The following is a 72089-nucleotide window of genomic DNA, read 5'->3' as shown; positions in this document are numbered from 1 at the left end:
TTGTAGTAGGGAGTGCCTTTGTTAAGCCCAAAAATGGGGTTGACATCCCCCCCATATCTGATGGATGTTCTGTCCCCTACATGGCTTAAAAGCCCTATCATCGCCAAGCTTAAAATAAAAAAGTGATTCCTTCATATGACTGAAGCTTGAACCGATAGTGATTTTTTTATGATTGAAGCTTACATTAAGTGCATTTGAAATATAGACGGGGTATCTAGAGAGAGGTATCATGTCTTTGAATGTAATATACATGTCCCTTGGCAAGCATCAGGAGGAGACGATGATAATAACATAAAATTTTCTTCTCTTCTAGACCTCAATTCATGTCAAAGCAAAGTACTTCTTTGTCAAACTTCTCTACTACCTCTTTCCTTTGATCCATCAACACCATAATAAGTTTTATGAAGTGACAACACAGCAAGAAACTACTACAACTAGATTCGAGATTCTCCTCTAGGCTCTGATTCATAAAAGAAGTCCCTTCCTTTGACACTCTATGTTGTCAAGCTGTGTAGGCTTAAATAAAGGAAAATTAAAACAACCATAAGAGTCCCTTTTTTACTCTGGTGTGAAATCTGCTAGGGTGGAACGGCATTTTGATTGGCATGTAGAGGGGGTCCACCCACAGTGTTGGTAAAGCCCACATGTAAATACTCCCATATTCTATAATTGTAAAAAATTCTTTCTACCATTCTGGTTTAATGCCAAAGTCTTCAATGCTTGGATTGGCCTCATTTGTCTCTATCTTCATATAGTTGCATCGTGTCTCCATAGGGTGCTCCTTTTATCAACACATGTAACTATAGGCAATTCGATACATGACTATCCTTATCTCAAGCAAATCTTGTAGTTATGGACTTGTGAGATTTATATGCACCGCCATGTTTTTCCATAAGATAGCTTCCCCTAGCATTGGCATTAATTTCTCCCACTCTCGCGCTGGTGCTTTGATCGGATGGAGTTGTACTATGAGCTTGGGGAATAATCGTATAGTTGGAGTCACCTACATGAGCATATTAAAAAAACTTCTTAGGCTGTAGCATCAATTTCCCAACTACGATAAGATCTTCATACTTTGTAACAAAAAGGAAAGATGTCCCAAAACATCTTCATTAGTATATTATGCAGGCAAGGTAATAGGTGGTGGTATTACCTTAGTGTAGTTGACCACTATTGTCTTCAAGGCCGGTGACTCATTTGGGGATAGTAAATTCATGGTGAAGAGAGGAAGAAACTACACATTGGTACGTTATTTGGTGTTAGTAGTCAGGGGCTAGCTCATGATGAGAGGGGAGAAGTTTGGAGGATAGAGGTCTATTAAGGGGATATGTATAATTGTGTACATTTTCTCCCTCATTATCTTCATTAGAAGTTGAGGATGGAGGGAGCTAAGTGAAATTAATGAATATATTGAGCTCTAATTTCTCTTCATGTGGTGTTATGACAGCAATAGGGTATTCAATATGCTTAATGGAGAAATTATACCATGAATACTAAATTTTGTTCTAGATTTTTTTAAAAAAATTTATAAAGTTTTAGTATTTTGTAGGGGTGAAATAATGTGCTCTCATATAAGATTAAATACTTATATGTGTCATAGGCTTCGAGCCAACCCTGAGTTTTTAGACCCAAGAAAAGAAGTTACTAGGGGTTTCAAAACTTGTGGGGGTTGAAGGAAGGGGGTATAAGTCCAAGCAATTATACCCCTGTTGGAAGCTTTTCCTCTTCATGTGATATTACTTCTCCTCTTTTGTCCAAGAAATTGTACCGTTTTGGAGGCTTTTTCTCTTCCTCTGATATTACTTCTTGTTTTGTTTGAGGCTTTTGAAATTCCAAGAATTAAATAATTGGCCTTCTTTACACCAAGCAAATTGTGTAAACCTTTATTTTTGAATTTTCAGTGCACACAAGTTGATTAAACATATTAATCCTGGTAGAGGATATAAAAAGGCGCATCCAAAAATAAAGTATCTTGAAATAAAATAATGGGTGTCCCCATAGAGGTTATGACTAATAGGGTGCATGCTTGGCCACAATGTATGGCCATGTATAAGGCAATTTCTCTTATAATGCAAGGACATAAAGAAGTGAGATAGATACATATTTGAGGATAGATGCCTTTATGTTAATATAATAGGTTAGGTATTCCCAATGATACTAGCATAAAGCAAAAAATAGGTTATGTATTCCCAATGATACTAGCATAAAGCAAAAAATCTTAAAAGAAGCTCATGATAGTCCAATAGCTAGACATCTTGGCTATATCAAGACTTTTATGTCTATCAAGAAGAGTCCCTTTTTGGTTGGAATTCAAGAGAGATGTATTGTAGTATAATCATCAATACAAGCTAAAAGGGTAAAAATGTGTTAAAATTTACATTCATTGTAAACATTCCTCAAATGAAGTTGGAATGCATCAGTATGGACTTCATTACTAGATTACCTTTGGTACAATTGACCATCACGACCAAGGTAGCCCACTTGATCATCGTGTCAAGAACAGCCACACTATTGTGGATGTGGCCAAGCTATTTTTAAAAGATTTTTTAAGATTGCACAGATCACCTAGGAGAATTATCACCATGATGCCAAATTCCCTTGTCGATTTTGGACTGCATTTTTTGAAACAGCTGGAACATCTTTGGATCTTAGTATGACCTATCATCTAGAGATAGATGGCCAAAGTTAAAGACTTAATCAAGTGATTCAATAAATTCTTCAATCATACTACAACCAAGAGCCTCAAAAGTGGATAAGTTATTTCCATTTGGTATAATTTGCCTATAGTGCCTCGTATCATTGGAGCATTAGTATGAGCCCTTTCAAAGCTCTCAATGGCCATGATTGCGTCACTCCCTTAACTTTGTTAGATCCTTTGATCGAAGTTAAGGTTCTTAAGAAAATTCTAGATGAGACGGAGAGCAAAGATAAGAAATCCAAAAGGACATAAAAGCTTCCCATGATAGAGATAGAAGAGAAGGAAAGTTCATCTTAAGAGATCTAGTGAGAGTTTCATACAAAAATTAAGTAGTTCAATTATATAAAATTATGGTTGATATGTTAAAGAATTGATTGCATGGATGTCTACACACATATGCATGTGAATTTCAATTAAAGTTTAAAGTTGTGAATATGTAGTTAGAGCATAATTATGTTCTTGTGTATAGAATGTTTATACATATGTGTATGCATGATGATGGTGGCAGAGCCTCGTCACCATTTTTTTACACATAGATATGGAAAGAACCTATTGTTGACCCAGCTATTAGATGTTTTGAAGGAAATTCCTCGAGCCCCACCATGGTTTAAAATCACAAGCATGCTCACAAGTACTCCCAAGTGTGCCAAGGTGAAGCAATGCCTAGTTCTTTGGTGATTTACATGGTGATTTACATGAAATTGGAGCCCGCCGACACTTAGATTTCATTGCTTTAATCCAAGGATTAGCTTAGCAATTAGGATAAGGATTGGAATCTCATGTGTCTAGGTTCATGCCTCCAGGCTTACATCTCCAAGCTCATGTCTGCAAGTTTATATATGCAAGTTTGTTGCTAGGCTCATGTGTCTAGGTTCATGCCTCCAGGATCATGGTCCATGCCTCCAAGCTTACGTCTCCAAGCTCATGTAGGCTCATGTTTCATGCCTCCAAGCTTACATCTCCATGCTCATGAGCCTGGAGACATAAGTCTGGAGGCATGAACCTAGACACATGAGCCTAGCAATATAAAAAATAAAAAAATAAAAAAAGCTTTAAAAAAAAGCTCAAAAAAGATTATTTGACACCATTCTCAGACCTATACCAAAAACATCAGGGACCTTTGATGCAAACTTGATCTAGACTAAGTGTTGAAGACATCAATACAATTAATTGTGGCGCATCAAAGTTCACCTTTTCAAACCCACCAAGCTTTCGATCCCAGTAAATGACCAGCACTCAATAGAGTGCTTCCTTGTTAAGAATGCTAGACTCCTTTGGATCCACCTCAAGCAAGGAGCTTAGGGTTGAAATAAGCTAATGAAACATATGCATGAGTGGAGAAACAATAGAACAATTGGAAAACAAGAGCTGCCATGGTTCTTTGAACTTCAAATTCACCACTTGACTTTGTTAACAACACCTTAAATTTTATGAAGAAAGCATTCCACCACCCTATCTTTGGGAGTAACTCCAGTGAACAAGAAGCAAGACCATGAACCTCACTATTTGCTTCCACAAGAAGCAATCAAACCATGTTTAATGCCATAATGTTTCAAACATTTGGTGTTGATCCTAAGGAGACCCATGACCAAGGAGCCCAACAACTACACTTACAATGGGACATGTCTCTTTTGGTGTACCACCACCAGGGACAAGTGTTTCACAATACACCCAACAACAAGCACACACAGTGCAAGCAGGAGTCATGCCCTTCATTGGATTCCCCTTGAACCACTAGCCTTTTTTGCTTTCAATGCAAACTGTGAATGAGCAGATCTTGGTGGAATCATCAATCCGTCACATGGCCTCAAAAATTTGATCGAACTTCTTTAGGTATTGAATGGGATCTTCAGTTCTATAAAATTTGGTCATCCTTAAGATGTGGATTGGCTTGGTTTTTCCCAACTCTTAACTTTTAATTTCTATGTTTGTCACAACCCCCCTTCCCATTTTGAACGTCATCTTTAGCATGTCTTTTATGCATTCACGTGGTGGTGGAATGTAAGGGTGTGGTTGCATAAAACTCTATGTTTAAGGGTATGGGATCCCTCGCTCGATGGGTCTGGGATGCACGTTTTCCAATGGCACTTATCCTTCTCCATCTTGGCTTTGAGTCTGTAGACTCATTATGATTGAGGATACATTATGTGATTCCTCTTATTGAACCCTTTGTAATAAGGTAGTCCCTCCCATTGGCTTCTTACCCCTCCTTATACGATCCTTGTTTCTCGTCAAACCAAGAAGAACTAGAACTCAATTCTATGGTAAAGGTTAGACGGAGCCCCATTGCATAGATATATAACCTCAAGTAGGAGAAGGGATCGGAATTACATTACTAGAACCAAGTATCTCCACATAAGATGTAGCACCCGCCGCACCCACTGCCGTGAGCCGCCCATGAGAGACTAGATGAAATCACTCAAATTGATTGATTTATAATTAGTCTCAAGAGCAAGAGGCTTCATGACCATCTCATAGGTCTAGGCACTACATCTTTGATGAGTGTTGTCAGAGGTAATAGACCTAATGGATAATGTGCAAGATAAGGATGTAGAAGTCATCGACCCGAACCAAGAGAAAGGAGACACATCATCCAAAGCCTTGTTTTGGCCAAGAGTATCATAGAGTCCTAGTTAAGGACATGAGCATAGACAAGTTGGCAGAGAATCTGCTCGACTGTCTAGGCCAGGAGTGGCAGAGACAACCCTAAGGGAAACCTCAAGGAGAGTCCCAACCAACACCGCAAGTAGGACACCCACATCTATTCCCACAAAGAAATATTATTTGGTGCAAAATTTGTTGCCAAAATCATATAAGTATGAAGTGAAGCCCTAGACAACAACAATGCTCATTCCCACGACGAAGAGATACTGCTTGGTGCTCATTGCTAGTGCCATGGGAACCATGATATAATCCATTACTGGTACCAAGGAAATCTGATATTAAAGTCTATGGTCTTGATGCCAAAGCAACCATTAGCACTAATGCCCATACCAAATGCTTCTCAACTGGCACATAATCCAATGTCCATTCATCAAAACCCTATACCGAGAGGTATGTACACACCACCACCACCACCAATGCCATACCCACCTCTGGTTTTACCACCCCAATCGGTTCCTTTTGGAATCGCACCAATATAGCAGTACTCGATGACTTTGCCAGTTGACTCAAAGAGTCCAAAATAGGAGAGCTATGAGTCCTATGAGGAATATGGTTTATATGGATATCCAAAGCAGCCTATAGCCATAGACTATACCTATCTATTTAAAGCCATGTGCAACAAAGAGCTAGAGACCTCAACAATATGGCACATAGGCCACCGATGCAATGTTTCTATCGTAAGTGTCGCATCATGTTTTGTTGAGTGTCCTCGTAGAGCGACCATTTCACCTAGTTCTCCAAATCCATCCCCTAATTCAGTGCCAAACCCTAATGTCATTCCATATAGAGGCACATGTTACAAGTGTGGATTTGAACATGCCTTCAAGAATTGTTTCAACAAAATGACAATCACCCCAATGGCCAGAGCATCATCTACTTCAAGCCTTAACCTGTTAAGTTTACAAGGAAGACACATTCATACAATCCCCCTTATACTGTCACAACCCATGATCCTCAGCAGAGGGCCTTACATGAGAGACGTAATATTGGTTCATGATTAGGAAACCAATCACATTTATACATGCAAGGGTAACTATTCCATAAAAATAAACTTGAAAATAGGAAAGGCATCCCATTCTCACTAATGAGTCTGACACAACTACTCAAACTTCTTCAGTCAATACTTACAGAAGCTCACACCACATCAATTGATATATATAGAGCTTGTAACAAGATGTGGCTGGTGAAGATGAGGACCAATAATATGAGCCTCTATGGAAGCCTGTCGATTCCAAAGATTGAATTCATGATCTTGCAACCAATGGACGCTCTTCCATAGAAAATTGGGACAAGGTTTGTAGGATTGGATGATTGGATGGTGTTGAAATCACATTCTTGTTCGTGCTTGATGAATTTGAGATAGAGTTAGTGGTGCAACCGTCTCACCTTGATTTAGAGTACCCCAAAAAAAAACCACCTAGCTACATGGCCCACCTTGGTTAACACCGAGGCTAGTCACAATGTTTCATCTTAGGAGACATGGACCTCAATAGGTCACCCACTCACACCATCTGTAGTAATCATTATCGTGGTAAATAATTCCCAATCTATGACCATCGATTGTTTTGAAACAGAGTTTTTTATTGGATCTAATCATGCATTATGCCAAGTACATTGAAAGAGATTATCATCCATATGAGGGGATGGATTGCGGCCACATATTACATCATCTCAACAATAACTGGTGAAAAAGCACCGCAACACTCAAGCTTCCCTTCACAATGGTTACCATAGGGAACCCCAAACTTATCAACATCCTAAGCCTCAACCTTCACTTATGAGCCGCCCCCTGAGATAACCCCCTCAGGTAGCCTCTAACTCTACACAACACGTTCACCTCGTCATGTCAACCACCTCCTCAAACCATTATAGAGATCTTAAACATCACTCTGACAAAGAGAAAGACCACCTCCCAAATCTCAACCTCAGAAACCCTTTAAGCAAGTCCCTAAGAAGAAGGAATGGGTACCCAAGAGTACCCTGGTTAGCCAGCAAAAGTAGACCCCCATGCAAGGACTTGATAGCCACCATTTAGCATGAAGCCTAATGATGAGCAGAGATCCACCAAGCGAGAGCCCCATGTAACAGTGTTCTACCCAAACCCCTAGCCGCCCCGCTGGATCCCTAGTAAGGTGCTAGAATCCCAAGGATTCAACAAAGGGAAAACATCTATCTAGGTCCCAAAAACATCACCGTCCAAACAACCTTGAAAGCCAAAAAAACAAATCCAAGGGATGTCGTAGCACCCAATACCATCCTAAAAATTGACACTTCATTTGATCCTGATAAAAATGCTAGAAGCATAACGATTCTATAAAGGGAACCCCCACATTTGGATGTCGAGATCAAAGAAAATTGTGGCCCGGACCCCTGTAAATGCACCCTCGAATGTTAAATCCAAGTCTATGTGGAGATCCAAAGTCATGTCTCTGACACCAACTCTAAAACTAAGTAGGAATGGAGCTTGCATTTTGACTCATATGCCGACACCACCTTTAGAAAAGTTGAAAGAGCTCGTGGACCCTAAGCAACAAGAGGAAACACCTGGCCCATGTGCAATGGCCCTACCCATCCCTCTTCCCATCAAAGAAGTTCTCTCCATGGTGCCAAGCCCCAAAAAGAACCATGAACACACTTTCATGGCACCGTCGAGCAATCCCAAGACTCAAGAAGATCGTCGCGGCCCCACAACACATGTGCGACACGTTGACAAAGATCAATCGAGTACACTAGCAAATTCGATAGCATTAACATCAAGGCTTTCATTGCAAGAAACTCTCCGTCTTCACTTATAGTGAGGCCACATGGTAAGTTAAAACCTTAAAACCCCGTTGTACATCTGTAACGTAGCACATCCTATTAATTATGCATACATATATACCCAAGAATGATGAAAAAAACTTGAAAACTAAAAACCACCAAAAATTAAAAACATGCACCTACGAGTACATAGCATATATACACACCTACAATCATCTCTAGATGGAGAGACCATGATGGGTGCAAGCCTACTAGCCCATGGTACGACCCATCGCCTAGAGAACCCTTGACCTTGTAAGTCTTTCCAACATGCTTCCATGCCTATATTCTCTGCTTCGACTCCAATTCAATTGAATAAAACCTTTCCTAACGTATTTGCGTCACGCAAAAGCCCAAGCTCTAGACATCACGCTATGAGATCCAAGCATAATGCCATGTTGCACCAAGACGTCCCAAACCTCCATCTACCTATGCCAATCATTCCAAAGGGTCTTGGCTACTTCTACCAACTACTTGACATGTTGAAGGGTCCACACCACTTCCACAACCAACAAAGGCTTGGCATGAAGAACCTCTACATCACCTATCATGAGGACATGGTCTTACCATTAGGAAGGAGGGTATGTTAACCACTCGTTGGTTAACATGGTTTCGCTCGCCCGACCTATCGTAAGGTGCTTTGTGATCTTACTCGCTTAAACAGGCAAGAGATGCTGGGACATATAAAGCAGCCTTATCCTGTGCTTAATGTTGAATATACAAAGTCTACGGACTTAGTGTACATAGTTGCTTTTAAGTTTGGTCAACCTAATGTGAAAACTAGTCATTTGTATATGTCATTTTTTACAATAAGCAAGACGCAATCATTCCCTTGGAATAGTTTTCTTATGAGCTCTCCTTCTTCCCTCTTCTTGCTTGCTTGCATGCTATTGTATTTTTACTTACTTGATGCATGCTATTTGAATAGGTGTGATTGTAGGTTTCCTTCTTGCATTAGCCTCTTCTTTTCTTGCCTTTTGTTAGAGATAACCATCGCAAAGGTCCATCTCTACTTGCCTCCATCTAGGCATTGAGAGCTCTCCCTTTACCCCTTTGGCAAGGAGCATTCTAGTGTGACAACGAAGTGAGGACGTGGCAGAGCTAGTGCACCCACAATGGGAAGTTTCATTTGTGGCGGCTTGAAGGCAAGACTCAATGACACATGCTTTGGCAAGGCTAAGGTAAGCTCTTGACTTGGACATCATGCATTAGAAAACTATGCACAATAGGTTACAAGATTCATTGCACTACTAATAATTAATGCATAGCAAAAAAACCATAACATATTCCCCCTCCTAGAATCACATGCTACTCCTTGCTTGCCTCTTCTTGCATCTCATCTTCTCTAGTAAAAATGAACAACTATTCACAACATGTTACAAGATTCATTGCACTACAAATAATCAAAAGCTTAGCAAAAAAACCATAACATATCCCCCCCTCCTAGAATCACGTGTTGCTCCTTGCTTGCCTCTTTCTTGCATGTCATCTTCTCTTGCCAAAATAAACAATAATCCTGGTACATTATATTGTCTAAGCCTCTCGTTACCTTACCCATCGATCCTCCAAAGAAACATGGCCAAGGCTGCATATAACAACGCCCATAATACCCATTTCCTTCATCTACATATGTAGACAAAATATCTCTATATCTACTTTCACATGCCATCAAACCTAGTTCTTTATAAGCACTTCCTCATAAGCTCCCACCTTCATGGACCCTTCAAGAGTAGGCCCAATGCACATGCTAAGCATCCCAAATTCTTCACTTGGGTTCTATTCCTCATCGTTCATCTCCACCTTGTCTTGTTGATTAGGTACATTGACCTCAGTCAAGCATCCTAGTTGTGCCACCTCCAAGAGTGCTCATATCAAGCTTGTATTCCATGTCCCTTTCACACCCCATCAAACATGGTTCCTCATATTTCATGGACCCTTCAAGACTTGGCCTAATGCACATGCTAAGCAACCTAGATTCTTCACTTGTGTTCTCTTCCTCATGGCCCCAACTCCACCTTGTCTTGTTGATTAGGTGCATTGACCTCGTTCAAGCATCATGTGCTATGCCTGCGTCAAAGAAAGAACCGAGATGTGCCACCTCTAAACATGACTCATTGTTCAAAACATGTGAAGAAGCTCCCTCAATAGCTACATGTACTTTCACCTATCCTCATAAGGCACCCTCTGCCCTAGTCTTTTGTGGGACTTGTTACAAAGCATGGACTCGCCATGTGCACCAATATCTTCCTCTTTAAACAATCTTCGACCATTAAGGTCCAACTCTAGAGAGTGGTACTTGTCTTTTCCTCTAATTGCTTCAATTGTGCATGACATGAAACCTCATCTATGCCTCCATGCCTCCATTCAAGAGGCACGAAGCATTAAGAATCTCAAAATTATCATGACGAAAGGGCTACCAACCAACATATCCATCTCTAGATCCAATTGCACGTGATTAAAGGCAATTCAGGTTAACATCATCACAGACCACCGCTATAAAAGAATCCTCGTCCTCTTCCTCACAAGGGCCTCCATCCCAAAGGAATTCCCTTTGTCAACTGCATCCACATCCAGCAACGACACATCATGTCTTTGTCTTTAATCGTGGAAGGCCATCCTGTGACTTGTATACCTTGTCCAAGCTAGATTCTCGAGCTAGATTAAGATTCTTGAATGGAGATTCCTTCGGCTATTATGTCAGGAATGCCTTTTTTCGTGGCATTTAAAGCATTCTGCCTTTCACAATCAAACAGTTGGAAAGTGAATTGCACCATCCCTTGACTGTGGTTTGACACTATATTCCTCATGCCCGGCCAACTGCAAGGCTGTCTATGTTCTGCCTCAGCACTACCTCACACAGGGTCTTAAAGACCCTTATCAGGTGGGATCTATGCTCGGAGATGATGTTATCGATTGCCGCCATTTCTGGCCTATCCTAGTAAACTAGGGAAGCTAAACTAGGGTTTCTGGTGAGACGTAAACTAGGGCCGAATTTAGGCCCTGCAAGGCTGTCTATGTTCTCTCAAAGACCCTTATCAAGTGGGACCTATGTTCTCGTAAAGACCCTTATCAGGTGGGATCTATGTTCAGAGATGATGTTGTCAATTGCCACCATTCCTGGCCTATCCTAGTAAAGTAGGGAAGCTAAACTAGGGGTGATAAACTAGGGTTTCCGGTAACTAGGGGCGAATTTGGGACAGTGAAAAGGTAAATCACACTACTACATCGGTAAAGTAAACTAGGGAAATAAGTAAACTAGAGATGGTGAACTAAGTAGATTTGGCATGCAAGACCCAAGACAGAGAAAATTTTTTGGCAATTTTCGAACAAAGAAGAGGTACATGAGCTAAGACTCGAACCAAGGACCTACCTAGCATATGTAAAAACTTTCATGTTAACCATTCTACCAAGTAGTCATGGTTGCTAGTTCCATTTTCCATTGAATATTTGAATCTTAAAAATGTGTATGGATGCATATATCTCCTTGGTTTAGTATTTTTTCTAATGCTTAGTAATTCAAAGTTTGCCCTTCCAAGTTTACTAAACTCCATTGCCTAGTTTATTGATTTCCCACATCTGCTAGCCTATTTGCATTCCCACAATCACACCAGTAACAAGTTTACTTCTCCCCAGCAACCCTAGTTTGCCATCCCTAGTTTACTAGGATCCAACAACACAAAAATGGCGATGAGTGGCAAGAACACATGTGAGTGTAGATAGACAGTGTTGAGGCATGTTATGTGGTCTACCCTTTAAAATATTTAGTCTCAAATCATTGGACTCAGATTGTAAAAAACCATCCATCTTGTTAAATTCCTTATGTGGGTCCACCTATGGTGATTGTGGCATTGCCCCTTGCCATGTAGCTCTCCTCTCACAACCTAGGCTAGCCTATTGAATGTGTTGCGAGCATGGTCCCACCTTTTGCAAACAAGTTAATATTCCTGCACAATCTCAATCTCCAACTTGGACAGCTCTACCAATCCCTTCCAAAGTTCCATTGGCTTTGAGGTGGAATGAACCTCAATCAAAAAGCCTTAATCAACATATCCCAATCTCCTTATGCAGCTCTTTCCAACAACCACCAAAAAAAAAAAAAAAAAAAGTTGGCGAGCTATCCCCCAAATTGAATTATCACATAACATGAGTACATTAACTTTTAACACTAGTTTTACTTCTCATTGTGACCAACATCATGTTGGTTTTTTTTGGCTTGTGTACATGTCATGTATGGAATTGGTGATGGCCATTTGATTTCTAATCCAATGCATGAACAGATATTTACCCCAAAACACCTTTTAATACATTTATACAATTCCTATGCATATGGGTACATGGGTGTGCTTCGGTGCAACACAAAAGGTGCACATCATGCAACAACACTCCAGAGTAGGTGCAAGTTCATGTGTAAAGAGATGTCAGAGTCTTAAACAAACCTAACCTACCCATAAACGAGATCCATGCTTTTTCAGCTTCAGCATCATTGACTTTTTTTGCTTGTCCCTGTTATTTCTCATCCTTTTTATGCACAAGTGACTAACATTTCCACATGAGCTCTCCGCATCAGTAAAAAAAACTTAAACCAAAGTTCTACTAGTGATCAATTTGTTGTCCAACACATTGCTTTTCTTTCCAAACGAAGAAGTGGCAAAGGAAGAGCATTGCTGTTTACGCAAAGCGAATTTGATTATTGTTAAATTCCTTTCATATTATATGAATATGTACAGCAGCATCTTATAAACTGTTTTGATAGTAGTGGTTAATTCACCTGTGTCATGACAACCAAGTGACACACTCTTTTCCCATATCTTTTATCACAACACAAGTGTTGTGCATTTGGATTAACATTAGTTACTTTCTTTATCTTAATGTTTAGTCCAAAGCTTGGAAGCTGGTAAACATTCCTCAGCTTCCACAAAACAAATTATCTTGTCTGCATAACTACTCATATTGACATGACAATTACATATCACCAGTAGCCATATTCAAAAGTTTTTCAACACGATGCTCCAAATGTGCCTCATTATCCTCTAGCCTTCCAGACACACTTCCATTTTCCCATAATATGAGTGTAGGTACTCCCTTGAGTTCGAACCTTTTATCCAGCCTCCAAGGATGTGCTTGATTCCTCCAAGTTGGCCGGTCTCCGACATATGCCCTCAGCAATGTCACTTTCTTCTTGCAACTCTCCAATGTTTTGTATATGACTGGTTCAGCCCTAACACAATCTAGCACACAGGAAAAGAAGTATGAGATTGGCATCCCTAAAGCAGCTAGAAGGGAAGTTTATACTGCACATTGAAACTTTCCCAAAAAAAAAAAAAAAAACTACTTCCGCAAGCAGACAATGTAGACAAAACACTACGTGTTGCACCCTGGTGGTGGAACACCTTGGGCAAAAAAGCTCAAGGATGCTGATGATGACCACAAATACATTTAGCAACTTACAAGCAAGCCTGAGCTATCAAATAATGGTTATTCTGCAATTTCTGTGTGGTCCAGCTTCAGCTTTTGGACTAAGAAGTGAGACGTCAAGCATTAATAGTTTAGATAGTCTCAAACTTGGGAGAAAAGTAGAAACAAATGCAACCTTGTCATTGCCTTCTTTTAAAATGGTTTGATGAAATTTTACTTTCACATAAACAAAATTCATGCCAACCTATGCCCCTTGACCCGCACATGCTTAGGCTGCCCAAAACTGGTCTAAAACTGCCCCAAACACAGCAACCTCTTGGCTCGTGATTGAAGGGCATGAAAGCAAAGTATGCCTTCGAAGGCACTCTATGGTCTCAAACAAGCACCTCGAGCTTGGTATGAGAAGATCTTTTCACATTTGGCCAGCTAGGGATTCCATATTAGTTCCACTGAGAGTACTCGTATGTGCAGAGAGATGGTTCAGTCATCCTGTACGTGGATGACATGATCTTAACAGGGAGCAGTGAGCTGAAAATTACAGCTTTTAAAGCTGAATTACAGAAGACATTTGAGATGTCACATCTTGGCTGTTTACATTTCTACTTGGGCATACAGTTTATGCAGCACAATGGTGGCATAGTTATGTCTCAATCAAAGTGTTCATGGGCTTTTGAAAAGGTCTTGCATGGAGGATTGCAAGCCTATTGCCACACCGGTTGAGACGCTCAGTAGCTTTGATGCAGGTGAGCCTTCTGATGCTACCATGTATAGCGATGCCTCATTTACTTCTGTACGACACGGCCATACATTGCTTATGGTGTTTCCCTATTAAGCAAATTTATGCATAGCCCAACGACAACATTGGCAAGCTATCAAGCGTATCTTTAGATACCTCCAGGGCACACTGCCTTATGGATTGTTCCATGCCAGAGGGGATGACTTTCAGCTAGCGCTTACAATGATTCACACTAGGCTTGCAACTACGTGACTTTCCCAACAAAAAGCAAAAGCCACAGTCAACTAGTGGCTTTTGCTTTTTGTTGGGAAATTCTTCCATATCATGGCCTAGCAAAAAGCAACCGACAGTGGCGACTTCTTTATGTGAAGCTGAATACAGAGCCCTTTGAGTGGCTTTCTTCCACCCTTGTCTGGCTACGCTTGAAGCACCAAGCGGCCGCTTTGCTTGCTTATTCTGTATGCCCTCTACATGGTGCGCTTGGCCTTCTTTCTTGCCCTTGGCTGAGTGCCCCTTGCACACACGAGCAACCTCATACGGAATTCACATAACATAGCCTTGATGAAAAAAACACAAACCTACATGAAAATGCTAATGACGATGGGGTTCTTCGCGTTCCTCCACGCCTTTATGAGAGAAAAAATTGCAGCCTTTCTTCCGTCAAAACCCGATGCTCTGATACCAATGTAACATGGGTGCTTGCAGAAGTGTGTTTATGAACTTATTGATTGCAATTAGTGCCTAATCAAAGACTTAAACCCATGCACAAACTACTACTTCATGTTCAAGACACAATAGAGACATAACCCAATTTACCATGTATTATCAACATGAAATATATACAATGCTAAATAGAGATACTCAATGGTGAGCATTGCTCCTTAGTTCTCAATGACTCAATGAAGACTAACTCATCAATGAATGAATATGGCTAAGGCCTAGACTTCTATTTATAGTGTCTAATGTTGGTGAATTGGCTAACAACTCTACCAACCCTAATAATAATGTCCAACTAAGTGTGTTCACACAATAACCCAACAATTGTGTCCACATTGGGCTGCTCATAGGGCAGCGTCGGGTATTTCGGAGTTAGTCTGGAGTTTGGTCAAGTGTCCTTAGTGGTGTGAACACCCTCTTATTAAGGGTCAAGAGTGGATTTCATTATCAACACGAGTATCATTTGAGTTGTGCAAACTTAGGGGTAATGGTCAAGTTATAGTTGCAGCCCATATCCTAATTCACGAGCTCAAGAACCACCACGAGAAACATGAGAGAGAGAAGTACACTTGGTTGAGTTGGTGAAGCCAAACGAAGCAATGGACTTGGATGTTTTAGCTGCCAAAAGAACTAGGAGTAAAGGGAAAGAGCCTATGGATGAAGCAGGACCATCAGAAGGTCATCTTCAGAGCAACAGCGCCATAGTCTTGATGTCCATGCCCAATGCACCACGAGCTCAACCGCCGCCCATGCCGAGGGCCAGCCACTAGTGGCTCCACTGCTAAAGTGCACCTAGAGGCAACATTCAGCCATATTCATGGCATCGAGCCGCCCGTGTCTCTCTTCTTCAAGCTGTGCACCTCCACCGACGCTCACTTGCCGCCTGTGCGTTCAATCTACGACTTGCCACCTACATCGCTCGGCCTGCTGCGACCTATTCCTAGACAGCCCCTTGCATGCGTGGTGCCCGTGGTCGCGACTATTTTGGTGTACAAGATGGCAAGTTGGGAGATTTAATCCAAATCATTGTGCACAAGCATTTGCCTATGAAATGCACTTGCATGTGTGACTTGTTTTGTTGCCTGAACATTGCCTAGTATTTTGCCTTAAATGTCCACAAGTATTGGGGACGCCTGGACACCTCGTGGATGCGTGGGTGGCAGGTGCACACCTGTTTGGAACAAGGCAGTGATTTTGTGTGTTTTGTAGGTGGTAAGTGTGCACACTTAACTCTATTTAAATATTATTGCCTTCTTTACTAAAGTTTATGGTTACAGATTCAAACTCATTGAAATCTGGGCGGACAAACTTATAAGTTATAAGTGAGTTCACATATGTTAGAATTTGTGCATCTCAGTGTATTGTGTATTTATGGGCTCTACCCATTTTTGGGTGTTTTGTTCATTTTTTCTCCTATTTTAGGAGTCGTGGAGCTCTCAGCCAGCTCTATGAGCAGTCGGCCAGCTCCCACACTGCACTATAAAAGGAGGCCTCCCATTGTACACTTCATCATCCATTCCCTTGCACATTGTTCAACATCTCTTGCTGGCTATTGCCACTGTAAAGACTATTGCTATTATAAAAGGTGATTTTGTCCACAAGCTCTCTCTACTCTCTCTCTTGTTCAGTTTATGCTTCCGCCTATGCATTCTCCAACATGGTATCACTCGCTTAGGTTCAGGCTGCTCCATCCTTCTGCAAATTGCTCGCCGTCTTCTACTTTGCTGTGCGTTTTTCTTCCATAGCTTCTCCGGCTGCAGATCAGTCTCCTACACTGGCTATGTTTCTGTACCTTGCTGCGTTGTCTGGTCCAGCAACCATCTGCTTGCTATCGGCCAGCCCTCAAGGCTGCGTTTTGCTCTGCAAAGGCAAGTTGTGAAGTGTTTTGGCTGCATTTTCTGCTTCAGCATATGTTTGTGGTGAGTTTCTTGCATGTGGTGTTGCCAGACAAGTGGCTCTACGTCTTCTTCTTCCTCCTCGAGTCCCTACGCTGCGTTTTCTGCTTCAGCATCTGTTTGTGGTGAGTTTCCTGCATGTGGTATCTTGGAGAGCTGAGATTTGTGTTCTTTGTTGCTATGGATATGGCTCCCCCCCCCCCCACCCCCCCCCCCCCCCCCCCCTTGCACGAACAAGGATAACAAGTTGAAAGGGCCCAACTATGCCCATTGGAAGCTACAAATGCAGATCTGGTTCATCCACAAGGGTTTGTGGGATATTGTTCAAGGCAGTGAGAAGAAGCCCGAGAGTCCTCAATACTCTAGGCGGTGGACTCAGGATCAAGAGGATGAATTCCTTGCGGAATTACAAGACTGGGAGAAGCAGGATTCGAAGGTGCATTCAGTGCTTGTGCGGACCATCACAGAGGAGGTCTCACCAACTGTGCAAACTCTCACCAGTGCTCATCAAGTATGGTCTGAATTGGAGGATCTCTTTGCTCGAGATTTGTCGATGAGGACAATTACCTTACAAGGGCAACTCTAGGGTTTGTTATTCCCTACAAGCAGTTCTATGCAATCATTCCTCATGAAGGCCAAGGTTATCCATGACCGGTTACTGGCAATGGGTGCTACTTTGTCCTCTGCTCAACTGACTGCACTTATCCTCACCAAGCTTTCCCCGGACTATGATGTGATTTCTCGATCTTTGAGGTGCCAGGTCACATCCACTCAGTTGGATTTTGATATCTTAGCGCCCTACTCTTGGAGGAAGAGTCCGTCCTCGTTTCTCACGGTAAGATAAAGGTGTCTCTTAACAGTTCTGATCAGGCACTTACTTCAATTCAAAAGAAAGGTCGGAGTCATTGCTTCTCTTGTGGGAAGAGAGAACATATGTCCAAGGATTGTTTGTCCAAGAAGAAGGACAAGACCAAGGGCAAGTCTTCATCTTAGAAAAAGGGTAAAGACACGACACACGACAATTCCCCCCATGTGCTTCCAGCCAAAGGAGGCTTGTGGGCGGGAGAGAGGGTTGTGCAGCTCCACTTACTGGTGCATGGGAACCGTGATTCGGAGTTCCAAGCATTAGACATCTGGCAAGACACGGTTATCTTTTGTGTAGCAGAGATTATGAACTGGATCTGTTCCGAGTTCATTGTTCGAGGCTTTTGGGACGTGATGTGTTTTCCGTCCACTATTGGGGATTATGGGCGTGGTGTGTCCAGTAGCTCATCATCTATTCTTGGAGTTCACTGCACATTTGTGTGGGAATTCGTAACCAAGTAAAGTTCCTAGCTATTCGTGGTGGCATTTTGTTTCGAGGAAACTGGTTGGCGGGTACTCTCTTCGAGGTGATTCCAATATTCACGGTGCTAGAGGGTCCATGGTTGCATCTTCATCAACTTATCTTCTTCAAACTCTTGCACACAATGAGCTGCAAAGGGGGTGTAAGAATATGTGCATCTCAGTGTATTGTGTATTTATGGGCTCTAGCCATTTTTAGGTATTTTGTTCATTTTTTCTCCTATTTTAGGAGTCGTGGAGCTGTCGGCTAGCTCCCACATTGCACTATAAAAGGAGGCCTCCCATTGTACACTTCATCATCCATTCCCTTGCACATTGTTCAACATTGCTGGCTATTGCTATTGTAAAGCCTATTGCTATTATAAAAGGTGATTTTGTCCACAAGCTCTCTCTACTCTCTCTCTTGTTAACTTTATGCTTCCGCCTATGCATTCTCCAACAACATCAGGGTGGGACTATAATAATGTAACGAGGCCAATTACTAGTGATGGGCACCCGGGCATGTGGTTTAAATCCCACGGGTTGCTAAAAGAGGCTGGGAAGTCATTTTTAAATCCCAAAAGTTGCTAAAGGAGGCTACAGAGATATTTTTGAAGCCCACGAGTTGCTTTTCTGGGAACATGGTGTGCTGGACAAGGCAAGGTTGCCAGCAAGGCATATAGGTATACACAGGAGGCAAAAAGAAGCTGGAAGAGCTGGTTGACTCGTTCTAGAGAGAGCACAAGGCTGTTGGACAGCTTACACAGGTGCCATAGCGCTGGCCGGCTGCCTCTACATGTGCTACAGGGCTGGTCGACTTTCTCCTCTGCTTGCCTCTGACTGGTCGGTTTCGCTCAATCACTGATTCTCCTATAGTTGGTCGACAGGTCCTAGGTTCTGTTTTTGGGGCTGGCTGAGTGCTCAAGAGGTTGACACACAGCTGGTCGACACTTTCTCCTCCTCTCTAAAAGTTGGCTGAATTGTTTTCAGCATAATACAGGGTTGGTTATCAAGAGTTTCACCGGCCGGAACAGATACAAGATTTGTCTGGTTGCTACACTATTCACACAAGTTGCTAAACAAATTGGCTAGAGGGCTGTCCGGGACTGTTTTGGCCCTTGGGCCCATTTCGGGACTGTCTGGACGGCAAGCATGCTGTATTCAGAAGAAAGGATGATGCTCCAGGCAAGCTTGGTGAACTCATGAATGATCTAGTGGAACCTTTTGGTGGCCAAGATGCTTGAAACATAGCTGGCTGTGTGAGCAACTGTGTGGACAGCTCTAAGCTAGAGGTTGTGATCACGTACTAGCACTCAGGTGAGCCTGGCACGTGCCCTGAGGTAATCAACAGAGCAGTTGGTGACTGCTTTGCCTTGGGTTGGTGACCGAGGGTGTCAAATCCCCATAGGATCTCCTCGTAGAACGCTCCTGGTACAAGACTCGAAACCTGCAAACAAACTAACAAACGTGAAGGGGGTGCAGGCTTGACTCACCTCCCAACCTCGACAACCGTGGGCAAGCCCACAAGACTTGGCTGTCCCCACCGAGCCACGAGCTGAGCTAACTAGATGGACGTACCGACCAATCTCTACCTCGTGACGTCCCATACCGCCACGAAGCTACCCTCGCGGGCCTCGAGACTGCTGCCGGCCTCGGCTGCATGAAGCAGGTGCACGTCTGCAGCACTAGATCCAGGCTCCTGACCACAGAGCTCTCACAAAAACACGCGAGACTCTATATGACTAATGACTAACCTTGGCCACCCTTTTATAGACTCTTGGCCGGTCATTGGGCGTCCACACTTGGATACCCGCCCGTCCATACTTGGGTGCCCGCCCGTTAGTCTATCCCTAACTCAGCTCGCCAATCAGCCTACCTAGCTCCAAGCTTCCCCAACCTCGAAGCTAGTCTTGTGTGCGTGTAGCACACGGTAGATACACATTGTGCACGTGACATACTCCCCTGCCTCTAAGAGCTCACTCCTCAGCTCACTAAAAAGCCAAGGTAATCTCTCTGAAGAGTAGCAATGTCTCCCATGTAGCGCCCTCCTCAACAGGATCCTTCCAGTTGATCTTGTATTCCGTGATAAGCGTATTACGCAATCTTCTTTCACGAAATCCAAGAATCTTTTCAGGTTCGTGTGGAACAAATGTCATGTCCTCGACATCTATGATTTCTTGAGTAGCTAACTGGTCTGTTCTTGAGTAACTGACAGAGGGCATGTTTTCTTAATTTGTATTTCAATGATTTGGATAATCTCCCGAGTACCCGCATCTTGTACAAGAGAATACTCTGTTGGTAATAAAGATACCTCGGCTGTTGGGGGGGGGGAGGGTGCTGGCCCAACTTCAGCCCCTAGTGCTGTGTCATGTCCAAGATTATCTTTTGGTGTTTTTAGGATGTATTTGTTCTTGATATTTGTGACAAATATATTAGAATATGCATATGTTGTGATGGATGATGAATGTATGCTGTGTTTTGGCAATTAGTTTCTGTATCCACGTGCCCGCCCGTGACATCCGGACTGCACACCAATGGTGCCAACACCAGGACCTCATGTAGCATGCAATAGGACGAGAAAGAACGAATGCAGACTGAACCATATGTTGAACCAATAGCATTGTAGAAGATTCTATGAAGCCACTTATGCAAATCCAAAACTGTTCAGGATATGCACATATGCTAGCTGAAGATGAGAGGATCTTCTATGCTGCCTTGGACTAAGCACGGAGTGCTTAAAGCTGTTTGTATGCTCCAAGAACCCTAAGGAAACTCAAGCACACATGTTCTCTTTATCCGCTTGCTGAATACTTGTTGAATGATGTGTTTTATGCAATGCTCTATGGGCTGCTTATATATGAGATTTTTCTGCTGGTTGGGCGTATCGAATGGCTGCCGGCTTGCTTTATCTGTCCACCACTGATAGAAAATGTAGCATTAAATTCTACGCTTCACACGTGTGGGCCTGGGGCTGCTTTCCGACTGCAAATATGCTGCTGATTTGATGCTATATGCTGTGATTTCCTGTACATAGCCTATACAGGCTATCAACTGGCTGATGTGAGAAGTATATGGTGTATATACACCATACACAAGGCATTCCCATGTAGGGATGCCTTACGGGCTGGCCCATATGCACATGCTACTAATAACGCTTTCTAATGCAATATATAATGCTAAGGTTGACATGTACATGCACTATATGCTGAATTCTCCAAGTGGGTAAGAAGACTGACACGTGCAGACTCTCTTAAGGCTTGGGAGACTGACCTCATGACTAAGTGACACATCATGAATCAGGAGGGATCTATGGTTGGAAAGAGGCGTCGCGATCGGGATTTGATCAACACCGTTGGATTCCCAAGTGAACTACGAGTGAACTGCGGGTAAACTCCGGGGTAAACTAGGGGTGAACTAGGGAGACCTCTTCCGGCAAGAAAGTGAACTAGGGAAACATTTTCCAGTAAGAAAGTGAACTAGGGACCAAAATATTAAGATTTAAATTTAAAAACACTCTCCACAACCTGCTGGAAAGTATAGCATAGTGGTTAGATGTTGAAAGCTTGAGCGGATGGTTCCAAGTTCGAATCCTCTTTTGCATTGAGCTCAACCCCTCCAAAATTTTCTAAGTCCCAAAAATCCCCATGGTATACCCTGAGTTCACCCCTACTTCACCCCTAGTTTTGTCAAAATATGCAACGGAGATGAAGACAAGATCTGAAAACACCTAGAGCAAGTGCACAGCAGAAAAACACAGAAATGAGAGAGAGAGAGAGAGAGAGAGAAAGAAAGAAAGAAAGAAAGAAAGTTATATTAACGTCCACGGGAGGCCGAATCCGACCTATGGGACAGATCAGGTACATCCATTTACATTCCACTCTGGGTATCGATGCCAAAGAGGCATAAAACTGAAAAGAAAAAAATAACTCAAAATGAACTCTTAAGACTCTTAAGAGTTTAAGTTACAATGGGTTCTATTGCATCTAGTTCGAAATTGAAGTTCAAAATAAAAATAGCTATATTTCATCCATGGATGGATTTGCTCTTGAGGGGGGTGGGGTACGGAATTCTTTAATGATTGCTTGTCCTCCTCTGTATATTGCCCATTTGCCATTCTTTCTTGCTTCTTTTGAGAGAGAGAGAGAGAGAGAGAGAGAGAGAGAGTGTTTGTTTGTTTGTTGCAGGTTTTGAGTCTTGTACCAGGATCGTTCCACGAGGAGATCCGGTGGGGATTTGACAGGAGTCATGTTCGGTGTACTAAAGTCGTCGGAGACCGAGGATATGGACAGCCATAGCCACAACCTCTCCCCAGAGTGGATGAGGAAGATCACGATGCTCCAGCATCATCCTCGCCATCTCCACACCACAGTCCTGTTGAAACCGATCCCGTCCAATGGGAATAGACTCCGTTGGACACCCACACGCGTAATGGCACAACTTAAATATCACAATTTGAATGGACAACTTAATAACAACTGAAAATTGAAATGAAATGAAATGTTGATCAATGGACACCAGCACTAGGGCCGGAACGGGCCGACCCCCCCCCTCAATATATGATATATTATTGGGAGTATTTAAAAGATACAATGCTCCATGGGTTCAAAGAACCAGATGATGTCCATGTCAACTAAGATGAATACAGTTACCAAACAAGAGACTCGAAGTAGACGTTCGAAGGAGAGCAACCCACTTGAGTAGTCAAGTCTCTACGGTCCTGCGCCTTCACTGGAATCCGCGGAGAGCGCCCCACTGGTGTTCCAGGACCACGCACAAACAGGCGCTCCCGTACTAACGCCTGGCTCTCCCCATCTGGGCACCCATGGACCGTGGTTCTCCAGAAGCTTGGACTACCCCGCACCGAACGGGTGTTAGCGGTAGAGAGTATCCCTTATCAAATTTACTTCAAAATCCTTTACTTAAATCTCAATCCACTTACTTGTAGCTCGCTAGTGGAAGACAAATACCCGAGGCGTCTAAGTGCAGCCGCCTGGAGATCTAAGCGCAGCCGCCTGCTAAATGGAGAGGAGGCCTGGGCGCAGCCACCTGTGGAGGTCTGGGGGCGCAGCCACCTGTGGAGGTCTGGGGGCGCAACCGCCTGTGGAGGAGGGCGCAACCATCTGTAGAGGGAAACGCAGCCGCCTGAGGAGGGCAGAAGAAGCCTGGCCGCAGCCGCCTACAGAGTGGGCAGCCGCCTGTGTAGAGAGAGAGCAGCCGCCTGTGGAGAGGAGCGCAACCACCTGTACACCCGCCTGTGGAGAGGAGCACAGCCACCTGTACAGCCACCTGTGGAGGAGGGAAGCGCAGCCCCACGCAGCCGCATGTGTGGAGAGCGCAGCCGCCTGTGTGGAGAGGAGCGCAGCCGCCTTCTGTGGAGAGCACAGCCGCCTTCTGTGGAGGGGAGGAGCGCAGCCGCCTGCTGTGGAGAGCGCAGCCGCCTGCTGTGAGCGCAGCCGCCTGCAGAATAGAGAGGAGTGCAGCAACCTGAGGGCAAGCGGAGAAGAGATGATTGCCTGCCAGTCCTCCCCAAGCTGGTGAGGTGGTCGCTCCTTTGTAGGTGTTGGAGAGAGAACACGTCCAACAGCTGGCCGGCCCCCCTAGCTTGCATGGAGGCGGCCAGTTCCAAGGTGGGGCGTGGGTAGGTGGCCATGCACCCACCCCCACACATAAAGGGTTCCCTTTACCCTTCATGATTAGAACGTGGGTTCCCAAAAATGGGTGCCCACCCTATCAAGGACGTCATTAAATATTTGGGAGGGTGCCCCCTCTTTAATGAATGTGAACTTGCCACCTTATAAAAACAAAGGTTAAAAAGAATGCTATGAAGTAAACAAGTGCAATACACTTACCACCTGTTCACACGCAACAAAACTCGTCAGAAGACAGAGCAAACTTCACGACTCACTGGCAGGTGTCCCCGCTCAGTAAGTGGCACGTCAAACAAGCAAACACAAAAATACAAGTCATGCGAAAATTGGCCGACCATTTGGTCCATCTCCAGATTTGTGTCTCGTTCACTTGAGGCCAGGCTGGTGTCTCATGTGAAGGGGCCAGTGTTTTTGCATAACATGGACGGAAGCCAGACTGGTGCCACCCATGTGTTAGCAGGATGGTGTCATATGGACGGGAGCCAGACTGGTGCCACCCGTGTATGACCTGGACTGTGTTCTATCCATGGGATTGTCACGCCATGGAAGAGCCAGTATTTGTGCCGTGTCTTGCCTATGGGACTGTCACTCCATAGGGAGGTTCGTGCCTGGATCCGTGTCTTACCTATGGGACTGTCACTCCATAGGAAGACCGGGATTTATGCTTTTTGTCATACCATCATTGTGCCCGACAGATGTTTAGTACTTGTTCCATGAACGGGAGATATGTCCATGATATTGTTTGCACATGCATTCATGTTTTGCATGTTTGGAACTGTTTTCGCATGACTTGTATTTTTGTGTTTGCCTGTTTGACGTGCCACTTACTGAGCAGGGACGCCTGCCAGTGAGTCATGAAGTTTGCTCTGTCTTTTGCCGAATTTTGTTGCGTGTGAACAGGTGGTAAGTGTATTGCACTTGTTTACTTTATAGCATTCTTTTTAACCTTTGTTTTTATAAGGTGGCAAGTTCACATTCATTAAAGAGTGGGCACCCTCCCAAATATTTAATGACGTCCTTGATAGGGTGGGCACCCATTTTTGGGAACCCACGTTCTAATCATGAAGGGTAAAGGGAACCCTTTATGTGTGGGGGTGGGTGCATGGCCACCTACCCACGCCCCACCTTGGAACTGGCCGCCTCCATGCAAGCTAGGGGGGCCGGCCAGCTGTTGGACGTGTTCTCTCTCCAACACCTACAAAGGAGCGACCACCTCACCAGCTTGGGGAGGACTGGCAGGCGATCATCTCTTCTCCGCTTGCCCTCAGGTTGCTGCACTCCTCTCTATTCTGCAGGCGGCTGCGCTCACAGCAGGCGGCTGCGCTCCTCCCCTCCATAGGCAGCTGCGCTCTCCACAGCAAGCGGCTGCGCTCTCCACAGAAGGTGGCTGCGCTCCTCCCCTCCATAGGTGGCTGCGCTCTCCACAGCAGGTGGCTGCGCTCCTCCCCTCCATAGACGGCTGCGCTCTCCACACAAGCGGCTGCGTGGGGCTGCGCTCCCCTCCACAAGCGGCTGTACAGGTGGCTGCGCTCCTCTCCACAGGCGGCTGCTCTCTCTCTACACAGGCGGCTGCCCACTCTGCAGGCGGCTGCGCCACTCCAGAGGCGGCTGCGGCCAGGCTTCTTCTGCCCTCCTCAGGCAGCTGCGTTTCCCTCTACATGCGGCTGCGCCCTCCTGCACAGGCGGCTGCACAGGTGGCTGTGCCCTCTTCCATAGGCAGCTGCGCCCAGGCCTCCTCTCCATTCAACAGGCGGCTGCGCTCAGATCTCCAGGCGGCTGCACTTAGACGCCTCGGGTATTTGTCTTCCACTAGCGAGCTACAAGTAAGTGGATTGAGATTTAAGTAAAGGATTTTGAAGTAAATCTGATAAGGGATACTCTCTACCGCTAACACCCGTTTGGTGCGGGGTAGTCCAAGCTTCTGGAGAACCACGGTCCATGGGTGCCGACATCGGGAGAGCCAGGCGTTAGTACGGGAGCGCCTATTTGTGCGTGGTCCTGGAACACCAGTGGGGCGCTCTCCGCGGATTCCAGTGAAGGCACAGGACCGTAGAGACTTGACTGCTCAAGTGGGTTGCTCTCCTTCGAACGTCTACTTCGAGTCTCTTGTTTGGTAATTCATCTCAGTTGTACATGGACATCATCTGGTTGGAATCCTAGCATCAAGTTTAGCGCGAGGGGATGTCATGTGCATGCACATGGACATGCCTAATCCAAGGCTAATCCTGATAGGCAGCATATAAACATCTAGGTTAGGGCTCTAGCAAGGGTCTAGGTGTGCACAGAAGACAGCCAAGTGGACAAAGACCAGGTTGCCCAGATTGGTAAAAGCCTATGGAGCTCGTCAGCACCATATTTAATTATATGGATTTTTCTGTTGGCCGACTATTGGTCGGCCAGTTCCTTAGGCATGCCTTGGGCCTATAAAAGGCTAGGCCATGGGTCATTCTTAGCTATCACAATCCCCTATGGTTAGGGTTCTTTTACCCCTTTTGGGAAGGCCAAAGGCCTAAGTTATTGTACCTTTTTTGTACTCTATGAATATACTGAATATACAGCCATCTTTCTCTCTCTCTATTCTCCGTCCATGCTGATTGTTCTTGCATCAAGTGTTCCTATGCAGTGCTTAGGGCTGAAAGAAGACTACCCAGAGCTTCCGCACATAACAGGATATCATCCTTCAACATAATATCTTGAAACTGTGTGAGGATACCGTCCATCCTTTGCTTCAAAGGGGTTGCTAGTTGAATAGCATACTGCTGGCTACAGACATAAATCAAAGCATATTCGGCTCTAGCTCCTTGGGCCTAGATATGGGAGATGAGAGGAATGTCAAGAATCCTCCTATTCCCACGAATCAAGACAGACTCACGATCACCATCAACAATTGTGAAAGCATCGTGCCTCCAGCCAAGAATGGGTGCATCCTTTGCTTCAAAGGGGTTGCTAGTTGAATAGCATACTGCTGGCTACAGACATAAATCAAAGCATATTCGGCTCGAGCTCCTTGGGCCTAGATATGGGAGATGAGAGGAATGTCAGGAATCCTCCTATTCCCACGAATCAAGCCAGACTCACGATCACCATCAACAATTGTGAAAGCATCTTGCCTCCAGCCAAGAATGGGTGCATACTCCCCACTGAATGCTGAGAATCATATCACACCCCAAGAGAGGTGAGACAATAAAGTCCAACTGAAATGTGGCCTTTTGAACCTTGAAAGTTGAATTCAAACTATTGAGCCTTATGGAAAATGTCAGTGCTAGGACCAGGTGTAAAGCCGTCTACATCCAGAGTCCAGACAATGAGGTACAAGTGTACAACTCGTCTATTTAACCAATAGAGGAGAAATGGCATCCTCAGAGATGTCCATATATAAAAGAGGTCAATGAAATGTTGTCCCTTCGTTGCAACTTGTGCCATAAGCACGAACAAGGGCTTTCTTTTGCCCCTCTACCTCACCCTCCTACTTATTGTTAAATACCATTGTTGGTACTCAGTTTAAGATAGGTAAGAGTTGGACGGCATTAGTGGCCGATGTTGGAGGTGTGGATGAAGCTGTAGCAGTGGCTACTGTGGAGGCAGAGGTCTTGGAGGCTTGTGCACCCTGCCACTTGGTACAATCTTTCTTACCATGCCCCACGGTGTGATAGAAGAAACATCCGTTCTTGTACCAAGTTTACTCATCTAATTGGTGCCCTCCTTGGCCTTTTCCTCAGGTGTCTTCTTAGGCTTGAATACCCTATCTTTCTTGCCTCTTGAGGTGCTCTTAGAATCTTTCTTTGTATCCTTGCTATTCTAAGCTCCCTTGGGATGATGACTGCTAGGTGGTGGATGACTGTTACTCGGGTTTGGAGCTAGCTTGGATATGCTTGGGCTTACCTTCGTTCAACATCATTTTCTGATTCAGAGTGAGAGTAAGAGCCTTGTCATGTGACTATGGCTCAAGATTACATACGGTGAACCTAATGTTTGTATCCAACTCCCTAATGAACTGTTTCAATTTATCCTCCTCCAATCTCCCCAATTGTTGTGCTGACGTGATAACTCTGTTAGAGTATGTCAGTATTGGAGACCCATTTTGGCAAAGCCAGTAGAACTCATCCTCAAGGTTGCTCATGTATTGGGAAGGAAGAAAACGTTTTTTGAGATCGGACACGAAGGTGTCCCATACATATTGAGAAGCCCCTATGGTCAAGTCTACATGTAGGCTCGACCAATGTTGCCACTAGGTAACTGCTTTGCCGGAGAGGTGAGGTGCTACCAGGTGAACTCTGTCTTGAGAATCTGAAAGCTTAGCCAAAGGAAAATATACCACAAATTGATGAATAAGCTACATAACTATTAATTGCAGCATGATCGCACTTACCATCATACTTACTAAAATTTGGTTGAGCTCGTATGACGGTGGTGGTTGGGGTGATGGAGGAACTCGGACCTTGTTGTGCCATTGTAGGGAGAATTGACAAAATGTTTGCCGCATAGATGCTATCAATTGCTGGTACTAGAGTTGTCAGAATATGCAGCCGAGATGATGACAAAATCTGAAAACACCACAGCAAGAACAGTGCAGAAAAACAGCACAAGAGAAGGAGAGAGATAGAGGCGTGTAACTCTGCTCTATATACACAAGAAGATCCGCAAAATACAAGATACAAGAATCGCAAGGGGTGTGGGGCCATTTTATATAGCCCCCATAGTGCAGTCAGCCTGCTCTAGGACAGCCGACATAAGCATGTCCACCACAACCAGCAATAATACTAGTCGGCCAGCACCGTGTTGTACAGTCGGGGCCTACATGGAGAAGGTGTCCACGACCTGTAGCACCCAATCGGCCAGCACCAATAGGCTCACAGCTACAGTCGGCCACCTGCCAAGACCTCCTGCCACCACAGAAATGCCACCAAAGCCACAGGAAAAATGGGAAAAATGGGAAAAATGGAGGAAAAATACGGGGAGTGAGGAAAAATGAGAAAACACCTACAATGGACGGGCACACCCACAACAGAGGCCCTAGTGTCTGGTAAAGACAGGAGATGACTTCTAACACCCCCTCTCAACTCCTGGCTGTGAAACCAACCACAGGGAGCTGGAGTGCCGCCTAAGCAAATCCTAAGATAGCGACTTCATGAAGAGGTCCACCGTACTGTCAATGTCAAACAGAACTCTAGCAAGATGTCATCAGCAACGATCTTTTCACGAACAAAGTGCCTCTGGATGACCGTGGGTTCCTCCAGTGGAAGCCCAATCCTGCCATGCAACCTCTGCAACCTCACCACCTCACAAGCAGCACCACAAGCATCCCGGTACTCTGCCTTTGTCGTCTACAAGGCAAAAGATGACTGCCTCTTATTGCTCCATAAAACTGCTCCTAGGCCTGAAGTAGAACTCCTCGTGTCTGAATCTCCTCCCCAATCTGAGTCGCTCCAACCGTGGAGTCGGACTCCATCCATCAATCCCCCTCCTGTGTAAAAGAGACCAAGATCCTTCGCATGCTGCAGAAACCACAAGATACGCAATCCTGCCTCCCAAAGAGTCATCTACAACCATGAGCTCAACAGCCAACAACCACCTCCTTCTACAAGTAATCACTTGCCACCTGCCTGGCTTTCCAATAGGTCCCCGTGGAAAGAACACCCTCATCTACAGGAGTTTCTTTGTCCCGAATACTACGAGACATCTGAGCATAAGTTACCTGTAAAGTTTCCTCTGACTGACAAACACAAGAACTACCAACATCTGTACTGGAAAGTTCCTGCCAACTGCTGCCATCAACTGGCAAGCTATCCTCCATCTGGTCCCAAAAAGCCGGCACCTGCAACGTATCCACACTTAAGTGGCCATTACCAGATTGCCACTCATCACAAAACTGAGGACCTAGAAGAGAGAGTGCTGAAAGTTTGTAAACTCCATTCTCCACTCTGCCTTCCCAAACTACCTGGCCTGTTGCCTTGTCCCGCAGAGCAACAAAATGCTCATCAAACTCCACTCGTACGCCAATCTTGCAAACCTGATGCACTGACAACAGATGAAAACCAAGTGATGGAACATACAACACCTGGGTGGAATGCTTCCCCCCTCTGCCATCGGGAACTATCTCCAACCTGCCCTCACTGTGAACTGGGATAGTGGATGTATCCCCAGTAAGAATGTGACCAAAATACCTGCAGAGATCCTGTAAATCTGAACAGGAAGGAGTCATGTGCCTCGAAGCACCACTGTCTAGAATCCACTCCCGAGTATCCGTAGCAGAGAGTCCTCCAACCTCCTCCCTACCCGAAGAAAATGAAACATCGGTGTCCATCACCTCCAAGTGCACAAAAGCTGGAGTCTTCACAATTGCTGCCGAGGATTCTCCACCCTTCTCGGTGTTCCGCTTGGGACACTGCCTCCAATAGTGGCCTTTCTCGCCACAATCATTACAGGTCCTCTCTGCCTTTAGTTTCTCGCGGGCAACGTCGGACTTCTTCTCAGAAGACTCCTCCGGTGAAGCCTTCCCTTTGGCCTTGTTACGGCCTTTCGACCATTGGCCAGTTAAGGCCTCCGAACCTCCGCCCTATGGAGGGTTCGAGAATCTTTCCTCCTGGTCCAAGACCATGGGCACAAGCTCCTCCCACGTGATGGTGCTAAGCCTGCCACTGGTAATCAAAGACGAGTAAAATGTTGAGTACTGAGAGGGCAAATGCGACAGCAACGTTATGGCCATATCCTCTGATGATATCTCCTTCCCAGCCTGAAGAACTTCCTGCTGAAGAGCCTGCAGCTTGTTAATTGCTCCCGCATCGTCGACGACTTTGCAAGGTTCATAACCCGCATCTGTACTTCCAAGGAAATCCTCTTCATGGGCGATACCCTGTTATAAAGAGAAGCCAAATGCTGCCATATACCTCTGGCCAGCGTCATATGCTTTACATGATTGATTACCTGCGGTGTGCAGTTGAGGAAGATAAATGAACGGACCCTGGAGTTGACACGATCCCACAACTGTGCCTGTGAATGTGCCTCCCGGTCCTTACGAATCGACAGTAACTCCTCTTCCTCTACCTCCGGCCGTGGAACCCCAATAACGATGAAATCAGCAAGGTTGGAAGACTCCAGAACAGATTCCATCATAACCTTCCATATACCGTAGTTGTTCCCGTCCAACTGACGGTCCACCGGGAACGTGGGGAATGTCGGGATCTTCACATGTCTCTCAGCCATCTCAAGAAGATCTGCCATTGTGGCTTCCATGTCTTTTTTGTAGCTTTCTAAGGAAGTCTCTCCTAACATTGTGGGGCTTTTCCTAGCCGCAATTTTTCCTAACCGCAGTTTTACCATACACGAGATGCTCACTTTTGGGTAGCTAAGTTGGGTCACAACGTGCATCTTTGATACCAATGTAGCATGCAATAGGTTGACCATCGTAACACACAACAAAGCCTTCTTTAAACTTGTGAGTTTATGCAATCCACTTTACTTTAAGAGAGAAGAGTAGAGAGAGAAGATGAGAGTCGACACTAGATTGGGTCCCAATTACCCACTGAAGCCCACCCACCCCCCCTCTCTGCAAGCACGAGTATTTGCTTGACTTACTTTGGAGAACTTTGTACAATGATGAGAATGATAACTATGGACTACCAAATGCAAGGACAAGGAAGACCGTACGCAAGCTGAACCATGTGCTAAACCAATAGCACTATAAAGGACTATATGAAGCCATTTATGCGAATCCAGAACAGCTGAGGATATGCACATATGCTGGCTGAAGATGAGAGAATCTTCTATGCTACCTTGGATTGAAGCACAGAGTGCTTGAGGCTGTTTGTATGCTCCAAGAACCCTAAGGGAACTCAAGCACACATGTTCTCTTTATCTACTTGCTGAATACTTGTTGAATGATGTGTTTTATGCAATGATCTATGGGCTGCTTATATATGAGATTTTGCTGCCGGTCGGTGGTATTTTATGGTTGTCAATTTGCTTTATCTGAACGGCTCATAGAAAATGCAGCATCAAATGCTATGCTTCACAGGTGTGGGCCTAGGGCTGCTGCCCGGCTGCAAATATGCTACCGACTTGATGCTATCTGCTGCAAAGGGCTGTACATCGCCTATACAACCTGCCGACTAGCTGATGTGAGAAGTATATGGTGTATATACACCATACACAAGGCATTCCCATACTAATAATGCCTTATGGGCTGGCCCATACTAATAATGCTTTCTAATGCAAATTTGCAATACATAATGCTAAGGCTGACATCTACATGCACTATATGCTGAATTCTCCAAGTGGGTAAGAGGACTAACATGCAAACTCTCTAAGGCTTGGAGACTCACCTACGTAGCTCGCGCCTGACATGTCCCGGATTGGGGCGACAGCATACAATATATAATCCTAAAAAGGGTATTAATGCTATATAATTTTACATGAAATGTTGAGCCAGTGTGTCACATAGCACCACAGTGCAGGGTGCATGCGACACCTCACGTCACGAAGGCATGATAAAAGGAGCTCCACCATAGCTGCCTACTCCAGGGACTTCCTCACAGCTACAAAAACCCCCTTGCAAAAAGTAGGGATAAGATATGGATACAATGGAGACTTTTCTAACACAAGGCATTACAAAACACATAAAAACACGCATGGGTTTTTTTTTTATTACCAGATTACCCGGGCAAAGAACCCTTGACCCATAAAAATGATTAGAAAGCCCAATCATAATCTTTCTCATTAAGAGAGAGACCATGTTTCTACGGTGGTTGCTATCTCCTGCTCCATTGGTTCCTCTTCTTCATTTTCTTCAGCTACCAGGTTTGCATGATGCTTCTCCTATTCTTGTTCCATCTTTTTGAAGCATTGAGCTTCCTTGTGTCCAAGTCTTTTGAAATAATGACACCTAACCTTGTTGCCCTTTTTTTCCTTCCATTTACTTAGCATGTCTTTGTCAAGATCAATGCTATTGTCACTCTGCTCCATGAGTCTTATGTCCCTTCAATGAGCATTGCTACTATGTCTTCATAAGATGTGTCTTTGGCTAACCGGAGAACAGTTAGGATTTGGGAGAATCATGATACCTTTTGTATGCTCTTAAGGAGCATAGCAATTTTGTCGTCATCTTCAACAACTCCTCCAAGACTGGAGAGTTGTTGAGTTACAGACCCAACATTGCCTAAGTGTTCACTAAGGTCATCACTTTCATTCATCTTTAAATCAAAGAATTTTTACTTTAAGAATACTTTTGAATTCACAATTTAATTTCCACATAAGCTTTCCATTTTTTCCCATACCTTCTTTGCAAACTTTTTGAGATCAAGATGATGTATGAGGCTGTCACCAAGACTGAGCCCAATTAAAGCCGTTGCATGGTCATTTTGGTCTTCCCAAAGGCGAACCTTCTCTGCACCTTCGTCAGCTCCGGGCTTCTTGTTAGGTCCCTTCACAATGTTCCATAGTCCCTCCCTCATCAATAGCAGTTGCATTTTCGTTTGCCATGACGGGAAACCGGTTTCATTGAATTTGGTCATGTTATAGGTGGTCCTGCTGGATTCCATGAATGATAAAGTAGGCAAGTCCATCGATTATGCAGAAGTCTTGCTGATGTGGCAAATCTACAAGCTCATGGAGAGACAATAAACAGGGGTGCTGACTGTGACAAGCATCCTCACAAAGTGGAGTCGCCAAGTAAGGAGCCTCGGAAAGGTGTGCGCTTAGCCGGCCGGTTACGTAGTTGGGGCTAATCCTCCGATTAGTGGGCCTACTCCAACAAGGTTAGGAGATAGCAAGGCGATGCAGAGGGCTAGGGTTCAAAAAACTAGGCTACCGGCTATCTATAGTAGGTTAGCTATTTATAGCAGCAGTTATCATTATATAAGTGATGCCTTGGGTTATTATCGTGCGGTGCAATTATGATGGGTCTATCCTTGGACGAGAGTTTCTACTCCTGCCGTGGACATGCCAGATCACAGATGGTCTTGCCAAGGGCCCCTATGGAAAAGCACTGGTAGTATGGGACACCAATGCTGACTAGCATGTATCCATGGTGGAGTGGAGCCTTAGCCCCTAGCTCAAAAGTGGATCGAAGTATTGATCCTACGGTTGGGTGGTGAGGTTGTCTAATCCCCTTTTATTTGGTTTTCTCCAAACTTGTATGGGAATGTGTTTAGGAGATCTTGGTATAAGAGCGGCCTAAATGGAGAGTCTAAAGAGGTTTGCGTGTTTTCATGGTTTTATTCATGTCGAGATTCCCAGGTATTTCTCCCAACACCATAGCTTGCTGTTTTGTCTCGTAAAGAAGTATGCTTTCTAGAGGGTTGTCATGGTTGTATATGGACTATGTAAGCCCAGCGGGGCATGCAGTGACAAACTCAACCATGTGACCAAGAGATAAAAATATAAAAAGACAAGGGAGAGAGAAAAGGGAATGGGGATCTTGCACAGTACACCACATTGAGCAGGGAACAGGCCCCACTCCCTTTCAGGAATTTATTCAGGAACAATCCAGGGGCACGTTGGCCATGATCAATACAATCAATGAATACAAAACAAACAAATATGCCGATGTAGGATATCCAAGTCGATGTCGATGTCGACGCACAAGATCTCTGATGTCAAGCACACCACAGGGATGACCCACAAGTATCTCTCATTGGGCTAGTACCAGGTCCAATATCCAAATCCAATGGATCCCAAGTCCAATGAATCCAAATCCAAGTCCAAGTCCAAGTCCAAGTCCAAATCCAAGTCCAAGTCCAAGTCCAAGTCCAAATCCCAGTCCAAAATCCAAGCTCCATGTCTAAGCTCTGTGTTCCATGTTCATGTCCAAGCTTCATGCCCAAGCTCTATGTTCAAGTTCTTCATGTCTATGCTCAAGTTCAAGTAATCTCCACAATTCCTATAGCCTTGTCAATGATGAAAACCCTAGAGAAGCTCTTTCTAGCAAGAAAACTGATATAAAACCTGTTTTAATGGTTTTCGGGCGATAAAAACCTCCAAAAAGTAGTTTTTGAAATTTTTAGGGTTTTTGAAATTTTCTGTCCATACACAGCTGAGCTGAGCTGAGCTGTACGGATCCGTACAGTCGCACGAAAAGATGGTGATGTGGCACTACAGTTGTTTGAGGCGCTCTGAAATCAGCGGGTAGCGATGAAAAACTCCATGATTTGGTTCATAGATAATGAAGAAGATAATCTCCACGCTTGAACAAAAATGGCAAAGCAATGAAGAGGTTCTTCTTCAACTTCATGCTCAAGAGAGGCTCATGCTTCTTTTATAGTTGGGGAAGCCTTGCTTTTTGCCAAAAAGTAATGCTTTTGCTTTGCTTTTGTCTTTTTATTAAATATTATTAATAATAGCCAAAGTTCTTGATTTGATCTTTGGCCCTAGAGCTGCTTTTTGAGAAAGCTGCTTTTAGCTTTTTGATCCGGCTCATAGTTGTCAGGTATGAAAAGTTCGATTCAGTGCGATAAGTTCAAATACGGTCCTGGAATGCACCGCTAAATTTTAAAAATAAAAATACGGTGGAGGTACGGTCTATTAAAAAATACTTAAAAATATAAATATAGATACAAAACTTTTACCCAAAACATAAAAATTTAGAATGTTGCAAGTTGCATAGAAAATGAAAGTAGACAAATGTACACGTGACATGTCAAAGAGTCATGAATATATATAAGCCGCAAAAGTCGGCATGCCGCATGGGCAAGTACAAAAATGCAAAAAGCCCATAGAGGACTATAGAGGCTAAAAGCCTATGTCACCATCTATGTCAGGAGTCAGGACTCAGAGCTATCGCTAGGCTCTTCAATATCCTCACTAGAGGAGGACACCTCACAGCTCCCACCAAAATCCCCATCACTAAGAATGTTGCCCTCATCATCATATTCGGGCTCCCGAATATCACCATGAACTGCCAAAGAAGACTCCACAATGGAAGCATTCTCAACTCTAATCGCTGCGGAGGTAGAGCTCCGAGAGCCACGACTTACATAGGTAGCAATTGGGCGATCAGAGCCTCGAGAGCCAATGGTAAGAATAGACCGAACCTATACTCCACGTCTAGCTCGACGGCCACGACGAGTGCGAGAGACTCGTCTATCAATCTCCTCTAGCTCTTTGTAGAGCTCTGCATATATGGCCTCCTCCTCTCCATTACGTTCCTTGTGGACACTTTTAAGAGTGTCCACCGTCAACTTGAATTCGTCGACGTTTACCTACAAGTTTTATAATTGATTAGGGGCTAAATAATAAAACATTGAAAGTTATGTAAGTCTAACATGTTACATAACAATATACCTGTCTAGCTTGACTCATATCGTGCATTTCACGCACCATGCGCAAGTTATTGCGACAGTAGACCAGCCGCTCTAACTGTCTCATGCTTAGTCGATTGCGTAACTTCGTGTGTATAAGTGAGTAGGAACTCCAGTTCCTCTCACATGCACCCGAAGAGCAATCCTAATCCACAAAAAAATAAACAATGTTCAGGATTCTAGTATCTACACATAATTTAGTAACTTGGTGCCAAGTGGTTAGTGGTTACCTGCGCTAGAATCCTCAAAGCCACTCTTTGTAGGTGAGGTTGTTGGTAAGCAAATGACTCCCACCAAAAGAGAGGCTTCACCATAGAATCCCTCCTCCAACATACCGCATTGGCGAATGTGGGGCTCCTCTGATCATTATAGTTGATGAGCTCCTGTAAGAACTGAAATTGCCCATTCTCATCATCGGGTAATGCTTTCGGTAAGAAAGCATCCCTAGCTGAAAGCAACTCTTGATCAGTGAAAAGCGGGAGTGTTTTGTAGGCAAGATGCAACAAAGCAGCAAGGCCATGGATAGGCCTCTTCATCCACTTCCATCTCTTCTCCACGAGTGCCAAGTTAGCATCGCGTTGATGAGTAGCCTCAAGGGGATCACTGTGAATTTTAAAATAAAGGGGAGAATATCTATGAGAAAAATGAAAGAACAACTATTTAGATTCAACATTCTATTTTAGTTTATTACTTATTCTTGAAAAGTTGAATCTTATTTACCTTGTTAGCATATACTCTGGATCAAGCTCATCGAGGACTGTGGTGCGGGTAATCTCGGCAATGGCCTCTCTGATAAAGTGAGTGAGGAGCCCCATGGTAGCCCCCTCCATGTCTGTCATGCGTAAAACCCTATACAAGGGAGTAACCGCAATGACTAGGACGCGGACCTGGTGCCAGAACTCCTCTCTCAAGCATTAGCCATTGAATGGCTCTTGCCTCATCGACACGCGAAGGTATCTCACCTTGTATCCATTCCTGCCACTCCGGTGAAACCACTGGTACTTGGAGCTTAGGCATGACATCATAAAGGCGCTCTAGAAGAAGCCACATGTAGGCAAAGCGCGTCGAGGATGGCTTCTTCATCTCCAAGTCGCTGTGATGGCGGAAGATAGCAAGGACGTTGACTTTTTGACTGAAAAAAGTGACAATTTGAGTGGCTTGTGTCACCACACTCTTCACCCACTCTAACTTGCCTATGTCCTCCATAAGCAAGTCAAGGCAATGAGAGGCACAAAACTCCTCAAGCAAGTGGCCCATCTTGCGGCAATTGGACGCATTGTCCGTAACCACTTGAACTGCATTTTCGGGGACAACCTACAAGAATGATGGACCATGGATCATGGATGCAATCATGCATGATGCATGAAAAAGGAAAAGAAATAAGACTTGAAAAGTTGAAAGTTGAGTAAAAGGTAAAGGCTAAACTTTGAAGCTTCAAACTCAAAAATTAAAATTGTATCTTACCTCGATTATGGCTTGTTGAATGTGGCAATAGATGGCCTCGCCCGAGGTTTTCTTCCCCGCCTTTCCGGCATCCACAGCCCGCAAGAAGTACATGCCAAGAGGACAAGATACTAGAATATTGAGGATGCCCCTCTTCTTTCTATCGGTCCATCGGTCGACGAGGATGGAACACCCATACTTCACCCATCCCGCTCAGACGGGCTCGAGGGTCTTGTTGATTCTCTCCTTTTCTTCATCAAGTGCCTTCGTGCGCATGTCGTTGTAGGTGATACCATGCCAAGGGCCATGGCATGGTCCTACTTCGGCAATGGCCCTCACCATCCTTTGCTATTGAGGAGTTTTGAGGACACGAAATGCGAGATTGCACTCAATGATCGTGCGTGCAATCTCCACATTTGCCTTGTTGCTTTGCTCGGACCCAAGAGAGAGAGGCCACATTTTCTCCAATGGAGCCTCCAAGAGTAGCTTGCCTCCTGTGTGGAACCTCAAACTCACTTGGCCTCTTTGATGAGGGAGTGGAGTTGGTGAAGGGGGAGAAGGATGCGGAGAATGATGAAGAGGATGTATCCCTTGCCGGCGGGATGACTTTGTCTTGAGCGGTGGCAACGGCGGGAGGGGACTCTTCTGTTAGAAGTCATCTCCTATCTTTCTATAGACACCATGGCCTTTGTTGTGGGTGTGCCCACCATTGTAGGTGTTTTCTCATTTTTCTCCACGCCCCCCCCAGATGAGCTGGCCGACTCCTTGCTGCTGGCCGACTGGTCCTCATGGCTGGTCGTGGAGGTTCAAGCTCTGTCGGCTGCCCTACAGCAAGCCGACTGCTGTAGGGGGGGCATATAAAATGGCCCCCAGCCCCCTTGCCACATCGTATCATTCCGGGATTCTTCTTGTGTATATAGAGCAGAGTTACACGCCTCTACCTCTCTCTCTCTTGTGCTGTTATCTTCTGCATTGCGTTTTGCTCGTGTTCCCAGATCTGGTCATCATCTCCACTGCATATTCTGACATGGTATCTAGAGCATAGGCTCTAGATAGTTCTTGGGATTTGTGTGAGCAAGAGGAGGACTGTTGTGTTGCTGATTGGTGGACTGTCCGGGACTGTTCGGGAAGAGGAGAAGCAAGAGGACGACGGGCTGATTAGCTGGACAGCCACTTGCAGGTGTAAGTTCTTCTCTGTTCCCTCCCACCCACCCTTTTTCAAAGTACATCCCCGCAATGGCAGATCTATTAGAGATGGCCGAGAGGCATGTGAAGATCCCTACACTCCCCACGTTCCCAGTGGACCGTCAGTTGGACGGGAACAACTACGACATATGGAAGGTTATGATGGAATCTGTTCTGGAGTCTTACGACCTCGCTAATTGCGTCGTTGTTGGGGTTCCACGACCGGAAGTAGAGGAAGGGGAGTTACCGTCGATCCGAAAGGACCGGGAGGCTCAGGCACAGATGTGGGATCGTGTCAATGCCAGGGTCCGTTCGTTTATCTTCCTCAACTGCACACCGCAGGTAATCAATCATGTAAAGCATATGATGCTGGCCAGAGGTATACGGCAGCATTTGGCCTCTCTTTACAACAAGGTATCGCCCATGAAGAGTACAGATGCGGGTTATGAGCCCTGCAAAGTCGTTGACAATGCGGAGCATATTAACAAGCTGCAAGCTCTTCAGCAAGAAGTTCTTCAGGCTGGGAAGGAGATATCGTCAGAGGACATGGCCATAAAAGTTGCTGTCGCATTTGCCCTCTCAGTACTCAGCATTTTACTCGTCTTTGATTACCAGTGGCAAGCTCAGCACCATCGTGTGGGAGGAGCTTGTGCCCATGGTCTTGGACCAGGAGGAACAATTCACAAACCCTCCTCAAGGTGGAGGTTCGGAGGCCTTAACTGGCCAATGGTCGAAAGGCCGTAACAAGGGCAAAGGGAAGGCTTCATCGGAGAAGTCTTCTGAGACGAAGTCCGTTACTGACCGCGAGAAACTAAAGGCAGAGAGGACCTGTAATGTTGTGGCGAGAAAGGCCACTATTGGAGGCAGTGTCCCAAGCGGAAGACCGAGAAGGGTGAAGATTCCTCAGCAGCAATCATGAAGACTCCGGCTTTTGTGCACCTGGAGGTGATGGACAGCGATGTTTCATTTTCTTTAGGCAGGGAGGAGGTTGGAGGATTCTCCGCAACGGATACTCGGGAGTGGATTCTAGACAGTGGTGCTTCTAGGCACATGACTCCTTCCCGTTCAGATTTACAGGATCTCTGCAAGTATTCTGGTAACATTCTTACTGGGGATACATCCACTATCCCAGTTCACAGTGAGGGCAGGATGGAGATAGTTCCCGATGGCAAAGGGAGGAAGCATTCCTCCCAGGTGTTGTATGTTCCGTCACTTGGTTTTAATCTGTTGTCAGTGCATCAGGTTTGCAAGACTAGCGTACGGGTGGAGTTTGATGAGCATTTTGTTGCTCTCCGAGACAAAGCAACAGGCCAGGTGGTTTGGGAAGGCAGAGTGGAGAATGGAGTTTACAAGCTTCTAGCACTCTCTCTCCCAGGTCCTCAGGTTAGTGATGAGTGGCAGTCCGGTAATGGCCACTTAAGTGTGGATACGCTGCACGTGCAAGCTTTCCGGGGCCAGATGGTGGATAGCTTGCCAGTAGATGGCAGCAGTTGGTAGGAACTTTCTAGTACTGATGTTGGTGGTTCTTGTGTTCGTCAGTCAGAGGAAATTGAACACGTAACTTATGCTCTGATGTCTCGTAGTATTTGGGACAAAGAACCTCGTGTAGATGAGGATGTTCTTTCCACGGGGACCTTTCGAAAAGCCAGGCAAGTGGCAGTTGATTACTTGCAGAAGGAGGTGCATTCTCCAGGCTTTGTGGTTCCGGATCCAGAGGGGGTGGTTAACAGGTTTTAGAAGGCCTTGCGTGGTCTTCAGCAGGTTTCCACGACTAGGCTTCGCACCGTAACAGGTGTTGATCCTTGTGAGCAGTGTGATGCCTCTTTGACACAGAAGCAGAATGGTTCATTGATCTGGTTGATGGACACCAGATCAATGAACAGTTGAGCTCATGGTTGCAGATGACTCTTTGGGAGGCAAGATTGCGTATCCTATGGTTTCTGCGGCATGCGAAGGATCATGGACTCTTTTACACAGGAGGGGGATTGATGGAGTCCGACTCCACGGTTGGAGTGACTCGCTTTGGGGAGGAGATCCGGACACGAGGAGATCTACTTCAGGCCCAAGAGTAGTTTTATGAAGCAGTAAGAGGCAGTCATCTTTTGCCTTGTCGACGACAAAGGCAAAGTACCAGGCTGCTTGTGATGCTGCTTGTGAGGTGGTGAGGTTGCAGAGGTTGCATTGCAGGCTTGGACTTCCACTGGAGGAACCCATGGTCATCCAGAGGCACTTTGTTCGTGAACAGATCGTTGTTGATGACATCTTGCTAGAGTCCTGTTCGACGGAGGACAGTACGGTGGACCTCTTCACGAAGTCGCTATCTCAGGATTTGCTCAGGCAGCACCCCAACTCCCTGTGGTTGGTTTCATAGCCACGAGCTGAGAGGGGGTGTTAGAAGTCATCTGCTGTCATTCTGTAGACACCAGGGCCTTTGTTGTGGGTGTGCCCGCCCTTGTAGGTGTTCTCTCATTTTTCCTCACTCCACGTATTTTTTTTCCCATTTTTCCCTATTTTTCTGTGGCTTGGGTGGCAGCCCCGTGGTGGAAGGGGGACCTCTGAAGCTGGCCAACTGCATCTGGACATGCTGATGCTGGCTGTTTGTGTTGCTTCAGGTCCACGCGCCCCCCCCCCCCCCCCAGATGAGCTGGTTGACTCCCTGTGCTGCTGACCGACTAGTCCTCATGGCTGGTCGTGGAGGTTCAAGCTCTGTCGGCTACCCTACAGCAGGCCGACTGCTGTAGGGGGGCCATATAAAATGGCCCCCAGTCCCCTTGCCACATCGTATCATTCCAGGATTCTTCTTGTGTATATAGAGCAGAGTTACACGCCTCTACCTCTCTCTCTCTTGTGCTGTTATTTTTTGCATTGCGTTTTGCTCGTGTTCCCAGATCTGGTCATCATCTCCGCTGCGTATTCTGACATCTTCCACTATCACTTGCTTTGCCAAGCAAGGATTACTTCTTCACAATGCTATTAGAAATGTCTTGAGGGATCATCTTGCAAGGTGCAATTTGCCCCCCCATCTTGGAGAGATGTGCAAAAAGCCTAGTGGCACTACTAGTGTAGGCCTTGCCACAATACTTGCAAGTCCACTTCCATGCCCCCAACTTCCCCTCGTTCTTCTCATGGGTAATGGCATGCAAAGTAAAGGCTTCATGCTTTTCTCTCATGGTTGAAAGAGGAGAGAAGGTTCCCGGGAGAAGTAAAGGGAGAGGTAGGGAGAGGCTTGAGGAAGAGGGAAAGAGAGGGAGAGGGAGAGAGAGGCTTGAGGAAGATTCAAGACTCAAGAGAGAGAGCCTAGAGGCTTGAAAGTTGAGGAAGAGGAGAGGCTTGAGCCTTGAGGGGGAGGCTTGAGCCTTGGCCCTTGAGGAAGAGTGAGAGAGCCTAGAGGGGACTCAAGGGAGAGGATAGATCAGACTTGAGCACTTGTGAGGGGAGGGTTGAGCAATGAGAACTTGTGAGGATGGGGTCGGGAAGGGCCTCTTATATAGAATCTAGATAATAGGGAGAAGAACCTAGAGCTAAGAGACTCAAGGCTCAAGCCTCAAGCAAAGGCAACCAAAGGGTTTGGGCCTTGGCAAGTTGGCAAGGCAAGCAAGCAAAAGCCCCAAAAAAACACCCATCAAACGGCTCTCCAAACGGGTAGAAAATGGAAGAGAAAAATGGGCGAAAACGGGCCCAAAAAAAAAAACGGGCGAAAACGATCACTTTTGAACCCGATTGACGGGATCGAACTGAATTGAACCAAATTGTTCGCATCGAACTTTCCCGACGGTTCGCGAACCGGAGGCAACTATGGTCCAGCTTAGTCTCCTCTTTCACAATGGTGCCCTTGGCTCGTGGTCAACCCTATTTGACTTTTTGCTTTTTCTTGCTTTTTGACCAAGAATGTTGCTTTTTTTTAATCAATCCTTATGGACCCTACCCCATGTCTTCTTCCACTTGTTTGGTGTTCGGGCATGGATTTCATTATGTGAAATAGAGCTAGGAGGGCCAAATAGTTACATTCCCTTCCTCTTACATCGAAGTTGTCAACTGCGGACTGCAAGTGTTCCAAGCACATCCATATGTCCATGTATATCCGTGTGTTCCAAGTACATGAAGTACTTCCATATGTTTGAAGGTACTAGCCTGGTCTGGTTGTAACGCGCGGAAGCTCTGGGAGTCTTCTTTCAGCCCTAAACACTACTGGCAACATGCTGATGCAAAACGCAGATATAGAGAGAGAGTAGAGAGACAGAGAGATGTGCTGGAAATACAGTATATTGCTATAGTACAAAAAGGTACTCTTACACACAGCCCTAGGCTGCCTTGAATAAAAGGTGATTAACACCCAAAACTGTCCCCCTATGCGACTCCTAGTGACCCAAACCCTTAGAGGGTTGAATGGTGACTACAATGAGCATATGCGCCTATTTATAGGCCTTGGGACAATTGTAGACCTGGCCGACTGCTGGTCGGCCAGCAGTCGTGGAGAAAAAGCCATACAAATCTTGCGTTATACTGATCTGGACCAGCCGCCTCTGATCTGGTCCAGCCGCCTTGAACTGGTCCAGCCGCCCACCTTTGCAAGCAGCCGACAGCTCCACCTTTTCCTTCCATGCCCCTGCTACAAGTCCACACTGGCCTCTGCTGCACCAGATGCTCCTAAATCCTAGTTCTACTGATCTTTTACTGGCTGCCCCCTTCTGGATTAGCCCTGAGAAGGTACATGGCATTGATCATGCACATGACACTGGTGAGCTTGTGCATCTGGTCTTTCCCCATATCTGTGGTGTCATCTGCTCATCTGGCAATATCTCAATGCCTTTTCTTTGATCGATGTCCTTGTTCTTGATGGTACATCTTCATGGCCTGTCACATGTGTTAGATAAAATAAATGTATACTTATCTCTTGCAAAAACTAGACACAAGCTAGTCAACAAACAAGTATGCATCATTCGTGTCTATTGGGTATTCCAGGTACTGGCCAGGTAGTCTGGAGCCCAGTGGACTATCACATGCCATAAATCCAAGCATTGTCCATACATCAAAAACAGCACACAAAGTCAAAGAAATTCAGACATACATCAGTATGCAATGCACAAGTAATGATCCTCCTGTTCATGAATTGTCTTGTCTGGTTTCATCGAAAGGGTGCTGAGCCATCTGGTCACGAAGACCGCTCAGACTTTTCCTCCAGGCCATCTTGTCGCTGGGACCGCCCGAGAGTTCATCAATAGCCATCTGGGCCATCTAGTCACATTGACCGCTCGACTATTAAATCCAATACAGTCATCTGGGCCATCTGGTCGCAATGACCGCCCGACTACGAAATCCAATACAGTCATCAGGGCCATCTGGTCACAATGACTGCCCGACTGCGAAATCCAATATATTTGGCATCATTGCCGTCCAATGGGTCATCTGGCATCGTTGCCTCCCATATACAAATCTCGTTTTGGCATCATTGCCGTCCATATATAAATCGTGCTCCTTGGGCTTTCTGGGATTGTTGCCACCCAAACTAGAGCATGTCCAAATAACCATTATAAGCATAATAATGATCAATTCCGGTCCAATATATATACAGTGAAGAGAGCTAGAGGTATGATGCGTCCCACTTGAATCTGTCTTGATCACAAGACGTCCATATCTTTACTTCAAATACATTTAGACCAACCACTTCCTCAATGCTCATAAGCTCGAAGTATATCTGGATAGTCCTAGAAGTACTCCTCTGGCATCCATTTCACATCCAACAGTGAATAACTCTTGAATTCCAAGAGGAACTTTCGGACCACTGTCTTTCCTCTTTTTATCACAGAATGAAACACAATCTGTTTTAGCTCTTCCATCGGTGGATCCTTCAAAACAAGTTCCTCGGGGGATAACCTAGTTGATCTTCTTGGTATCCTAAAAGGTCCATATACCATCATTCCCTGACTTTGGCAATCCAAAGATAAAATCCATAGTAATATTCTCACATAGATCATTCAATGGGTGCAATAATCCTGCTAGTGTTTGTCAATCAAATGTGACCTTCTGACAAACCAAACATTCTCGAATCATAACGCTCAATGTCTTTCTCAATAGCTCTCCAAAGCTTGAAGTGTAGTCAAGATGTCTCTATGCCCATGTATGGAGAAGCATGGCACTCTTCCATTACTTTGGCCTCAATTCCTTGTGTTACACATGACTTGGGTTTGTATCACAAGAAAACCCTTCTTGATGACATAAAAAGTCGCCAAATTTCTATTCTGCAATCTGTTCCAAAACATCTTTGAAATCCTCTTTGGTAGCATAAGGATCCTTCATCAAAGTGAAATCCATATGGTAACCCATAGAAACTGTTAGCATTATTCATCTCCTGGTAGTGTGCCCAAGTTGTATATCAGGGGTGCCCATATTTATCCCGAGTAGCACCATATTTTTTCCTCATGTTCAGGCCCTTGGTTGTAGGGTTGGCCACCCATTTCTCACATATTTATTTTGTCCAGTCGTGGGTCTTTCTAGAGCCAATCAGCTAGCTCCAAAAGGAGCTATATAAGGCCAGGCTCTTTCTCACTTGTAGAAATCTTGACAGGGCTTCCAGGCCCAAGTCCTCCCTCAGGGGAGTAGCTCATCATGCCCTCACTTACGGGGACCACCCCTTGCATAGGGTTGTTTGTATCATTGCTTCTTCATCATTATGCAGATTCGTTTTCTCTCTCTCTGTGCCTATGTCTCACGCTTTCCGTTGTACACTTTTGACAGAAACCATATGGCTCAAGGGTCTCTAAGATAATGCATCTGCTTCCTTGTTGGCTTTGACATTCATCGGCCACAAAACAGGGACTGGGCTGCAGCGCTCTCTCTCTCTCTCTCTCTCTCTCTCTCTCTCTCTCTCTCTCTCTCTCTGGTGAGAAGTGGACAGGCTTGCAGGGAGGGCTGGACTGGCAGATGCAGCAAAGTTACGTGTTTTTCTCTTTGGAGGGCTGTCAGGCTCTGCATGAAGCGCACAGCCGATCTCTCTCTCTCTCTAGCTCGTAGAGGATGCGCCTCTTTCTCACTCTTGCTTTTTGGGAGAAAACAGGGGGCTGGCGGCCTGCTTTTGGGTGCTTTTCTATGTGTGCAAAAGCTGAGGGCTGAACAGTAGGAGGAGGGCTGAAGCTGCGGCACATGCTCCTTTCTCTCTCTCATTTGGTGCACAGGAGGGCTGGACTGCAAGCACTCAAGGCTGCGTGCTCTTCTCCCGGGTGGCCAAGGGGCTGGTTTCTCTAGACATAAAGGATACAGAAGCATTGGATGTGTCAAGGTGTGATGCTATTCATAGGGTGAGAGGCTATGGATGGTTGTGGCAACCCTGTTCATGGGAGAAAGCTTCTGTATGCAGACTCAATGTGTGAGAGTCTTTTGATGTGAACAATGGCTGGACTTGTTTGTGGGGGATGCCGAGTGGACAAGAAGCCATGATGCAGAGTCTTTGCACGTTTCAAGAGTTCTACTGTGACGGCTGAGTTTCCAACCTTATTGTAATCAAAGCACTTATAATCAATTAAAGAAATACCGCAAGGGATGCCACTGCGTTTTGGGGCCAATCGGTGTCCGTGTACTGTTTGCAAGAGCACTCTAGCTCCCCCTATTTGTTTTCCTTTTCTTGATCCTCAAAGGTGTTGAAGTGTTTTGTGTGCGAGTGTTTATTTCACCGCCCGTTACATTTCTGAAGGCCGGTTTCAAGGTTTCGTTGCCGGGACATCGTCGACTTTCTCAAGTGGGCGAGCCCAGGGTTGCTTTGGTTGGGATAATCACCTACTTTCCTAAGGGGGTGAGCTTGTGGTTGTCTCATGAGAGTCACATCAAAAGCTTCAACATGTGGAAAGTGAAAAGGAAGTGCAGGAGGCAGTGCAGGACTATGTGTCTTTGCCTGTATGAGGTGAAGAGCAAGAGTTGAGGATGAAGCTTAGGAGAAAAGACACCAAGGACAAGAAGTAGTCAGCCAGGAACAAGAAGCAGTTGAAGTGTTACGATGCAAACGATGGGTTGAAGGCTATGGCTTTCGACACTTTGTCACCGGTGGTATCTTCACGGAGGCTTCATGGGTTCAGAAGACAGCTTCTTTCTATGTTTATAGCAGTGGTGATCTACTATGCTTCATTGGGACTTGTGCTTACCACTTGGGTGGAGTGCAAGCAAGTTTGGGTGCCTGTGGATGTATCAGATGAGGCTCAAACGGAAGTGGAGGAACTTGATGAGGTTCTTATTCCCAAGCAGATACTGGCACATAAGGAAAGAAAGGTGCAGGGTAAAGTTTCCCATCGCTATCCTGTGAAGTTCAAGAGCTGTTCACTGATGGATACGAAGTGGATGGGGGAGGGTGACTTAGCAGATTCACCTCAAGAATTGCAGCTTTATCTTGATGCCTTTGAGTTGGAGCCGACTCTTGCTACGGCTCATTCAGGTTCAGTAGAGCTGGGGTCTGGAGCATTGCCTGATGCTCAAGAGGGCGGTAGCACCTCCACTCCCTTGTTACAGACAGGCTCAGTTGTTATCTAGGAGTCGCTTGGTGACATCTTTGTATTCACCCGAAGGTACTGAGGCTAACAGTACATCTGCTTATGGGACTTCTATGATATTGTGTACTAGTCACATGAGATGGTACAGTTGGGTATGGTTCACAGTCGGCCGCACCATGAACTATAACTGCAACTATGGATAACTTTGTCTACACCTATGGTTAACAGAGATGGTTTTTGCCTTTGAAACTAAGGTATGATTGAGGAAGATTGAGACATTGATCTTTGTCATATGGTTCTGGCTGTTCTTGACCACAGAATCGGTCAATTGGATATTGAGATGATGCTATTTGTGGAGGTGGTCTCCTTTGGAATGGCATGGTTTGGTTGCACTCAAAGTCTGCGGCAACCTGAGCTAACACTTCGAGACTCTATGGAGGACATAAGTCTTGTGAGCAATCCTAGAGTTGGTTTGGTTCATGGATATATGGATCGAACTCTATTTGTGCATGTATGCATACACTTTTTGAGGTATTATTGTATTCTGGTGCCATTGGATCCTGGTACCATTGAGAATACATTGGGTAATACTCTAGATTGTGTCGTGTGATGCATGTATATTGGTATGATACATCAAGTGCTTTATTATGTTCATGGATGCACCACTGGGTGTGACTCCTGCGGGATGGCCATGAGACATATGTGGGAAGTACTTAGTGGATGTATTGTTTGGATGCATTGAGTGCTTTCATATGCTCATGTTGTACCATCAGTCGTGGGTCCTACGAGATGTCCATGGGCGTAAGGCTTGCGAGCAACGCTTAGACTTTACTTTAGAGTAAGCAAAGCATTTTGAGATGCATATTGTTTGCAAATGCATATAAGTGTCATGCATATGTGGTTCATATGTAGAATGATGCATGGTTTTGTTTTTGGCTAACACAGTTAACGTGTTTCCACTTGGTTTTAGACTTGTGCTGCAGGTTCTGAAGGAACAAGCAAGAGTTGTTTGTCACTTTGACGTGACGGTGTGGCCATAGTGCAGGATGATTGTTTCATCACCCAAATGCACTTGAGGGCCATTGCTTTTGTCATATGGGGAGTCTTTGCTCATAAGATGCTTTACTGTGCCATTGAGTGCAATCGAGGACGCTTGCTATTTTTCAAGAGGGGGGTGTCACTGTTAGAAGTCATCTCCTGTCTAGTTTTATACACCAAGGCCTTTGTTGTGGGTGTGCCTGCCCTTATGAGGTGTTTTATCATTTTTCCCCACTCTCCGCATTTTTCCCCTATTTTTTCTGTGGCTTGGGAGGCAGTTATGAGTTGGCAGGAGCACTGAGTGGCTGGCCGACTGACCCATCAGCAGACAGGTGACTGGCCGACTGCCCAACAGCAATCGTGGATCTCTGTACTGCTGGCCGACTGGATGTATGGAGTCGTGGGCTTCATTTAGTGCTGGCCGACTGATGCTGCAGTCGTGGAGCTTTTTTCAGCAGGCCGATTGCTCATCTGGGGGCATATAAATAGGCCCCAGCCCCCCATTCCATTGTGTATCATACCCGGGATCTTCTTGTGTATATAGAGCAGAGTTACACGCCTACTTCTCTCTCTCTCTTGTGCTGTATTTTTTCTGCATGCGTTTTTTGCTCGTGTTCCCAGATCTGGTCATCATCTCCGCTGCGCATTTTGACATGGTATCAGAGCCCTAGGCTCTAGATAGTTCTTGGGATTTGTGTGAGCAAGAGGGGGACTGTTTTGTGGCTGATTGGTGGACTGTTTTGGACTGTTCGGGAAGAGGAGAAGCAAGAGGAAGGCGGGCTGATTTGCTGGACAGCCACTTGCAGGTATTAGTTCTTCTTTGTTCCCACCCACCCACCCTTTTCAGAGTATATCCCCGCAATGGCAGATCTGTTTGAGATGGCCGAGAGGCATGTGAAGATCCCGACACTCCCCACGTTCCCGGTGGACCGTCAGTTGGACGGGAGCACCTACGGCATATGGAAGGTTATGATGGAATCTGTTCTGGAGTCTTACGACCTCGCTGATTTCGTCGTTGTTGGGGATCCATGGCCGGAACAAGAGGAAGGGGAGTTACCGTCAACCCAAAAGGACCGGGAGGCTCAGACACAAATGTGGGATCATGTCAACGCCAGGGTCCGTTCGTTTATCTTTCTCAACTGCACACCACATGTAATCAATCATGTAAAGCATATGACGCTGGCCAGAGGTATATGGCAGCATTTGGCCTCACTTTACAACAGGGTATCGCCCATGAAGAGGATTTCCTTGGAAATACAAATGCGGGTTATGAGCCCTGCAAAGTCGTCGACGATGCGGGAGCATATTAACAAGCTGCAGGCTCTTCAGCAGGAAGTTCTTCAGGCTGGGAAGGAGATATCGTCGGAGGACATGGCCATAACGTTGCTGTCGCACTTGCCCTCTTCGTACTTAGCATTTTACTCGTCTTTGATTACCAGTGGCAGGCTCAGCACCATCACGTGGGAGGAGCTTGTGCCCATGGTCCTGGACCAGGAGGAACAATTCACGAACCCTCCTCAGGGTGGAGGTTCGGAGGCCTTAACTGGCCAACGGTCGAAAGGCCGTAACTTGGGCAAAGGGAAGGCTTCATCGGAGAAGTCTTCTGAGAAGAAGTCCGTTACTGACCGCGAGAAACTGAAGGCAGAGAGGACCATGGCAAGAAAGGCCACTATTGGAGGCAGTGTCCCAAGCGGAAGACCGAGAAGGGTGAAGATTCCTCAGCAGCAATCATGAAGACTCCGGCTTTTGTGCACCTGGAGATGGTGGACACCGCTGTTTCATTTTCTTCAGGCAGGGAGGAGATTGGAGGACTCTCCGCAACGGATACTCGGGAGTGGATTCTAGATAGTGGTGCTTCCAGGCACATGACTCCTTCCCGTTCCGGTTTATAGGATCTCTGCAGGCTTTCTGGTCACATTCTTACTGGGGATACATCCACTATCCCAGTTCACAGTGAGGGCAGGATGGAGATAGTTCCCGATGGCAGAGGGGGGAAGCATTCCTCCCAGGTGTTGTATGTTCCGGCACTTGGTTTTCATCTGTTGTCAGTGCATCAGGTTTGCAAGACTGGCGTACGGGTGGAGTTTGATGAGCATTTTGTTGCTCTCCGGGACAAAGCAACAGGCCAGGTGGTTTGGGAAGGCGGAGTGGAGAATGGAGTTTACAAGCTTTCAGCACTCTCTCTCCCAAGTCCTCAGGTTTGTGATGAGTGGCACTCTGGTAATGGCCACTTAAGTGTGGATACGCTGCAGGTGCAGGCTTTCCGGGACCAGATGGTGGATAGCTTGCCAGTAGATGGCAGCAGTTGGCAGGAACTCTCTAGTACTGATGTTGGTGGTTCTTGTGTTCGTGAGTCAGAGGAAATTGAACAGGTCACTTATGCTCTGATGTCTCGCAGTATTCGGGACAAAGAACCTCCAGTAGATGAGAATGTTCTTTCCACGGGGACCTTTCGGAAAGCCAAGCAGGTGGCAGGTGATTACTTGCAGAAGGAGGTGGTTTCTCCAAGCTTTGTGGTTCCGGATTCAGAGGGGGTGGTTGACAGGTTTCAAAAGGTCTTGCGTGGTCTTCATCAGGTTTCCAGGACTTGTGTGTGCACCGTAACAGGTGTTGATCCTTGTGAGCAGTGTGATGCCTCTTTGACTCAGAAGCTGTATGGTTCATTGATATGGTTGATGGACACCGGATTGGACGGGAGCTTCCTGATGAGGCAGTTGAGCTCATGGTTGCGGATGACTCTTTTGGAGGCAGGATTGCGTTTCGGTTTCTGCGACATGCGAAGGATCATGGACTCTTGTACACAGGAGGGGGATTGTTGGATGGAGTCTGACTCCACGGTTGGAGTGACTCGGTTTGGGGAGGAGATCCGGACATGAGGAGATTTACTTCAGGCCCACAAGCAGTTTTATGGAGCAGTGAGAAGCAGTCATCTTTTGCCTTGTCAAGCACAGAGACAGAATACCGGGCTGCTTGTGATGCTGCTTGTGAGATGGTGAGGATGCAGAGGTTGCATTGCAGGTTTGGGCTTCCACTGGAGGAACCCATGGTCATCCAGAGGCACTTTGTTTGTGAACAGATCGTTGCTGATGACATCTTGCTAGAGTTCTGTTCGACGGAGGACAGTACGGTGGACCTCTTCACGAAGTCAGGACTTGCTCAGGCGGCACCCCAGCTCCCTGTGGTTGGTTTCAGGGCCAAGAGCTGAGAGGGAGTGTTAGAAGTCATCTCCTGTCTAGTTTTATACACCAGGGCCTTTGTTGTGGGTGTGCCCGCCCTTATGAGGTGTTTTATCATTTTTCCCCACTCTCCGCATTTTTCCCCTATTTTTTCCCATTTTTTCTGTGGCTTGGGAGGCAGTTATGAGTTGAGTGTGCATGGGGACATGGTGGACAGTGTGAATGGCATCAGATTGGAGTTATAAAAAAAGAAACCCATGTGTGGACAACCCCAAGTGTGAAGGGGGCAAAGAGATTTTTAACTTAAAAAGGTTTTAAAAACCTTTAAAAACTTTATAATGCCCTTTATGAAAGTAAACGTGGCCCATATGCTATTTGTGGGGCCACGTGTGTGCTTTTTCAAAAGGGGGGCTGGCGGGCAGAAAGGGGGGCGCCTATCTTCTGATGAAGTGGTGCTTTTCCGCTTAGGAGGGCTGCTCAGCTGGTTACACAGGCGGCCAGCGCTGAGTTACTGGCGGCTGCTCTGAATCATGGGGAGGCGCAGCTGAATATCAGTCCACGCCTATTTTTTGGAAGAGTTCATGGGCTGGCTGTTGCGCTACAGATAACAGTATGCCAGACGCCAGCTGGCTGGACTGCAGGCGCACAGGGCTGAAACAGGGGACTGGGCTGCAGCTCGCTCTCTCGCTCTCTCTCTCTCTCTCTCTTTCTCTCTCTCTCTCTCTCTCTCTCTCTCTCTCTCTCTCTCGTGAGAAGTGGACAGGTTTGCACGGAGGGCTGGACGGGAAGATGCAGCAGAGTTACGTGTTTTTCTCTTTGGAGGGCTGTCAGGCTGCAGGAAGCAATAGTCGATCTCTCTCTCTCTAGCTCTTAGAGGATGCGCCTCTTTCTCACTCTTTGCTTTTTGGGAGAAAACAGGGGGCTGGCGGCCTGCTTTTGGGTGCTTTTCTATGTGTGCAAAAGCTGAGGGCTGAACAGTAGGAGGAGGGATGAAGCTGCAGCACATGCTCCTCTCTCTCTCTCGTTTGGTGCACAGGAGGGCTGGACTGCAGGCGTTCAGGGCTGCGTGCTCTTCTCCCAGGTGGCCAGGGGGCTGGTTTCTCTGGACATAAAGGCGGACAAGGGCTGGTTTTTCATGAACATAGATATCATGTCGATGGCGTTCAACTGATGGAACTTTCAGCTTCTCTTTGCTTTGGTTCGGGACTGTTTTGGAAAGGGTTTATGGACTGTTTCGTGGCAGTGCATGTGGCTACGAACATGAGCAATTTTGAGACTGTTTATGGGCTGTTTTTGGTTGGCTGCAAATGCTTGGGTTTCCGGCTGCAAGTACAGGTCAATTGAAAGTGTTCTTGGCATGGGAATGATGCAAGCTCGCATGGCTGCGTGCTCATGGAGCAGATTGTTCTCTTCTTGCTAGAAAGGAACAAAGGGACCTACGGTTATGGGCATCTCTATGTTTCCAGATGTTTCATGAGGGAACAGGTAACTAGATGTATGCCGTTGTTGGCACTGTTGTTGAATGGTGCTGTGAATGGTTCTGTATGGAAACAGAACAAAGGTTTCAAAGGGAAACACGCCTAAGGGTTTCACGTGGAAACAGGTTGTAGGCTTCTCGAGGAAACATGTATTTGGGTTTCTCCAGGAGATAGGTCACATGCAAGCATAAGGTACAGGAATGGACACATGTTTGGTACAGCCTTGCTACTGATTGGGCAGGAGACAAGAATACAAAACAAACAAATATGCCGATGTAGGATATCTAGGTCGATGTTGATGTCGACGCACAAGATCTCTCATGTCAAGCACACCACGGGGATGACCCACAAGTATCTCTCACTGGGCTAGTACCAGGTCCAATATCCAAATCCAATGGATCCCAAGTCCAATGAATCCAAATCCAAGTCCAAATCACAGTCCAAAATCCAAGCTCCATTTCTAAGCTTTGTGTTCCATGTTCATGTCCAAGCTTCATGCCCAAGCTCTATGTTACAAGTTCTTCATGTCTATGCTCAAGTTCAAGCTTCCATGTCCAAGCTTCATGTTCCATGTCCAAGCTCTATGCCCAAGTTCCATGTCCAAGCTCTAAATCCACTCGCTCATCCCATGAATAATCTCCACAATTCCTATAGCCTTGGTGATAATGAAAACCCTAGAGAAGCTCTTTCTAGCAAGAAAACTGATATAAAACCTGTTTTAATGGTTTTCGGGCGATAAAAACCTCCAAAAAGCAATTTTTAGGGTTTTTTGAGCAGTTTTAGGGTTTTTGAAATTTTCTGTCTATACAACTGTACGAATCCGTGCAGTCGCACAAAAAGATGGTGATGTGGCACTGCAGTTGCTCGAGGCACTCTAAAATCAGCGGTAGCGATGAAAAACTCCATGATTTGGTTCATAGATGATGAAGAAGATAATCTCCACGCTTGAACGAAAATGGCAACACGATGAAGAGGTTCTTCTTCAACTTCATGCTCAAGAGAGGCTCATGCTTCTTTTATACTTAGGAAAGCCTTGCTTTTGCCAAAAAGTAATGCTTTTGCTTTGCTTTTGTCTTTTTATTAAATATTATTAATAATAGCCAAAGTTCTTGATTTGTGCTTTTACAACTTCAGGGCCTTGCTTTTTGGCCCTAGAGTTGCTTTTTGAGAAAGCGACTTTTAGCTTGTTGGTCCGGCTTAGTCTCCTCTTTCCAATGGTGCCCTTGGCTCGTGGTCAACCCTGTTTAACTTTTTGCTTTTTCTTGCTTTTTGACCAAGAATGGTGCTTTTTCTTAATCAATCCTTATGGACCTTGTCTCCATGTCTTCTTCCACCTGTTTGGTGTCCGGGCATGCATTTCGTTATGTGAAATAAAGCTAGGAGGGTCAAATAGTTACAAACTCCCCTCTAAGAGGGAGAATATGCAAGAGTCATGCGTGTAGAAAATGTGCAAAAAGGACCCTCACATAACCCTAAATCCTCTCAGTTTTTTTTTTTAGCTCCTAGATGGGCTGCGTTTTTTCTCAAGTGCCTGCCCTTGACAAGTATGATTTACAAGTAGGCAAGGTGTCACAGTTGGAAGAACGTATAAACTCAAAATACTGCAGATCACAGCTGCATATATCATGGCATAATATCATCATCACTGTCATAGAAGTTAACATAACAAAGATTCTGCACAATACACAACACTGGGGTCGAAAATGGGCCGACCCCCCTCCCCCCTTATGTAAACTGTATTTCCAAAGAGTGTTCTTGTGCAAGATGATGCGGTAGGCCGGGAAACACATCACCTAGTCTCACCGAAAATTCCAATAAACATGAATAAATAAATCAAACAAAACAGTTTCTCAAAGCACTAGGATCAAAGAGGGGCCGATCCCCCCCCCCTTCCCCCTTTATGTAAACTGTATTTCCAAAAGACATCAACCGGTCTCACCGAAAATTCCAGTAAACATGAATATCAGAGCACCGCTCTTCAAAACAAGAGCACTGCTCTGATACCAATGTCACATTTCGGAAGAAAGAGTAAACTCAAAATATCATAGTTGCATACATCATGGCATAATATCATCATCACTGTCATGCTGCATAGAAGTTAACATAACAAAGATTTTGCATAGTACTCAGCACGAGGGTCGAAGAAGGGCCGCCCCCCCCCCCCTCCAAATGTACATTGTAAACTGTAATACCAAAAGAGTGTTCTTGTGCAAGATGATGCGGTAGCCGAGAAACACATCAACCAATCTCGCCGAAAATTCCAATAAACATGAATAAACAAAAGAGTTTCTCGGAGCACCGCTCTTCAAAATAGGAGCACCGCTCTAATTTGTAGCATCCCGCCACAGCTAGGCCAAAGAACACTCCCACCAGGAGATTACATAGCCACCAAGCACCGCTCGGACGATAAGAGGCTTTCACAACACTCTTACACATGAACACACATGCGAGTATGACACTCACACAGTGTTGTCCATGCTAGTTTTCTGCATGACCAGCCATGCGTCAAGTTCCAGACCAAGCATGGGCTTAGCTCCAACTTCCAAGTTCACCGGTTCAGCTATAATCAATAGAAAACCTGCTTCTGACAATTTCCATCGCGTAAAACTGTCCTAAATCCCTGTTTACAACCATGGGGCTTTGTTCATGAAGGCGTTGCAAGTTTGAAGCTTTCCGCAAAGCTTTAGGCTTACTCTCCTACAGAGCGAGATCTGCTATCGACCTTGTACAGGTTCACATTGCCACCACACAAGGGTTTATGAGCATATATGCTATGAGTAGTGCCACATGTGAACATGGGCTAACCAAGGGCACTTTTCACCCTTTGGGAGCCGTAGTGGAAAAAAAAATGGGGTAGAGGATCCACCCTTTGAATGGGAACTGATCAAGCCAATGCCTTTGAACCCCAAAACTACTGACGAGTCTACAAACCCAGCAGTGATGAAATGGAGACCATTGACATGCTTTGAACTCGCTCCAACTGTTCATATTAATTTGGCCTGTGCGCCCCCTCCCTCCTTCCCTTCTTCTCTCTCTCTCTCTCTCTCCTCTGGAAGCTGAGCTTTCATGACTTACCGGGGCACCAGCTGCGGCCGAGGGCGGGGTCGCGGTTGGCGAGGAAGAGGAGGAAGAGGGGACCCGGGCCCTGAGCCTGGGCGGCTGCCAGGACAGTCTCGAAATCGTCAAGCCCCGCATCCAGCATAGCGCTTGGCATCCTGCTAATCTCTCCTTCGATATCGTTTCAGCAAAGGATGCTGTGGTACAAGCTAATGCCTGAAAATTTAAAGCTAGATATTTAGGAGGAGGAAGACAAAAATAAAACCTTTTTTTTTTTTTGTTTATCATGACAAACAATCCTATGGAATAAAAATTGTGAGAAACATATTAAAAATATCATTTATTGAACTTTCATGTGATTACAATACAAGTTTTCTTGTGCGTGTGTGCTTTTTCGTCCTCGTGAACAACCAACAGGTTTTGAACCCAGCACCTCATGCTGTCAACAACCAACAGGTTTTGAACCAGCACCTTATGCATAGGACTTCAACACCTTACCGCTAGGCTGTGCCAACACGAGCACAAAGATCCCCAAAAAAAAAAAACAATACGAGTTTTCTTTATTTGGCATAAAGGAATATATTCTAGCATTGTCACTATCACCACCTTCACTATCAATAGTAATGTCATGCTCTTTTACTATCTCTTTACCCGATCTATGTGTTTGCTCTTCCACCCATTATTTCAATTGTTTGCTTATTTGTCTTATATGCATTCTCTACTATTCTATCTTTATTAAAGACATACCTCAAATCGTCAACTTCAGTCTCATTACTTTTTCATCTATTCATGAACCAATCTAATCTTAGATGTGAAGCATCAAAATTTTGTTTGTTAATATCAAATATATCTTTCATTATTGTGTTGGATGGATATACCATTGTTCTCCATAAAGCATCCACTTTTTGTAGCTCCATTCCTCTTCCTTGATATGGAGTTATCTAAATAGAAGATCGGTAGTACTTTCCTATCTTGATCATTGTATGAATTGTTGTGCAGAAATTATTGCCTAAAGGATGCGTTAAATAGAACTTCCAAAACATCAATGCTCTATCAACAAAAATGTTTGTTGGAGTAAGACAAACTTTGTTCTTGAGATCATTTGCACCATATTGCATGTAAATTTCTATTCCCATAGAAATATCTTTTGCACTAATATTATATGACACATTCTTATAATGATGCTTATCAAGATCTTTCATACAATAACCTATCATACCATGAAATGTCTGCATGTTTTTCCTCTTAATGCTCTACACATTACAGTGCCACCAATGGGATTATTCTTATCCCATCCAAGATACTTTTTGATGAGTTTATTAACTGCTATTATTGACTTCGCATGAATTCTAATGACCATTTGATAGTGTAGATGGAAAATTGTGCCTCCTCTTTCCAATGAACAACTACTAGCAAGGCATTCTTTAGTGATAAAATCATGAAGATTATTTAATAATGCTTCATCAATATCACTACCACCTAATGATATCGTGACACTTAGCTCAAGCACTTTAAAGTTTACATTGGGCTGATCACACACTGCATCTTCATTAGATAACTTCTTTGGTCTACCATGATTTTTCTTCAATTCTATGCCTGAAACATCATTGCTTTGAATAGGGGGGCTCAAAAATTTTCCAATCATTGTTTCTCTTGCTCTTTTTTTCATTTTTGACATTTCACTACATAATACACAAAAAAAAAAGATTAAGTTAAAAATTTATAGTACGTATACTCAATTAGTGATATTACGATTTTGGAAAGAAAATTTAACATTTGATTAGCCTTAAGTTTTTCAAAACAAAATCCAATTAGAGAGTGTATTTTTATACAGATCATAAAAAAAAAGTGTATTTAAAATAGATAGCTAGAGGTTTTTTAAATACACTTGAAGGTGTTAATATTTATACAAAGGTTTGATTACCGACCATCCAGCTTCAACCGTGTTTTATAGGTTGTTGTCTAAAGCAAATCCAGCAGTCATCCACACATCAACCCCAGCTATATTCTCAACGTGAGGATTCCATATGCTGATTGATGTGGAGGCTACAAAAGATGGGTTGGGCATTGGAATACATGACCTTGGCAAACTTTTTTAAAAAAATATGGGCTTAATAAGGACTGAATTCATTGGCCAAAAATGCCGAGAGTCTTATATCCAACAGAAAAGAGAGGGAAAACTGCCTTGCAACCATTCAATCGAATTGTGGTCCCTAATTTCGATTAAGGTTTCAAAAAATCTTTATTACTAATGTTTTCACTCAAAGGATTAAAAAAACAATCAACTAATTTATGGAATTCCTTTTTTTCACTCATTGTAGGCCCCTATTCATATTCAGGCTATTGATTCAATTAATCAGCAAGCTGAGACCTTCACTAAACCTTCACTTCTCGCGGCTGCCATCTATCCCCCTCTATCTCAGGGGCACCCCTTTGTCCCGATGCTATCATCTCTCCCACACTCTCACAGACATGGCCGTCTACCTCACCCGCCCTCTCTCCACGTGCTCAACTATGTTAAGCTCCCCGAGCATCTCACGCACACTCTGATTCGCATCTCTCCTTGTCTCTTAGGGGTGCCCGTCTGTCTGAGGCATGCCATCTCTCCCTCCACTCTCATGTCTCTCCCTCTCTCTCAGGCTCGCACAACATCTCTCCCTCCATGCTCGTCTCCCCTTTCCCAAGGTCTGCGAGCATCGGTGCTCTCTCCCTATCTTACACCTTTTACACCATTCTAGAAAATTCAACAGGCCCTCACTGCCACACGTCAAGCCCTCACTTCCACACATCAAACCGATATTCAATGTAGTTTTCCTAAGGTTCACGTAGGTTTCCAAGGTTCTCTTCTTTGAAGTAATTAATTAATGCTAAGGATAATTGGGTACCCATATTCATATGGACAAAAACTACCTAGATCAACCCTCCTACAATTAAAGCATCTTTTTCACATTTAATCTCCTGCAAGCAAGTGGTTGCAAACTCATGCTACCTCAAAGTGACACTATGTTGTGCAACTTGTTAACTTCTTTCAAATATTGAGAGAGAGAGAGAGAGAGAGAGAGAGAGAGAGAGAGAGAGAGAAAACATTCATGCTAAAATAATATGATGGCTTGTAAAAGGAGATGCTTAACTGATGGCCTACAAAGCTAGATACGAAGAACTTGGAGACATCACAATGAATTATACTATTCACAATGAACTATACGAAGAACTTGGAGACATCACAATGAACTATACTATTCATAATGATGAATTATTATTATTATATTAGCCCCACCACCTTTACCTTCTCTCTCCTTCTTCTAACTCTTGATCACATGGTCGAGACAGGCCTTCACCTACCTCGCTCCTAGAATGGGTAGACAAGCCCCTTTCTTTTACAATTCGTAGAAAAGCTACCAACTTCTTACCTTCGTATGGGCAAACAAGCGAGGATGGAGATTGGAGAGAGAAAGAGGGAGGGGTTAAGGGTAGAGAGAGGATCTTTAGGCGTCCTCTTCGTGCACGAGAGAGATAGAGAGAGAGAGAGAGGGGGGGGGGAGTTTCTACTTTGGCGTATTATTTTTAGTTTTTCCATGCAGATTTTTCCATGTGCCTCATTTGGGTTGAGTTTGAGACACCGCATTGTTTGGAAGACCATCCACTATTAAGGTTTTCAAACACCCTAGCATCTAAGGTTATGAAAAATATGTTCTAACTAATTAATTAATTTGCATTTATTACTCGCTTTAGTCCCCTATTATTCCATTTTTTATGGTCTCTCTTTTTTTGCACATAATATGCCTAACACATAAGCTCAACCTTACTATTGTAAGGTTGAACTTGTTAGCTAGAAAACCCACACCACTCCTCCTCTTTTAGCACTGCCCACCATGACACAGGTAAGCTACTCCCTTACTTATGCCTCCAACCCCTCTGTAAAACCCACAATGCAAGACACTGGCCCCCTACTACTAGCAAAGATCGTGTACAAAGAGCAGCACCTCTAGATCCGCCAAGCAAGCTACAAACATGACATCCACCTCCACGGCATGCCGCGAATGTGGCTACAAAGATATCGTTTGTATAGCTACACATTCTCTTGTTTGTAGAGCTACACATTCCCTCCCCTTGCAAAAGAACACTCCACACCACACATTCCTCCCCTTGCAAGACAACTCCAGACCACACTGCCGCCCCCCCACCTTCCCCTTACACAAATAGAGATATAAATTGTCCCATAGTGATCCCTGTATGTGAGAGAGAGAGAGAGAGAGAGAGAGAGTTCCACCACAAGAGATACCTCTATAATGCATGCATTCCGAACAACCTCATGTCCAAATCCTAATAATTTGGAGGTCCAAAAATTTAAAATGTTTAAAAACCTTCAATTCTCCAAAACTATGCTTTATTATATTGTGGAAGACATTAATTAATGCATCCAAATAAATATTTTGGTGCCTTATTTTTTATTTCCTTGTGACGTCAAAATAAGCTAACTTCAATTAGTTACTTAAAGTAGGCTTGAGGAATAGGGCGTATGGCTCAACTACGAGAATGTCTATGTACTATTTCTTTCATTGCACACTTTTAGTAATTAAGTTCATATGTAGTTGATGATGTTGTTGAACTAAGTTTTTTGTTGTTGCCTCTTATGCATGTAGCATTGTGGCATTAATATTGTAGAGCACGAGCATGGAGAAGGAATAGGAAATAATGAGAATAGGGCAAAGGGTGAGGGCAAGGGTAGGAGCGAGAGCAAGAGTGGGAGCATTAATAAGAGTGAGGATGAAGAAGTTTAACTTTTGAATGACTCCCCTAACTTTTTTTTCTCTTGATAATGAATTAAACCATACAAGATTAGCTTTTGAATGACTCCCCTAACCTTTCAACAACTCCCCTAACTTTTTTGACTGATGAATTAATCATACAAGATTAGTATTTGAATGACTCCCCTAACTTTTGTTTTCTTCATGCATTGCACCATACAAGCTTGGTGTGTAGACTTATTTACTATATTGTTGTAATAGACTCTTTGTGTCGATTTTGGAGTCTGTGTTCTTGTAAATATTTTGGTACTAGTGGGGTAACCCAATTCTAGGGTTAACAAGAGCTATCGCCATTATCTTACATCAAGGAGTCACAATAGATACACCAAAGGGTCATACATTCAAGATATGAAGCAATAGTGTCCAAAGCTACAACTTGGACAAGCACCCGTAATGGTGTGACGAAGTATTTATGGCGATTCCCGCTTCAAAAGCGTGTGGTAGCAAGTTAGGATGAAGTCCTATAAGTGATGTACTTCATGGATATATTATGAGAGTAGTCATTAGGCCTCTTATGTGCCTAAAGTGCCCGGTCAGCCACAGTTTAAGAGCGAGTGTGAACACTTATGGCCATGTATATAAGTGAATACCTCTCATAATACAATATACTCTCCCATTTGTGCAATTAAGTCTTGCTCTTGCTAATCTCTCTCTCCCTAATGCATGCTAGTGAGTGTGTGTAACTAAAGTGAGGTGAGAGGAGGGACGAGTACCCGTAGTGCAACACGGCAGTGTGACAATGCTCACGGGAGTTGCGGTGGAATTGCTTCTCAAGGAGTTGTAGAGCTTGGAAACCTCAAGGGTTACGAGCTCGGCCATTGGAAAGTTCACCAGGTAATCTCTTGTTGGATGTGTTTCAAGGAGGGTTAGGGTGAGCCTTAACAACTTGTAGTCACTTATGAATAAAATTGTAATTTCATTCCCATTATTATGTCTCTGTTGAATGCTTAAATAGAAATCTATTTCAGTAGGCATTGAAAAGATATCATCAGCATGGAGTAGGCTATAACTTTTTATGGTTTTGAGTTGGTATTGCAACATTGTACAAAGTATTGCAGCACTGTACAAAGTCACTACAAACGAAAAGGCGAGCCTTTTACTGATCATCTTTGGTAGATCTTAGGGTTTTAACAACCACGTAGGGCAAGGCCTCTCTTAGAGCAACCTTGCATAGTGTTGCTCCCAAACTAAATGAAATTTTGTGGAAACAAGGGCCGCATTAGTTGAAGAGGGAGAGCACATGCACATAGCAAACGAAGAGCAGATTTCATGACACGTGCATCACAATGTTCTTTGAGAGCCAATTAAAACTCAAGGTCCATGTTGAGTGATGGCCATGGAATAGAAAAAACTATGCAAATCTAGCTATCAAAAGCATCCATGTGATGCTACATGGTGATAATGTGTGGTCATATAGTGATACCATCCTCCTATAGAGAAATGAACATAAAGCACTCATAACATCTCCTCTTTGTGATGGGAGCTCACCATGTCATTAAAGGAGATCGTAGATCTATAGAGTTGTTAGGTGGAAGCTTTTTTAGTCGAGTTTGAAATTTTATATTCATTTTTAGTAAGGCTAATCTTGATAGGATTAGTTTGGAATCATGGCACAAGCTAGATGGTGCTAATTATAAACTTTAAATGAAGTGTCTTGGACGCATTGCATTGTTGATGGGGGAAGATAATGTATCCTCAACAATAATTTATGTGAAACAAAAACAATATGCAATGGTTAAAGTAATTTACATATATAAGAGAGAGAGAGAGAGAGGGATCTATATGTGTATACCTTCATCCCATTGGCAAAGAAGCATTCCAATGTGACAGCAAAGTAAGGACACTGTAAATGAGCTATTGCATCCACATTGGGACGTTACAATTATGGCTCTAAGAAAAGGGCCAATGACACATGATTTGGCAAGGCTAAGGTAAGCTCTTGACTTAAACTTATTTGGTTTTGTTGACGAGGATGAGCCTAGGGTTTAGCTGTATTCATTCGTCCATTCCGAGCTATTAGGATCCCTAATATTGCCTGGTGTTTATTAGGAGGTTACACTCTCAAAAACATATGGTTTTGGAGTCTTGGATGTGTTTAGTTTGTTATTTATTATTTTTATTTGAAGTTTATTTGTATTCTATTTTTATACCTTACAAGGAAATAACCATGGTTTCTCAGTGATTTACATGATTTTGGAGCCTAAAAGCCTTAAATTTCATTGCATTTAGGCAAGGAAAAACCCACTATAAAAACTCTAGTTCTTAGTGATTTATATGATTTTTGAAGCCCAAAAGCCTTCAACTTCATTTCATTTGGCCCAGGAATAACTTAGCAATTGTGATTAGGAGTGGAATCCACTCCTAAAACATAAGCACTAATCTCCATTAGGTGTGGATATTAGAGTGGGATATGCAAATTTTATTTATGCATTATATATATTTTTTGATATAGTGTTTGAATTGGTACCTTAGAAGTATGGAAATCCGACAATAATAATTTAAAATTTTAAATTACATGTATAACCACCATTAACTAGTTATAAGACCCTTAATTAAGTCTTAAAAAATCTCAAAAAACTCCAAAAACCAAACCAAACCAGCTCTTGGCGGATTGGGAGACGTGAGCCCACAGTCTTGTGAAAAAGACATAAGTCTGGACGCGTGAATCTATAGACATGAACATGGACACGTGGGTCATGAGTATGGACATGTGAGTCTGTAGACGTCAGTATAGAGGTAGGTATACCTAGTACTATTCACTAATGCATTGTTTGTTGCTGCCTTAAAGACTTGTAAGGAAACACCTACTCATGTTCTTTAAGGATTTTCTTATCATTTAATTTGGACAACCAGCTACAAATCCTAAGGAAATTTTTTTGTTGCAATTATTTCTTAATGATTGCACACCAATCCTACATAGGTCTGATATATAAAAGTCTATGCCCTAGACCTATTTCATAAAAATAAAGTAAGTGAGCCTAGTTTATGTGTGAAATCAACATTTTCGTAGCTTAAATAGAATAGATGTGTTTGAATTCAAAATTTTGGACTTGCTTTAAGAAGTACTAGAGCCCATCTCATTAGAGTGAAACCCAATCTAGACTAATTTTTGGAAAAATGACAATACAGTCAATCACGGTGTATTAAACCAAACCCACCTAGCCTTCAAGCAAATGACCAACACTCCAACTGAGCGCTTCCTTGTTAAGAAGGCGAAACGCCTTTAGATCCACCTCCAAGCTTTGGAATGAAATGAGCCAACTAAACACAAATATGAGTGGAGGAACAACCAATCACTTGGAAGCATGAATCGCTACCATGATCCTCTAAGCCCAGATTCACCAATTGGCTCTATAAACAATGCTAGAAACTTCATAAAAAGGGCACTAAACTATCCTGTCTTTGTGGGCAAAGCTTCAGTGAAGGAGTGAGAATAGGATTAGGAACCTTAAGGTTCACTCCCTTAGGAAGTGTGGTCATACCATGTTCGATGGCACCTTGTTTCAAACATTTGGTGTCAATTCTAAGCTAGGTTTATCAGAAGCGGACTGCGGCCAACAAACATCCCAAGAACCGTAGTTATACAACAATATGGATATGTCTCCTTTGTTGTACATTAGGGATGAGTGTTCCACAAAATACCCAATAGCAAAGCATAGGCAGTGTAAGCAGGAGTCCCACCTTCTCAAGGAGCCCACTATAGAAGCTTCTTCACCACGGAACCAAGTTCCAGTTCTTCTTTGTTTGGATGAGGAATAGGGAACATGAGGAAGGGTAAAGAGCCAAGATTGGGACTACCTCAAACCAGAATCCATAAGGGCATTCATGTAACATGTCCTCATATCAACCATGATAGCAAGCGTGTTTCTCAAAGCTAACCGTGCACAGGACAAGTGCCACTAGAATCACCATAGCCTGCATGCATCACATACCTGCTAATAGTTAGGGTTTTTTTTGTGTTTCTCCATGCGAATCCACAAGGGCATTCACGTAACATGTCCTCATATCAAACACGATAGCAAGCATGTTTCTCAAAGCTAGCCATGCATAGGACAAGTGCCACTAGAATCAGCATAGCCTGCATGCATCACATACTTGCTAATAGTTAGGGGTTTTTCTGTGTTTCTCCATGCAAATCTTCTCTTTTGAACTAAATTTTGTTTTAAATAAAAAAAGTGGGTTATCTCTAAGCACCAAGCCATCTTTTGGGAATGCTCATAATTTGGCCTTAGTGGGTCCACTTTCTTTTGTTGATGTTGGTTGGAGAAATATTCAAGTTTAAAGGAGCACACACACACACACAGGGCATAACTTTCACCCATTGCCCATGCATGTCACCTGCATATTCACTCTCTGGGCATCATAATTTTTCACATCACACATAGTTTTTCTTGTCACCTACATATTTATTGCGGGCATCACAATTTTTTTCACATCACGCACCTCACAATATGTATGCACACATGTTAGATATTTGGTAGTAATACGCTGTGAGGCTATACACTTATGCCATGACCACTTTTTGCCCACTGAGTTTTTCCCCATGGCCATCCAAGTGTGAACAAGCACCTTAGGGTTAGCTAGTATGTAATCAACCTCATTCACAGTTTAAGGTTTCTTTCTCATTTATGGAGCTTTATCTCTCTCCTTTGAGCTTGTCATTCTCTCAAACTCTATACCCTTCTGTTCTTGTCTTTGAGCATTTTGTGTGTGTGAGTCTAACTCTCCATTCTATGAGAGCTAATAACATGTACTTGAATTAACATGTAACCTCGTCAACCCCAACCATCCAAACCTTACAGGTACCTCCAAAGAGATTCAATGCATGCAATCTCTCTTCTTTAACTCCAATTTAGCACCAACACAACCTCCCCTGGTCATTCAACATATTTACCACCATAAGGAAGCCTAATCTCTCTAAGAATAGTGCTATGAGATCAGGACATACTATTGTGTCTCATTCCAAGAAGATTCGGACCACCATCTGCCCATGCAATTCATTCCATGGTTGTCTTTACATTCATTCTGCCAATCAGCCTGAGTAGTAAAAGGAAATATTGAGTTGAGAGAAAGTGGACAAGGATTCTAGGGCAAGAAGAAAAAGTGCCAAAGAAGCCATTTAAAAATTCACAAATAAAGAGGGTATTGCTTACAATTGAAGATACAATTGAAGGTGAGATCCAAATTGGAGCTATAGGCGACTCAAGAAGAGCCTAAGCCAATCGAAGAGATAAGGACTCAAGAAGCTATACTAATAGCTCCTCTCTAAGGATTCAAGAGGCTATATTGGTAACTTCTCCATAGTATGTGCTTTTAATTACACACCAGCCAAGAAATCTAGAAAGTATAAAAATTACCTTAAGGTCGCCAAAGATTACTTTGCTATTGCCCTACTACTTTGTAGTGGCACACTTGTATGGCAATGAAAATCTCTGAGGGATTCATGCAATATAAGATGAGTATTACATAGTGGATATTGGATTTTTTGGCATTTAACATTTACTTATGGAATCATCTCGGGCCATAATACAAACACAAAAAAGATGCACTAACCCCTTAGACAGGAATTGGACGTTAGAGAAATTCCTCTGTACATGCATTTGATGTTCCAAAATTTCCACGATAATTTCTATAATACAAATGGAATCATCTCGGGCCAAAGAAAGATGCAGTAACCCTTAGAGAAAGATGGACATTAGAGAAAGACCTTTGTACACAAATGCATTTGATCTTTCAAAATTTCCATGATAATTTCCATAATAGAAATGGAATCATCTTGGGCCATAATACAAACATACAAATGTACAAGAAAGATGCACTAATCCTTAGAGAGAAATTGGACATTAAAGAAAGAGCTTTGTACATGCATTTGATCTTCCAAAATTTCCATGATAATTTCCATATTAAGTCCATCATTATGCTATACTAAAAATTGCATTGCATGTGCTAGAATCATCACTATACATATAAATGGCTACAAATCCCCCCTATAGTGATGATGTGAACATGTATTGGGATCCTGTGGGGCTGATCAATCCCTAAATGGCAATAAGGGCCAAAACTTTACAAAAAGCTTCAAACTTCTCTCGTGAAAGAGCCTTCATGAACATTTCTGCCACATTGTCATGTGTAGAGACATAAGCGAGGCTAATTTCTCTTGTAATGAGCTTGTCCTTGACATATTGATATGCACCTCAATGTGCTTTGTGTGTGAGTTTGAAGCTTTACAAAAAGCTTCAAACTTCTCTCATGAGAGAGAGTTTTCATTAAAATATCTATAACATTGTCGTGTAGAGACACAAGCTAGGCTAATCTCTTCTACAATGAGCCTCTCCCTAACATAATGATAATGCACCTCAATGTGCTTTGTGTAAGCATGAAATGCTCGATTACTCGGCTAATATGCTATACATGTAAGTCTACCATAATGATAATTCACCTCTTTGTGTGAGCATGAAACACTCACTTCCTGGATAATGCACTCTATATGTCAGTCTACCATATTGTCGTGTGTGTAGAGACACAAGCCAAGCTAATCTCTCCTACAATGAGCCTCTCCTTAACATAATGATAATGCACCTCAATTTGCTTTTTGCAAGCATGAAACATTCGGTTCCTCAGCTAATACAATTTGTCTGTCTCACAGTGAAGATGGAGGTGGGGGACTATTGTCCAACACTAAGATCTACCAAAAGGCATCTAAGCTATACACATTCCATAGTCGTAAAAGCTGCCCTATACTCAACTTAACTCAAAGTGGCCACTATTAATAGTAGCTGCTTCTTGTTGTCATGATATACATGAATCACCAAGGTGAAAGTAAAAGACACTAGTGGACACTTGGACACTTGCACGTTATAACATCCACCCAATCGGAATCGCGAAAAGCATGCAGTTGAATATCACCCCCCTTAGCATAGAATAAGCTAAGGATTGAGGCCCTCTGCCGATTGTCAGTAGCCTGCTAATACTTACTTTTGGGAGTATGCATAAACCTGCTCAACTATGAGATCCCAAACTAAATGTCTAGCCTTGTATTACTTAGATAGATGAGGCATCCAATAGCCTGTTGTATTGATAAAGTGATGCATAAATGGTTCACTTGCTATATTGATAAAGTGATGCATAAATGGTTCACCTGCATCTTGGAGACTAAGCCTAGCACTTGTCTCTACTAGTGTAGCAATAGGTTTATAGTCATAAAGACCAAATCGTGTGAGGAGCCTCTGTATGTACTTTGATTGCAACATCATAACACCATCATCACGTTGTATAAACTACATGCCCAAATAACAATGTAACGAGCCCAAATCTATCATCTCAAATGAAACATGTAATTTCATCTTAAAGGCTAAAATATTCTCCTCATTAGGACGTGTGAGCAGCATGCCATCAATGTATAAAACGATGACAAAAAAAAAACTTTACTCCTCTTTACATAGAGGGTACTCCTTAATTGGACTATTGCAAAAACTTTACTCCTCTTTACATAGAGGGTACTCCTTAATTGGACTATTGCAAAAACCGTTTGCAACCAAGTATGCATTTATCTTCTCATACTATGCTCTAAGAGCCTTCTTAAGGCCATATAAAGCTTTTCTAAACTTGTATATTTTAGATTTCTGCCCCTTCTCAACAAAACCATGAGGCTGAGATACATAAACCTCCTCATACAAGTCACCATTTAAGAAGGTAGTCTTGATATCCAACTACTAAAAATTCCAACCATGATGTGCTTCCAATGCAATAATAATAAGGTAGTCTTGATACCTAACTGATGTATATTCTAACCATGATATGCTGCTAATCAATAGTATACTTGATCGTAGTCATATGAGATGTGGGTACAAAGATCTCATCATAATCTATGCCCTTATCTTGAGAATAACCCTTTAGCGATCAATGCTAGCATTAAATTTATGCTTAAGCCTATAAACCCACTTCATACTAATGGCCTTTTTACCACAAGACAAATCTACTAAATGCAAAGTGTTATTTTTGAGGATTGAGTTGTACTCATCCTTCATAGCATACATCCAATGATCATTTTTATGTGATTCCTCAAAGGAAATAGCTTCACCTTCATTTCATATATTGGCAATGAGAGCATGATCCACAAAAGAATAAGATGCTTGATGACACATGCCCTCTAAGTAAAGGAGTAGTTGATTTGTTATCTTGCAATGTTTACACTAGCCATTTTGGCATACCCTTGGATGCTTGTATGGCTGCCCCACTTTCCTCATCTACTCCATCATCCACAATTGCACCAGCCATTTTGGCATACCCTTGGATGCTTGTATGGCTGCCCCCCTTTCTTCATCTACTCCATCATCCAAAATTGCTTCATCAATAGGCTCATTTGTGGGCTAAAATTCGAACAAGTTTTTAGCCAGTATATGGACTGATTTACAACACCTTTTTGAGTATTCATTTACTCCACATATGGTTGCCTGATATGGAGTGTATCAAAGATGTCATGTGAGCATATATTTTGCTATTTTTTACATAAAAGCATGGGCTGAATTGAGTTCTCAAATAGACACATCTCTACTCACCAAAATCTACTTTGTGGTTGGATGTGGTAGAGTCTATGCCCTTTGCTTGCTGAGCTATCCCACCAAAATACAATTTACCACCTTATCATCCATCATCTAGCTTATTGCACTATTTCTTAAGATAACTAAAAACATAAGAGTATAAGATCATAAGCAAGATAACTAAAAACATGCAAATAAGCCACAGAGGGCTTCTTGCCATTCCAAGCTTCATAAGGGATAATTGTCAGCAAGGCCTTGGTGTTTAGCACATAAGTGGCACACATAACTACCTCTAACCAAAAAACTCGAGTACCATGCAGAGATGTGTTCTTCCTTTCAGCCACACCATTTTGCTGAGGTGTATAAGGTACCGTGCATTGAGGTTTTATGCCTCTTTCAGCCATATATATATGAAACTCCTTCGACATATACTCCCCTCCTTCATCTGCATGAATGGTGTCAACTTTACATACAGACATATTTTTAGCCAAAGAAACAAAGTGTTTAAAGCATCTAAAAACCTATGACCTTCAACAACGGATACACAAAGTGCCTAAAGCATCTAAAAACCTTTGACGATTCCAGATGTGCCTGGAATAGTCATCAATAAAAGTCACAAAGTAGAGATATCCCCCAATCAATGGTGTCCTCATGGGACCACATTTGGCGATATGTATAAGCTATAATTTCTAGACACGATCCAACTTTCATGAATGATGCTCGTTTGCAATTTGCCCAAAATGCACCCCTCACACATACATGTTTGACAGGGGCCTCAAGCTTTGGCAGCTCTGACACTATCTCTTACCTTTTAAGACACAACAAATTGCCAAAATTCAAGTGACCAAAGTGGGTGTTAAAATTATAGCAATGTGATGAGCTATGGTGGATCAAATGCTAGAATCAACATCATTAATAAGAGATTAGATGATAATTAAGACGTGATTAGTGAGCAATTAACTGATAGCTTAATGTAGGCATGGATGATAAAAAACCAGCAAATTCTCATTAGGCCAATGCCTCAATTTATAGAGTTTACATCCAAGCATCCAATCCCACTGATTTCTCCTTGATTCACTCCACCTCTTTTGCTTAATTCTCTCCACCTCTCCCAGAATATCTCCACACCTCCTAAATCTCCTCATGCTACCCTTTATTCTCTCCCAGTAGATTCTGCTCACCTTTTCATAGGTTCTCTCACATTTACAAATTCTCTTTTACAACCTCTAGCCAAGGGCTTGTTCCCGCACACACCCTATTCACTTGTATATTTCAACACCTCCCCTCAAGAGAATACTCCTAGCACACCTGGACCCTATACCAAGTTTCCCTCTTGCTTGATAGTCCGCAACCAGTGCCTCAAGTCCCTAAACTCATAGTCCTTGACACTCTCTCTCTATGTGTCCAAGGCTACTACAAGTGCCCATGACCTTGACTAAAGTGCTCACACATACATCTACCACATGGCCTACATCATCGGTGGCTCATAGGTGGTTTTACTCTATTGGGGCAGGTTACATTGGGTTGTGGGGTTTCTCTCTCTCTCTCTCTCTCTCTCTCTCTCTCTCTCTCTCACACACACACACACACACACACACACACACACACACACACAGAGAAAAGATGATCTAACTCCACTTCCTTACGAGCCTCCATAAAGTTTGCCGGGTTTGCTGTAGCAGTCTCTTGCCATGTGTCCTGGCTTTGCAAAGTTGTGGGTGGCAAGTGAAGGTCCTTCCTCCTACTCTGCCTCTTCCTCTTCCTCGTCCTCGAGAGAATCCTCCTCAGGTGAAGAATGCTTTTTCTTCTCCTGCTATTGAGTCAAGCCATTTCTCCTCTTTGCCTCTGCTCTCTTGCTCTAATAGAGCTCCTTCTATCTCGTGAAGCCTCAATTCAGGTACATTCTTTAGTGTTGCTACAATGTTTTCATATTCACCTTTGTCCACACTCTTTAGAAGCACTGCTAGTGCCTCATCATCTTCTACCTTTTTGCCAATAGCTGCCAGTTTGTTGCTTAATGCTTTTATATCTGTTCAAGTGTGTGATTAAAGGTTCACTTTCCTTCATATCCGATTTGTAGAATTGCATTAACAGATTTATCTTTGAATTTTTAGCTTGTGTGCCAAATAATTTATTGAGTTCATCCCATGCATCTTTTGCCCATTGTATCTTTTGCCCATTGTATCCCTGTGATGTGATGAATGATTTCATCATTTAAACTGAGTGCGATAAGTCCCAATGCTTTTTCATTCCTGCTCTTCCACTCATTTTCACCTCTCACCTCAGGGCATTCATCTCTTCCCTCAACTAGCCCCCACAAATTTTTCCTCACTCATGAGCAGATACATGGCTTTTGTCTACCATGTATAAAACTGCTCCCCATTAAATTTGGCTATTTCTTGTGTCATACTCATGATAATGTGAAGGGGGTCTTACCTCTTGATCCAATTTCAAGATTCAAGGGCAGTGTCTACCCTTTTACAACTCAATCTGGTGTTTACGAGATGATTACAACAGATTTATCAGCATAAAATCACCATAAATTACATTAAATCAAGGGTAACCAATTTGTACGAAATGGTTGGAGTATCACATCTCCGAATTGCAATATGAAGTTATAGGCATCTGTATCAGATACCTAATGGTTAATTTGAGCCCTCAATTGTACCAAAATATAGTGATTAGCACTGATTCATCATTGA

General features: G+C 44.0%; 1 protein-coding gene and 1 pseudogene across 2 annotated transcripts; both read right to left on the bottom strand.

Annotated features, from left to right (window-relative positions):
* Positions 1-12843: 12843 nt before the first annotated feature.
* Positions 12844-56246, bottom strand: LOC147620827 (Thioredoxin superfamily protein). The gene is made up of 2 exons (XM_086825098.1): positions 56058-56246; positions 12844-13389 (listed from the first exon to the last, which is right to left on the bottom strand). The coding sequence occupies exons 1-2, from the start codon at positions 56194-56196 to the stop codon at positions 13124-13126; spliced, it is 405 nt and encodes a 134-aa protein (XP_086681224.1). The 5' UTR covers positions 56197-56246; the 3' UTR covers positions 12844-13123.
* On the bottom strand, positions 35652-37745 carry LOC147620828 (uncharacterized; annotated as a pseudogene). Its single transcript, XR_015270069.1, has 5 exons — positions 37653-37745; positions 36924-37502; positions 36419-36791; positions 36172-36333; positions 35652-36089 (listed from the first exon to the last, which is right to left on the bottom strand). The product of XR_015270069.1 is annotated as an uncharacterized LOC147620828 (transcript).
* Positions 56247-72089: the final 15843 nt, after the last annotated feature.

The sequence above is a fragment of the Cibotium barometz genome, chromosome 31, assembly GCF_041138505.1.
Source record: "Cibotium barometz isolate CiBa-2024 chromosome 31, ASM4113850v1, whole genome shotgun sequence".
NCBI lineage: Eukaryota > Viridiplantae > Streptophyta > Polypodiopsida > Cyatheales > Cibotiaceae > Cibotium > Cibotium barometz.
Note: the sequence above shows the minus strand (reverse complement) of the source record. Positions and strands in the feature narration are given on the sequence as shown.

Excerpts from the sequence above, each read along its gene's own strand:
- LOC147620827 (XM_086825098.1), bottom strand. The coding sequence starts at position 56,196 with ATGCCAAGCGCTATGCTGGATGCGGGGCTTGACGATTTCGAGACTGTC. Across the intron at positions 13,390-56,057 it reads CGGCCGCAGCTGGTGCCCCG|ATTGTGTTAGGGCTGAACCA; the intron begins GTAAGTCATGAA and ends CCTGTGTGCTAG.